At 42.2% G+C, this 72,089-nt stretch overlaps 1 protein-coding gene across 1 annotated transcript; it reads right to left on the reverse strand.

The window, feature by feature from the left end:
- Positions 1-3,330: 3,330 nt before the first annotated feature.
- Positions 3,331-39,895, reverse strand: MXRA5 (matrix remodeling associated 5). Its single transcript, XM_007063220.4, has 7 exons — positions 38,478-39,895; positions 33,800-34,015; positions 19,893-20,022; positions 19,268-19,658; positions 10,976-16,099; positions 9,205-10,105; positions 3,331-6,036 (listed from the first exon to the last, which is right to left on the reverse strand). Exons 2-7 carry the CDS (start codon positions 34,003-34,005, stop codon positions 4,128-4,130), a joined length of 8,661 nt encoding a protein of 2,886 aa, XP_007063282.2. The 5' UTR covers positions 34,006-34,015; positions 38,478-39,895; the 3' UTR covers positions 3,331-4,127.
- Between the last annotated feature and the right edge of the window lie 32,194 nt (positions 39,896-72,089).

Here is a 72,089-nt window from a genome sequence, read left to right on the forward strand (position 1 = left end):
ACAGCCGTGTTAGTCTGTATTCGCAAAAAGAAAAGGAGTACTTGTGGCACCTTAGAGACTAACCAATTTATTTGAGCATGAGCTTTTGTGAGCTACAGCTCACTTCATCGGATCCGATGAAGTGAGCTGTAGCTCACGAAAGCTCATGCTCAAATAAATTGGTTAGTCTCTAAGGTGCCACAAGTACTCCTTTTCTTTTTGCATAATATTGGTGGCTCCTAGTCATCATGTGAACAATCCACACACCCAGGTCTCTCCTCTCTTCTGTTGCTTCCAACTGATAAGCTCCCAGCTTGTTGGAGAAATTGTTATTATTAGACCCTAAATGCATGACCTTGCACTTTGTACTATTCAATTTCATCCCATTTCTATTCCTCCAGACTTCAAGTTCATCCAGATCTTCCTGCATAATATTCCAATCCCCCTCCATGTGGATGATGCATTTCAACTTTGTATCATTAGCAAATGTCATTGGCACACTCCTACTTTTTGTGGCAAGGTCATTAATAAAAATATTGACTAAGACTGTTCCCAAGACTGATCCACTAATAACCTTCCTCCAGTCCAATAATTCATCTTTCAGCAGAACCTGTTGCCTTCTCCCTTTTAGTCTGTTCTTTATCTGCCTTACATTTCTTGTACTGATCCCCATCTTCCCTAAGAATCCCATGCACTGCTACAGACTAGGGACTGAATGGCTAGGCAGAAGTTCTGCAGAAAAGGACGTAGGGGTTACAGGGGACAAGAGGCTGGATATGAGTCAACAGTGTGCCCTTGCTGCCAAGAAGGCTAACGGTATTTTGGGTTGTATTAATAGGAGCATTGCCAGCAGATCGAGCGACATGATCATTCCCCTCTATTTGACATGGTGAGGCCTCATCTGGAGTACTGTGTCCAGTTTTGGGCCCCACACTACAAGAAGGATGTGGAAAAACTGGAAAGAGTCCAGCAGAGGGCAACAAAAGTGATTAGGGGGCGGGAGCACATGACTTATGAGGAAAGGCTGAGGAAACTGGGATTACTTAGTCTGCAGAAGAGAAGAATGAGGGGGATTGATATCTGCTTTCAACTGCCTGAAAGGGGGTTCCAAAGAAGATGGATCTAGACTGTTCTCAGTGGTAGCAGATGACAGAACAAGGAGTAATGGTCTCAAGTTGCAGTGGGGGAGGTTTAGGTTGGATATTAGGAAAAACTTTTTCACTAGGAGGGTGGTGAAGCATTGGAATGGGTTACCTAGGGAAGTGGTGGAATCTCCTTCCTTTGAGGTTTTTAAGGTCAATCTTGACAAAGCCCTGGCTGGGATGATTTAGTTGGGGGTTGGTCCTGCTTTGAGCAGGAGGTTGGACTAGATGACCTCCTGAGGTCCCTTCCAACCCTGATATTCTATGATTCTAATTTAACTAATAAGTTTCCATGCAGCACTGTCTCAAATGCTTTGCTGAAGTCCAAGTAGATTAAATAACTGCACTTCCCTTATCTAAAAATATCAGTTATTTTCTCAAAGAAAAAAAATCAGGTTACTTTGGCACAGTCTAACCTTTGGTAAACCCTATTGCATTACACTCCCTTTACCAGTTACCTCATGAAATTAATTATTCTTTCCTTCACAATTTGTTCTAATACCACTGAAGTGAGACTAACAGGTCTATAATTACTCTGATCACTTCCCCCCCCCCACACACTTTCTTAAAGATAGGTACAACGTTAACTATTCTCCAGTCATATGTAATTACTCTTGAACAGACAGAGTTATTAGAATTCCTTGCTACTGGACTAGCAATCTCATCTGCCAGTTCTTTCAGTAATCTGGGATGGAAATCTCCCTCCACTTCCCCAGTTTGGGTACATTTAGCTCTTTACATTTGTCTTCCACCTCAAATGTGGCAATGTCCATATCCAATACTCATTTCTAACAAACAACCATACTGCCTTCACACCCGCATTCCATATTATCATCCTTACTGAAAACTGATTAAAAGGATTCATTCCGTTTCTGGTCCATACCTATCTTATCTTTAATCTCCTTCTGCTCCTCACTGCATAGCGACCCAACTTCATCCTTCCTCTTTCTTTTTTTATTTATATAACTAAAACCCATCATTATTTATTTAATTTGCTTGGCAAGATCTAATTCATCTTGACTTTTAGCAATTCTCACTTTATTCCTACGTTGTCTAACTTCCACGATGTTACTTTCTTTGTTAATCAATCCCTTTTTCCATTCCCTAAAGGGTCTCTGTTAACTCCTAATAACCTTTTGGAGGTAGTTATTCATCCAGTTGGGTCTGGGACCTTTCCTTATTTATTTTATTTCCTTGCTTGGGATGCAAATTTCAGATTGTTTTTGTATAGTTGATTTGAAGAAATTCCAAGCCTCCTCCATATTTAAGCTCTTGAGCTCTTCAATTCAGTTGACTTCAGTAACTAAATTCACTGAATTTCACAAAATCTGCCCTTAGGAAATCAAAAATCGTAGCTGATAACCTGGTATGGGTTATCCTTCCATTCCTAACTCAGAGTCAACTTTTTACTTGCTGCTCTAATCGTGGTTGTGGTATTCAAAATCTGGGCAAATCAAACGGGGACATCACACTATTAAATAATCCCATATTTGATTCTGAGCAAAAGACTATGAACATGAAAACATATCTAAAAGATATGGAGCAGGGATTCCATGTTAGCTGTTAGGAAACTGTAGCAGGACGGCTTGCCCCTTAATGGGTGTAGGTCTGATGCTAGCCAGTCCTGATTACAGAATGAAGGACACCTGGGTTAAATCAGTTAATTCCCTATAAAGGGCAGCAGGTGGCTCCAGTGAAGGGGGTGGCTCAGGAAGCTGTGGCAGAGCCTGCAGAGAGCGATGAAAGCAGGGAAGACCCTAAGACCAGGGGAGTTGCCGAAGGCAGGGGGGCCTGAGAGAGATCCTGTCCAAGCAGAGGAGAGAATGCAAAGGCCTCAGGCAGGAAGGCCTGGGTGGAGGAAGAGAAACCTTGTGCTGTGTGGTTTTAGAAATGGACTTTAGATATTTTGAGTTTTATCTGCAGTTTTATTTTACATTAATAAACCTAGTCCCCAGGAAGAGGTAGTTTTGACCAAGAAAAAGCCTAAAGGGAAGTTTTATTTGAACAGTCCAGGAAGGGAAAGTGAGGCAGGCTGCCTATAGCTTACGGTGTGCATGGGAGGCTGCCGGCAGGTTTCAGAAATGATATTCAGTAGGATGAAGATTATGTCTAACAATCTGTTATATTTTCTCATTTTACTTCATATTAATTATGTTGTCTTCAGCTAGCATTTGTCTGAATGACCATGAAAAAAACATGAAAAAAAGTTGGTTGGAAAATATTTTTTATTATAAAACGTACAGTATACTGACCTTAACATTATAAAATACAGTAACGTATCAGAGTCTTGTAAAGACCAATAATTTATAAAATGAGACAAATCATTGTTGTTCTTTCTAGTCTCATAGTCTGGTTTAAAAATATATATAAAATATATAATGATTGAATTCAACTGGAGCATCCTTACTGGCTGGAAAAGGTTCATTCATTACAGTAACTAATGTCTGAATGTCCTTGATTAAAAATAGATCACTCTTATTTGCTAAATTAATCTTTGATCTGGAAGAGCGAATAGAAGAATTAATAGAAAGGTTAGTAATCATATTCTATAAGGCTAGGTTATGAAATGCACTGCAGGGGATAAAAAAACGGATGTCTTTCTTAAAAAATAATAAAGCACTTTTATCACTGTAGCTCATTTATTACAGTTAATACTTCTTTGGTATTTTTAAAGTGCTTGTTAAGCCAAGGCTGGAATATCTGGAATATCAACAGGTATGCGTACAGTACATTAGGCCTCAGGTGCTGTGGAATGCCATGAGAAATTACGTTACATCATGTAAACAATTGTGTTAGCCCCCGCATTTAAGTATTTTTGTTGCCTCTTTCTGCTGCAGGATCATGGTCATTACGAAAGCAGTGATGTACTGCTCATGAAAATGAGAATTAAAATCCCACTTTTGTGCCCTCAGTATCCCTGGCTTTGCTTACAAACAGTACTTTTCTGCTGCACTTGCTTGGCAGCGACTGGGCATTTGTGTCTAGTCAAAGGAGTTTGTTTGAACGTTAGAATATGTGAATATAAGTTGTTTTTGAATCGCTGCCCAGTATATTTTTAGCAGTGCATTTGTAAAAGCCTGCATCCCTTTGTGTAGATTGCTGGATGATTAATGACCCCTGAGGGTGAAGGAATTTGTTTCCATACAGACGGGACTGAGCTCCTGTTGTCAGATGCGATTTGTCTGGGAGCTCCCATGTTATTTCTGCTTTAGGAATCCCAATGGCCATGCAGTTCAGCTTAACTGCATTGCCAGGCCTGGTGTAGATGACTGGTGCTGGCTCACTGGTGATCCGGGGCGGATAGGCTATCACTATGACTGGGACATTCATAATAGAGGTGCCATACTCTGTCAGTGCCTTGCACAGGTAGGTGCCCCTGTCGAATACAGAGGCATCACGCACAGTGAGCGAGCCGTTCTCGAGGAGGGAGAAGCGACCTATGGCTTGAGGGCCATCTAGTACCATCCCATTGGGCAGTGTCCAGGAAATGTGTGCCCGGGGGTTCGGCTGGGTGACGCAGTGGAGCTGCAAAGTCTCTCCATTGATAATGCTCACCAGGTTCTTGTACTGGTTGCTGATTTCTGGCTTGAGACCCACCTTCAGGAAGATCACCCTCTCTGCATAGCCACCTGGGTTCCTGGCCGTGCAGCGATAAGTCCCAGCATCCACTGCGGAGAGGCCACTGATGTGCAATTTCCCATCCCTCTTGTGGTAGAATCTCTGCAAGTGGCTGCCGCTCTGCAGCTCAGTGCCATTGGGAAGGATCCAAGATGTGCTGGGCTCAGGGTTCCCGTGCACTGAGCAGTTCAGATTGATACTGTGACCAGCTGTGGCAGTGATTCTTTCACTGACCGGGTCCCTGAAGGTAGGTTTCTCCAAATGATCTGTGACCAGAAGCTGCACAATCAGCCTAGCCTCTCCCCCTTCGTTCCTCCCGATGCACACTAGCTGCACTGAGTCTGTTTGCCTCACCCCCCTGATGTCCAGGGTGCCATTGCGGTGCACAGTAATTCTGTTCCCATAGTAGGGAGAAGGCAGGACCACTCCTTCTGGGAAAGCCCATAGGATCCGTGGAGTAGGTATGCCTTCAGCTTTACAGTCAATAAGTTTCCGGCTCTCCCTCATGGCTGTCTCTCTCACAGATGTGATCGGGTTGGGGTGCCCATTGATTCTGGGAGACTGAACATTGACTTGAATCCAGACTATTTTCCTGTCTTCCCCAGCACTGTTCCGCACCAAACAAGTATAATTGCCGCTGTCAGATCTCTGGGCCTTTTGGATGAGGAGGGTGCCATCCCCATACACTTGATATTTGTCAGACAGGAGAGGAATGGGCCTGTTGGTTGGAGAGAGCCATATCACCCTAGGGGTGGGCTCGCCTTTGGCTTCGCAAGCCACAGTGACCACGTCTCCATAGGGTACATTAATAACAGAGTAGGTTTTGTTTCTGATGGTTGCAGGCTCAGCCACCACTTTGACTCGTATTCTCATCTCATCCTTCCCAATTTGGTTCTCAGCATAACAGGTGTAGTCCCCTTCCTCTCTCAGCCCCACATCATTGAAGTACAGTGTCCCATTGTTAAAGACCACGTATCTCTTTGCTCGGTTTCCACTGTCATCTGACTGCATGAAGGTGTTTATCATGCTGCCATCTGGGAGGCCCCAGGAGATCTCGGGGTTTGGCAGACCGGTGGCTACACAGTCAACTTTCAAGTCCCCGCCATACATAACCTTGTGGTTATTCTCATTCTTGTGTTCTATTTTGGCAGGTCTCATCATCACGTTCACTTTGAGAACTACATAGTCATCTCCGATCTTATTGCGGGCCATACACAGATAGTCTCCTGCATCCTTATCTGTGACTGCATGGACAACCAAAGTCCCGTTGCCAAACACCTTGATTCTAGTCTCCAAGCTAATTTGGGGAAAGAAAAGAGAATGCGATATGAGCTGCAAAATCAGTTTTCATTATTTTATTATTTACTGTAACTCACGGAAAAACCCATTAAAAATAGCAGTGTTGCTACAGCTAGGTAATTAGAATGTACTAGAAATTTTAACAGTTTTTTTCACCAGAAAGAAAATACAAAAATAATTCTGTTCAGTTGCAACTAAACAATTGTTCTCCGAACTTAAATTGACCCCTCTGCTGAGTTAAGAATTTTTGATTCATTCTATTACTCTTTTAATGTGGAGTGCATCTACCGTACTCTGTAATATTCAGACATGGTAACACTGAACATTAATTTATATACACATGCATCTACATACCATAACTATGGGGAGAATTGAATGCTATACTCAAGTCAATTATGAACCAAAATGTGTTACTTCCTACAGATTCCCATACAACCTTTTTAAACTTTCAGAATAATTTTGAGTAAATTTTTAACAGAGTTATATATTTGTACACAAAATTAAATCACCTTATAATGGATCTTATGATGGCTAAAGGGAGGAGGGAATTATTGTTACACAAATTATACAAAATGCCATTTTGTTGCTATAGCTAAAAGGTATAAAAATGTACTGTGGATAATACTCACAGCCTGCCCAAATATTAAATATGTCAATATGAAATAAACCATGATGAGCTTGTTCATTAATCAGGAATGCTGTTGGCAAATAATCTGGCAGCAAGCATGTTGTTAATTGCAAAATATCTCTTGTCACTCTGTCTATGGACCTCAGTGAATGATTGAGTGGCATTTTACATATCTGTGTGGAAAATTTATGTTTTGGGGAAAACATATCAGTGGTATTGATTGCAAATTGTGAGACTGATTATTATAGTGGTAGTGTGATTTGATTTCAAGAGCATTAGAGAGCGATTTTTCTCATAAGAACCTATGTAGAGTTGTATTTGCACAGATCTATTTACAAGCCATTATTAATGCTGGAATGACTGTACTTATTTAAATAAATAATTGTAGGGGGTTTCATTTCTTCAGCACTGAAATTATGCTAAGGTCATTTCTGGCCAATGGGTCAAATAGACAAAATTTAATGGCTCACAGTAGAATGGGGCTCATCTGATTGGGGAGTGGGGAGGGGGAAGGAGCAGAGCAGAACAGGAAAATTAAGTAAATGAAGTCAGTGTATACACCTCCCACCATGTAATGTTCAGAGATCCAGAGTAGCCAATTGGTTGGGATACTCATTTGGGATGTAAAGGAACCAGGATGAAATCTCTGTTCTCCCTGATTCACATCAGGGGCTTGAAGATGGGTCTGCCATGTGAGTGTCCTGCATAGAGTCATTCTCTCTCTCTCTGGTTCAATGAATAGTTATTTATTCATCCAAAGTGGAAAGGCGAGTAAGAGACTGACTCTATTGGCTGGTGGTTAGGACACTTGCCTGGAATGTTCCTGCACTGCCTGATTTGGAGAAGAGACTCAAACCAGAATCTTCCCCCCTCCCAGTGAGTGCTCCAAACACTGGGTACTGGCTAACTTGGGGTGGGTTTCTCTCCTATTTTTTTTGCAAAAAAATTCAAAAGGTCGCATTTTTGTTCCATAGCAAAATGAAAATAACTTCCAAAACCCCAAAATTTTAAATGACATACTTGGTTTCCAGCTAGACCTAGGTATTTGTGCAAGCATAAGAATTAGTGTAATGGATATATATGAACTGATTTACAGAAGTTCTGAGCATCCATGGCTCCTTTCGAGCTTGACCGAAGTTATGGGTGCTCAGTTACCCCATACATTTTCATGTGTACCAAACTAGACATTTTCAGTGATTTTTAACCCTATCATTACACCATATATTTTCAACACCAGGAAAAATTACTAGTTTTGTAAAGATGTACCTAGTTTTAACCTATTTATTTTTTCCTGAACCTGGAATATATTTTAAATAATATTACATTATAATATTTGGGAAAGATCTATATTTTTCATAAGGGAGTTAATGCTCCATTTAGTCTGTCGTAATCTTGTACAATAGTGACACAATGGATCCCCCCACAAAGAACCATTTCATAACAGTCTCCCCTGAAACAATCAGTCTCTCATTTCCCAAGAGTAAGGACTTTTCTTTGACAGACAGGTGTCTATTCAGTACTAGGCAAATTCCAGGTATGCAATTAGACGGCACTGAAATGCTGTATGACCCCAAAGAAACCTATATCACAAATTCACAGTCCATTTTGCTCAATTTCACAGTCATAGGATTTTAAAAATTGTAAATTTCATGATATTAGCTATTTAAATCTGAAATTTCACGGTGTTGTAATTGTAGGGGTCCTGACCCAAATGGGAGTTGTGTGGGGGTTGCAAGGTTATTGTAGGGGGGTTCCAGTACTGTTACCCTTATTTCTGCACTGCTGCTGGGAGTGGCACTGTCGTCAGAGCTGGGTAGCCGGAGAGCGAGGAGCCCAGCTCTGAAGGCAGAACCGTTGCCAGGAGTTGCCATCCTTACTTCAGTGCTGCTGCCTTCATAGTTGGGCCCTTGGATAGCAGCCACCATTCTCCAGCTGCCCAGCTCTGAAGGCAGCAGCGCAGAAGTAAGGGTGGCATGGTGTGGTATTGCCACTCTTACTTCTGCACTGCTGCTGGCAGGGCGCTGCCTTCAGAGCTGGGCACCTGGCCAACAGCCACCGCTCTCCGGCCACCCAGCTCTGAAGACAGTGCATAAGTAAGGGTGGCAAAACTGTAACTCCCCTGAAATAACCTTGCGACCCCCTGCAACTCCCTTTTGGGTCAGGACCCCCAATTTGAGGAACGCTGGTCTTCCCAGTGAAATATGTGTAGTATAAGGTAAAAGCACACAAAAGACCAAATTTCACAGCTGGGAGACCAGATTTCATGGTCCATGATGTGTTTTGCATGGCCACGAATTTGATAGGGCCCTTATCATACATCTTTTACTGCCTGGCTCTTTACTACCCTGGCAGCGTGACTGTAATTGATTTAAATTGGATTTTTTCCCATTTTATTAGTGTCATTATTTTAAAATAGCTTTTGCTTTGGACTCTTCTATCAAATCAAATCAATAACAACACTTCTCTTTATTTCAATGGGCTTTGCATCAGCCTCATTGGAAAAATAATGTATGCAGGCCACAACGAATAGCAATCTACCTGTGCAGAGAATCAATCATCCTTTTAGAAGGCAGCCTCCATAGTATCCAGGGCCAGGGATCCCCAGAAGCAGTGCAGTCCAGATGCAGGGTGCTGCCGTAGGTTACATCTGTTCTCTGTGGAGAGCTCCAAGTGATCTTGGCATTTGATGACTGCTTCTTCACATACAGCTGAACCGTTCTCCTGGCTGCCCCCACCATGTTAGCAGCGATGCACTCATAGCTCCCACTGTCCTTGGGGGAGATGTTGCGTATGTAAAGGGTTCCATTGGGGAAGACAAATAAATTCCCATTGACAAACTGGGAGGGTCGGATCTGGGTGCCATCAAAGAGCACCCAGCGGATGCTAGGGAGGGGTGCTGCTTTGGCAGTGCAGTGAATGTGAATGTTGTGACCAAAGGACAAAGAAATATTCTCCTGTTTTTCCTGCTGGATGATTGGGGGTAATGCCGCAATGTGAAGCCTCACGGCTATGCTGTCCGCTCCTGCAGTGTTGCTAGCTATGCACTTGTACACTCCTCGGTCTGAAAACGTCACCTCCTTGATAGACAAAGTTCTATTTTCATGGAATGTTATCCTGCTCTCAGAGCTGGTTACTGTCTGCAGTATCTTCCTGTCAGGTAAAATCCATGAAATATGTGGGCTTGGGATCCCTTTGGCCTGGCATTCCATTGCCACCGTGTCTCCAAAATAAACAGTGGCATCTCGGTAGCGGGAAACTAACATTTTGGGCTGCTGGGCTGTCACTGTCAACAGGACAATCATTTTATCGACACCATACAGGTTCTGAGCAGTGCACAAGTACTGCCCACGATCCTGGAGTTGAACATTTCGGATAATGAATGTGCCATTTTTCAAGACTTCAAACCGTTGTATTCTTGTGTTTGCTGTCATCAGGGATCCTGGGAGGATAGACGAAAGAAAGAAAATTGGAGAGTTTGTTCTTAAGACAGACAACATTGCACTGAAAGACATTTATGGAAACTTCTCTACTTATTGCATATTAACAATAATGAAGTAGAATCTAGGAGTGAAGATGAATGGGGAGAACAGACTCCTCAGTTAAGAATGATCTACACGGGCAAGATCTGATATATGCCTTCTGATATACTCCTGTGGCTGGAGTTTTTGTTGTCAAAACTAATCATCCAAAAAGTCCAAGACTTAAAAACAGTGGGAAAAGGTTCTCAGAGTACAATACACTCTTAATGCTTTGGGGTGTCAATTAACCTCTCACATGATTTCCAGGAACATTTTACTGATATACCTAGACATATAACAAAGAACTCTGAAACACTCTCCTAACTAATCAGTGCCCCTAGGCTCCTCTAGCATAAATTCCAGCCTAGGAGAACATGCACACTTGGACGCCAGGATCTCTTAAAGACATTTCCGTCCTCCCCCTGCATTTTACATTTTTTAGTGGGGGTAAATTTGGATGTTAAAAAATATAGTGAATTGACAGCCTGATCCAAAGGGCAATGAAGTGCTGATTTTGGATAAGGTCCTTAGAGTACCTCTTAGCAAAAGACCTAAAGGTCATTTTTATTTGGGAGTAGCAGGACAGTGGAGGTTTTTCTCATATCCACATGCAGAAATGGGTAGCCTTAAAAAAGACTAAAATATTCTAGTGGTCCAAACTATTAACATGGATAAAAGTGTTATATTGTGTTTTGAATCATTACTGTACAGTACTATTGTATTTTTTTAAATATGGAAGTATGTGTCCCCTTTTACAGCTATATGGGAGATCAAATGTTTAACTAACTTACCTGTAGAGACTTTTGTCCAAGTAACAAAGGGCTTGGGTTCTCCTCCTGCATCACATGGGATAACAACATCTGTTTCAGCAAGGATGGATAAGCTCTGAGGACCTTTTGTGGTAATTTTAGGTCTTTCACCATGTGCCCTGAAGTTAGTTGAAGGTTGAATTACACTAGAATTATTTGGCATAATTCCTCCCAGTTTAGGCACAGATGGGACTTTTTGATTATTATAAAGGACACTTCTGAAGGACTGAATGCTAGAGGATATTTGAGGTCTAATGCTTTGCGAGATGAATGATGGACGAGTGCTCTTCAAAGCAGTTGTGGCTGGTGGTGTGGTACTTGAGGTGTGGAAAAATGGAGCTACTGGAACAGCTGTGGCCTTTAGAACAGTGCCTCGTATTGTAATCCCAGCAGATGAGACTTGGGTGGCTTTCTTCTCATTTGTATTTACTGGGGCAAGTGGACTAGGCACCACTGGTTTAGGATTCACTCCTAAGTGTGAAAATGTTCTGGTTCTATTAAAGACAAAGGAGATTCCAGGGTTGGGGTAATATGGGATTCCTTGACTCGGTAGTCTCCCAGCTGTGCCTCTGTTATCAGGAATATAGTTACTGCCAAAAACTCTGGAGTGAACATTGTAGCTGTTTTGTCCCTGATTGCCAAATCTACCTGGAACAAGTGGGATAGGTCTGTGTAATGGAGTGGCTGTCGTCGCAGTGGTTGGCTCTGTTTGAGGAGTATAGGTTTTTCTGTCCTGTGTTGTGTGTGCGGCATATGCTGTTATCTCTGGTTTGTTGGTATAATGGAGGGGCTGGTGAGTTATAAAATGATGAAATGAGCCTTGTATCATGAGATATGGTGGCCTCTTTGTCCCCCTCACTGGAATATGCTTTGGAGGTGCTACAGCCGGTTGCTGGTTAAAGATTGGTACCATTCCCGCTGACTGATGGGGAAAGTTTGGATTTAACAATAAACTATTGTTAGACCTAATGAGACCAAACGTCTCTTTAAATTGCTCTTGTTTGTGTTGTGCTTTAATCCTGTTTTGGTTTGAATAAGATCTGGAAAATACATCTTCGTTTTGTCTTGTGCTGTATGTGATTGTTGTACCATCAATTTCAAATCCTTTGGTCTCTGGAAACCTTACTTGATTGAATGTGGTATTTTGCTTGGTAGAAGAATGAATAGACAAATGTAAAGTGCTTGAAACTGATGGGGGAGGAGTGCCAGGTTTTGTAAATGGAACAAAGTCAACGGTTGCAACTGGAGATTCAGGGTTTTCAGTTGTGTATATAGCAATTTGATCATGATCAAATGCATGAGGTTTGGTTTCCTTCTTGTCCCAGGAAGATGATACTGTTTTTGTCCAAGTTTGTACAGGAACAATAATTGGTTTCTTGTTTTCTGTAAGTGTGAAAGGTTGAGATCTTGTTGTGCTGAAGGGAAAGGATACAGCCATAATTTCTCTTTGCTGAGGTGGTGTGGTTACTGTAGCTGTTTTTAAAGATTTTGAAGGCTTCTGAAGTTCATCTGAAATTGACAGGTCCTTAAAACTTTCCACTGTGCCAACAGGAGCACTCAAGTGCAGCACAGTGGGAGGTATTGGCTGAGATACTCTTGGGCTGATTCCATTCTCTCCAACTTTTGATCCAAGAGGAATGGAATCTTCTCGAAATTCCGGAGTCACTGAATAACCAGGGCTAAGCAGGCTATTAATGTACTCAGTGGAGACTGAATCGCTTGTTTTTTGTGCCTTACCACCTGTAACTTCATGACTTGTTTTAATGACATTTTCTTCAGACACATTAACTAGTGTATGGTATGTTGCGGTTGTCTTCTGATCTGGTTCTTGGGACAAATGTAACTCTGTAACAGAGGCTGTGTTAAGTCCACCATATGATGATGCAGTTGTGATAGTTGTAGTCACAGGAAGTACCTGGGTTTCACCAGCATTAGAAAGTGTTGAATGTTTTGTTTCAGGTAGAGAAGCAGTAGGCATATGTGAAAAAGCTCCCTCTGTGTCTCTGACTTTGGTCAACCTCTCTAACACATTTGCCTCTGTAATCAATGAAGCAATCATCTCTAAATTATTATGTTTCTTAATTTGTATTTTAGCATCGGTTTTATGATCACCCTTAACAACAGTTCCAGGAGAACTTCTAGTAGCATCTTCTATTTTAGGTGATTTTTGAGTAACAGGCATCTCCTCTGTAGTAAAAGCAGGAGGAGGAATAGGTTTTGGTCTTTGACGAAATCTGTTTGGTCTTAATCTCCTTCTCCCATAGGGTCGTCTTCTGGGATGCTGGGTAAGCAGTGTGTTAGAGATGGTAGTCTTTCTAGAGGGAGTTGTAATCTCGGCCATAGTGGTCAAGTTGCCAAATAAAACAGCAGTTGTTACTGACTCTGTTTTTTTAAGAGGAGCAATGGTACTTGCGAGAGTGAATGTGGAGTCTGATTTTGGAACAGGCATGTCTTCATGTGCAGCTCCTTCAGAGCTCCCATAACTGCTACTAGACACTCTTACCTGAGTCTCTATATCCTTGTTGGTCTGTGGTTCCTCATTAACTAATGTGAAAACTTGAAAAATTGTGCTTAAGTCAATGTCTGTAATTTTAGTCTTATCTGTAGGTACCTCCCTGTGCTGATGCTTTACGACATTGCTCTCTTTAGTAACAGAATCCTTAAATGGAGAAGCAGAAGATGAAATAGTAGTAGTGGCTATTAAATCTAAATAGCTGATCTTATCACCCTGGGAAGCTGTGGAATTTATGGACCCTGCATCCACTTCATTGTGCTGTGAATCTGTCTCCAAGGTGGTAGGGAGATTTACAGCAGTCTGAGGTTCTGCAAGGACAGTGGCATCCACTGGTAGCTCAGCAGAAGTGGAAGATTCCTCTGTGATATACAGCGTTGTTGTAGCTGCATTTTCCACTGTGTGCAAACTGCTTTGAATATTGGGCAAGGTAGTTGTTTGTTCATCTAGGGGCTCTTCAGTGACAGCGTTAATGCTTTCTTCTGCTACTGGTGAATAATCAGTCTTTACATCAACATGCTGCTGATCATATGAGTGATGTGAGTATATAGTTGGAGAGATTGGAGTAAAGTATGTAGACCACACAAAAGATGGTTCTACAGTGTATATACTTTCAGGTGTTCCTAAAGACTGGAGTTCTATGGAGGGCTCAGTTTCTGTGCTCATTAATGTCGGTTGAGCAGAAGTTGTTTGATCTGGGCTATAATCTTGTGCTAGAACGGTGGGGGAAATAGTGACTGAGAAGATCTTGTCCTCACCCAAGTGTGATACATCTGCAGAAGACTCGTCCCCATTGGCTGCAGTCTCTAGAGAAGGCTTCTGGGGAGGACTGGCCATAGGAGAAGGAGCTGTAGTGGCTTTCTGAACGAATGACGGCAATGTAGTCATTAAAGAAGGGCCGGCTGCTGCTGTTGTTTTAAGAATATTTTTCCCACGGACCTTTGCCAAAATGTCAGCCCAGTGTTGTGGATTAATCTGTTTGTTTGACATATTTATTCTTCTTCGAGATTCAAATACCCTACGGCCTTCTGCAACATTGCTGTCTTGGGTTCTATCTGTACCTTTCCATAACTTCATTTTTCTCCTGCCTTTCTTGTTTTTTTTAACCTGAACCTCAGGCATGAGGTCATTTTTTTGTTTAATGGATGCTTCACGGTCCTTCAGATGGTTCTTTTTGTGCTGGGACTCAGCTGTGACTTCCACTCCTGATCCCCCTTCATCTTCTATCACCCCCCCTCTTCTTTTTCCAGAGGTTTTCAAACCTGGACGCTTCCTCATTTTTATCCTTTTAGATGATCTGTCAGATAGCATCTTATTTACTGATATCCTAACAGCAAACTGATCTGATCCCTGCTGATTGACAGCCACACACCTGTAATACCCGCTGTCACTGACACGACTCTTTGGAATTAACAACGTGCCGTTGTGTGACACGTACGCTTTGGATGAGTTTGACAAATCATTAAGCACATGGCTGCTTGGAAGGATCCAACTCAGCTGTGCATCTGGTATGGCAATTGCACTGCAGGGCAAAACTATTGGGTCCCCTACATTTTTTTCAACTCTCATTACATCAGAGTCAGTGGGCTGAATGACTGGAGGCTGCACTAAAACTCTGTAGGTCATTCTGTCTGCATCATCTCTCACCTGGGCAACACAGTGGTACAAACCAGAATCCGTGTAATCCGCTTTTTTGATCATTAACTGGCCACTGCTGAGGATGGAAAACCTACTGTCTTTCTGATTAAATGGAGCTGTCAACTTACTCCCATCTGGTAACACCCACTGGATGACAGGACTCTCCGATGCTCTCACATTGCATCTCAGCTGACAGTCTGAGCCTTCAACAACACTCTGGGCTGTCTTTGAATTCTGAGGTTGCTCTATCATCACCCAGCTTCGTCTGTGCTGTCTTATGTCTTTCATCTGAATTATTTGAGAAAACTTGGTAAAAAAAGACAGCACTACTTTTTTCCCTGTGCTCTGGTGTCTATTTAATTGGATGTTTATCAGCGGTTGCATAACCCAGGCAGGTTCTGCAATTATTTGAGCTTTCACACCCGTGTAATAAAGGGCATCATCATCTGAATCTTGCCGGTACTCATAACTTATTTTAGACTCTTTGCTGAGCATGAGTTCCCTTTGTAATTTAACAGGCACTTCACTGTAATAAGCTATAAGTTTCCATAATTTTTCATAGTTTTCTCGTTTCATTGGACATTCAAAATCGAGTGAAACTGTAGCATTGATATCAATTTCCTGAGGATCGATTTGGTTCCATTGAATTTTGGCAGAGTCTGTTGGCATCTTGATTTCACAGTTTAGGTTCACTACGTTCCCATGCTCATCTGTCATATTGAGAGTAATGTTCCATGGAGATAGCTGAAATGCCTCTTCAGGAAGTTCATAACTGGCCCTATCTTCCACCTCATCAATGCTGCTGTTCTGTTTCAATTGGGATTGTATAATAGGTTTCTTACAGGAAAGATCTTTCAAATTTTGAATATCTTGTTTCTGCAGTTGTTTGGGGCTGGTGCACTTAGGGCAGAGCTGACCTCCTTCATAAGCTTTATCCTTCTTGCACTTTAATACACCTGGAAGGAAAAAAAAAGATACATTCTAAAGACCAACACAGAATTCTAACATAGAATTCTAGCATTTTTAGAGAGCTAAATGAATGTTGTAAGAACACACATATCTTCAGCCAAATTTTCAAAAGTGGCCACTGATTTTGGGTGCCTTAGTTTCTAGATTTTTGACTTGATGCAACAAAGGGCCTGATTTTCAAAGTTGCTGTGCAACCATGGCTCTCAGTGACTTTAATGGGAAGTCTGAATGCTCCAAGCCTCTGAAAAATCAGACCCTTCTCTCTCAAGTTGGGCACCCAGTTATCGAGGAACCTAAGGCCACTTTTTTAAATGTTACCTATATAGTACAAGTCAATTTTTCATGTCTGTGTTTGTGCTGTGCCCACAACATGAGCATGCACACCTTTTCACACAAGCAAATGGACATTTGCTTAAGCAGTGCAGATAAGCTGTGCCTAAGTACTTATTTACTTAAGTCTATGGAACAACAACAATTCGAAAAAGAAGATTTTGTAAAGTTTGGAGTTTCATGTCTCCAGTATTATGTAAACATTCATTACAGCCTGGTAACTAAGAAATTAGATTCTTTTATCTTGTAACTTGATGACAAAAATGGGAGCATACAAATGGATATGGTGAACATCTGTAGCAAGCTTACACAAATCTTTCAACATTATCATTGTGATTTATGTGACTGTTACAAACAGTCAAGGCCAAATTGTGGAAAATATCCAACATAGTTGAATGGTTACTTGGTTATTATGTGTTTACAGCAACTTTATTAGGTTTACAAGTGGCATACTTAAAACAAGTTCAAAATGCTTTTTGCAAGTCATGCAAAGGTCTTCAGTCACAAACTTTAAAAAAAAATATTTGTAGAGTTTACTTGAGAAATGTAGCACACATTCTTCATTCATCAAATGTTCCAGCAGATTATTTATAATTAGGCTGAAATGGAATTGTCAGGGATGCAGAGTAAAATGGTATACATAATTATTGAGGGGAAACAACACTTTTTCAATTTATGCACTTCCCCACACTGTGAGGGCTTGGGGTTTGTGTACTACATAAACATTTTATGCTTATTCCTCAATAATAATACTGGATTTATGCAAACCTTTTTACTCTGTCTGCCATAATCCCTTTGCTCTGACTGATTCGTGTACTTTCAAGCTATTTGCCAGCAGCAAAAATGGCTTTATCAGCTTTTCCCTTCCTTCAGCAGAAGCTAACAATCTTCACAATTTACATGAAGAAAAAGGAAAAAAAATACCAAACAGAAAAGAAAATGGGGCTGTTGAAGTTATGAAAGGGAAATCCTATTGCCTGCCAGGATCCTTCCCTCCATACAGGCTAGCAAGACCCTTGTTCTCTGCCATATACTTGTATTCACATTATTTTGGTTAGTAGAATCCCAGCTGCCTCCTCCAAATTCCATTTGGAAACTCAATGTAAACAAAATATATTGCAATTATTCTGGGTATAAGAGTCATGCTGACTTCCAGTGAGGGAGCAGGGGTGGGTGAATGAAACAGGGGTGAAATGAGGAAGGAAAAGAAAGGATGACAATAGGATTAGGGAGGGAAGGGGCAAGAGTTTTAAAACTTTTTTTATTTAAACAATTGATTGTTTGTCAGTTTGACAGCCCTTTTATGTAAGGCTCTCCCCCACTCCCCATTCAAATGTGGAGTATTTAATTAAACTAGACTATTAATTATGATATTTTAAAAACAAATAAAGCACCTTCAGCCTCAGAGTTTATTCAGCTCAGAATTAGTTGTTGCCCCACAAAAAGGAAGCACCCTCAAATTTCAAATGACCATTTTAACAATATTTATGCCTATACACTGGCATGTACAGAACTTCTAATGAAGTCAGTGAAGGATTTGTATAAAAATAACTGAACATAAAAGGTACATCTATTTGACAATCACAACAATGATTTTCTTACTACATCCAAAAGTAATTCCCAGCACTAGCATGCTGGTTTAGAAAACAAAACTAATCCAATAAAAACTGTGGCAACCTATTACTATGTAAGAAAACAGCGCTTAACACAGTGGTTGAGCCTAAATTAGTGCATGTGTAGAGGAAAGTTAATATCTATAAGGCGAAATGGGACAATTTAAAATAATTTGACACATCTACTGATGTGTGTTAAGGACAATTTATCAGACTATTAGAAGGCAAACTATCTAAATACAAAGCTAAAGGTAAATGCTTAAAATCGTTTTAGTCCTGTTAGGTATCCCTCCCTCGCAAGTCCAAAATAAAGTTCTACAACACAAAGATCTGTAAGAATGTGACCCCCAACAAAGTGCTATAAGCTACACACATGGTATGAGGAAATCTACGCCACCAGAATCTGTTATGATTGATTACATCTGCTCAACCTGCTCCCAAGTGCTATAAATCTTTTGATTCACCTCCATGATAGCAGCCCTCATACCTTGTCACTAACCCTGCCCAAATCTCTTCAGTTTCATCAACCTTCCTGAGGAAAACAGTCCCTTCTTGATGCCCTATCAGCTACAGCAACTCTTGCAGTCTCTTATGAGTCCTCTACCTGTTCTTTTTCAGGCTGGTATAACTCCAGTCCCACACTTATGAGAGTTCCTGACCTGGCTGACCCTTCCCAGTGCTGCACCCTTCTTGATCTTCCTCAAAAGAATTCCAACTTCTGGTCTTCTTTTCTTCTTCCCTGAGATGAGGTTTGCCTGGGTGTGACTGTCCTCCCAATCCATTCTTGGAAATGGCCTTTAATTTTCTCTGTGTTAACTGCAGCTGAATTCACTGCAACAAAGCCAGCTTCTTGGCTCTTGCACCATGGATATTGCTTATTTCTCCATTAATATAGTGTGTTCTACCACCTTTTTATTCCAATTACAATTTTTAGAAATCATGCTTTTTAAATCAGTTGTGACCATGCTTCCCTCCTGTATAAACACAGAATTTTTGCCTGATATTTATAATTACTTCTCCATCATGTTACTTTTTGAAATGTTTCTTGTTTGTGAGATAGTGGAAAAAATAGAGCAGTCCTTAGGGAAGTCACAATATATAAGCAGAACAGCCAAGAGCAAAACCAATGGTTTCATGTACCCAGCAGAAGAAGGGCATATTACTGGAATGTTGTCACTATAATGAATAGAATAATCATTTATCTTTTCTCACCTCCAGACTTCTTATCCCATTCCAGGAGCCATTTCAAGCTGCAGTCACAGGACCAGGGATTCCCATGAAGGTAAAGATTCTCCAGGAGTGGCATTCCTTGAAACATCCCTGCAGGCAGTGTCCTAATAATATTTTCAGACAGATAGAGGTGTTTTACTGTTGACAGTCTGAAATAATCAAGGAATGAAAATGTTGAAAATGTGTTGGGATGAAGCTGCTGGAGTAAGTTTCCTTCCAAATGGAGCAATCTCAGAGAAGTTAACCCATTAAAAGCATTCGGGTGGATGAATTCAATTCTGTTGTGGTCCATGTGCAGTCTCATTAAGCTTGAAAGTCCTTGGAGAGTTTGGCCTGTTAGAACTTTCAGCTTGTTGTAGCTAATTTTGAATACCTAAAAAAGAAATACCTAATAGTGAAACAGAGAGCAGAGTAACAGAATAACATCAGCCATTAATGGACATTATTACTCATGATATTATTGTAATTCAAAATCTTTCAATATATTTGGAACAAAAATGGATAACCTGTTGGACAATAAACAAAGCATTAAAGAAACCTACTTATTTCAGTCTTTTATCATTGTGTAATTTGTAATTTATTATATTTAGAAACACCTTAGTATTACCTGTAAAGACATGAGATCTTTTAAAGCCCCATTGGGTATAGTTTGGATGTCATTTCCATGAATCATGAGCAATTCCAGTTTTGTAAGTCCTGCAAATGAGTTTTCAGATATGGACTGTATGCTATTAAACCTGGGGGAAAAACCACAACATGTTCAGTTATATTTCATGCATGACAGTCTCTCATGGATTGCTAAGGCTAAATTAATATAACTTGACTTTCTAGGAAACATTGGATGCATCCTAAAATGTGCAGTTAAAGGACCAAATGTTTCAGTAAACATTTTTATAAGGCCACGTGTACTTAGCCCATATTTACATTATGTTTTTTTAACTCAATTTGTGCGAGTTTAGCCATAATTTAAAGTAAAAGGAAATGGGAGTTTAAATTCTAAGAGATGTCAGTTAGTATATTTTTCCATGGAGTTCTCATTATGGGAATGGTATTAGTTAATGGCATGTTGCCAGTCTATGATAGTATGGAGATTGGCAAACTACTGCAGTGTTGCCAATAGCAGGGTTGCCAACAAAGCAACTAACAATAAATGAATGAAGCTTTGTGAAGAGGACTATTTGAAAATAGACGTTTGCCAAGCAGTTCCTGAATCGGAAAACCACAGTTACTAGCTCAACTGCTTGCCCTGCTGTTACCAGGTGTTACTGGATATTTTACTACTGACATAAAATCCAGATTCTGCAACTGGAAGATGAGTATTATTTGAGCTTTCTTTTGAGGAGTAAGGGAGACTGAATTTGCTATTTGAAAACAACTCATTTCAGCTTTTTGAACTGACATGTCAGGTTCCATTTGCCAACTTGGGTCCTTAAATTAGGATGCCCAATTCTGCATTTGGGCACCCAAATGCAGGAATATCCAGTGCTGACCTGAGCACCGGGAACTCTAAATTAGACACCCAAGTTTTAAAATTGGATTTTTCATGCTGTCTAATGCTGTAATGCATTATTTTTCAGGAAAAGCAGAATATCAGGAGCATGGAGGAGATACATTTAGATACTGAGATGTATGGTCTTGATAAATTTGCTAAAGATTTCAGGTTTCAGAGTGGTAGCCATTTTAGTTTCTATCAACAAAAAGAACGAGGAGTACTTGTGGCACCCTAGAGACTAACACATTTATTTGCCCAAATAAATCTGTTAGTCTCTAAGGTGCCACAAGTACTCCTCATTCTTTTTTCTAAAGATTTCAGGCTTTTTTAAAAAGACATTTTTAGTCCTTTTATAGGTGGCAAAAGATCTGTTTTGTACCTTTGTACCTTGATTTCAAAATCATCCATTTCCATTTGGAAAATAATGTTTTCCTCCTAAATCTATTGTTTTCATGATACTTATGAAGAAAACTTTCCAGTCTGAAAACAAATGCAACAGCAAACATGCATAATAATACTTTACTCCCGAGCACAAACACTATTTGCACTAATGAAAAGCTAACTTTAAAGCACAGCAAAGACCATTGTAATGCTACCATCATTAAATAAGTCACTTTTATACGAAAAACTCATCTGCTGGGTTAATGTTTTCAAAAGTGACTAAATGGATTATAAACCTACGTCCCATTTTCAGCAGTAACTTAGGGCTTGACTTTAAAGATGTTTAGGTGCCTAAAGATGCAGATAGGTGCCTATGTGGGATTTTCAAAAGCACCTAAAGAAACTGAGGTGCCTAACAGTCACTGAAATCAATGTCCAGATTAAAAATATGACTCAAGTACCTAAAATGCTTTTGAAAATGGATCTTTGGCCTCATAAATCACATAAGTGGTTTTGAAAAAATGTATTCTTGATCTACAGGGCAAAATTTTCAACCAGGAGTGCCTGAGTGTTGCTCACAAAAAGTGTGTTCACAAATAGCTAATAATGCAAGAGAAACACATTCTGTGAGCATAAAACAAATACCTGCTTACACAAATGTATATTTGTATACCCAAGTACCCTTTTGCTTAACTATTTTGTGCTTGTGCATAGGTACTCTGCATGTGCAATTCACTGTTTTAATGGGTGCACTGTCTGCAAGCTCAATTTCCTGGCCAATGGTGAAAAATTTAGCTCAGTGTGCCTTTAACAGTTTTTAATAGAAAATGCCATTACAATAAGCAGATAGATATTATATTATTATTATGATGATTATTATTAATAAACATTTATCTAGCAACAGGGTTTTACATGGAAGTTTATAGAAATAAAAAGACATGATCCCTGCTCTGGAGAACTTAAAATCTAAATTGGACAAACACAGGAAATACTGAGAAGGAAGGAGAAGGAAAGGGATGAGAATTGAACAAATACAGAGATTGGGACTATATGTTGTGCATGCATCTTGAAAGTCCACACAATTGCATTTGAGAATAAGGCCTGGTCTACAATACAGATTATTCTAAACTAAAACGTACCTCCCACTGATGTAACTCACCTACTATACCAATTGAATTGGGTTGATATAGTTAGGTTGACACAGTGTCAGTGTAGACACTGTGTTGCTTACATTGACTGCTGCTGCCTTTCAGAAGCCATCCCACAATGCCCCACACTGACAGTTAAATTGGAAGGTCATTCTGGGCATAAGAAAAAGGTAGAAAGTCATGAGTGAAAAAAGGAAAAGTATCAAGGTGAGAAGAGTTGACAGAGCACAGATCACATTGTGAGGAACAGGTAGAGACAAAGGTGAGATATAGGTTGAGTCAGACTCGTGTGGCACCTTGAAAATAAGAATTAGGTGTTCAGAGTTGATGCAAAAGTGTGTGAGTGAGTGAGAGAGGCTGTGGAGGGAAGCAGTAGAAACAGGAGCGATGTAGTCAGAGTAGTGGAAAAAATGTTTATTTGCAGGATATTGGACAGGTTGAAGAGGGAGAAATAATCAGGAAGGCTGGAAAGAAGGAAGTTATTACAGATTATGGAAGATCTAAGGGGTTTAGGAAGTTCATTAAGGAGTTCTGTCATAAACATACAGCTAAGGGTAGCATAAAATCCCTCCTTTACCTGTAAAGGGTTAAGAAGCTCAGATAACCTGGTTGGCACTTGACCAAAAGGACCAATAAGGGGAGAAGATACTTTCAAATTGGGGGGGGGGGAGGTTTTTCTTTGTGTTCTCATGGAGCCAGAAAGGGACCGGGGCAGGAAAAACCATCTCTTAAAACCCTGCCTGAAATAAGGTCTAGGATTACAAAAATTGTAAGTATAGCAAGAGAACGCATTAGTTTATCTTTTGTTTTAGCTTGTGAATTTTCCCTGTGCTAAGAGGGAGGTTTATCCCTGTTTTTGTAACTTTAAAGTTTTGCCTAGAGGGGAATCCTCTGTGTTTTGAACCTGTTTACCCTGTAAAGTGACCTTCCATCCTGATTTTACAGAGATGCTTCTTTTAATTTTTTCTTTATAATAAAGTTCTGTTTTTAAGAATCTGATTGGGGTTTTTAGTGTCCTAAGAACACAAGGGTCTGGTGCGTTTTCATCTGGTTTACCTATTTGGTTGGTAGATTATTCTCAAGCCTTCCCAGGAAAGGGGGTGAAGGGGCTTGGGAGGATATTTTAGGGAAACAGGAACTCCAAGTGGTCCTTTTCCTGAATCTTTGCCTAACTCACTTGGTGGTGGCAGCAGTACCCATCCAAGGCTAAGGAAGGATTTGTGCCTTGGGGAATTTTTAACCTAAGCTAGTAGAAATAAGCTTAGGGGGTCTTTCATGCGGGTCCCCACATCTGTACCCTAGAGTTCAGAGTGGGGAGGGAACCCTGACAGGTCCCCAGCAACAGTCCAACCTTCAGTGTCGCTATGACTGTAACTGTAGAAATTCTATCAAATCCTCCTTGCCTTTATTGGGAGCAAGGAAACTTGCCATTAGTGACATTGAGAACTCCAAGAAAAGAAATATTTTATGTCTGCACAACTAGATTTGATTTATATTATTCTTGTTGAATAAAAGACTAATTTATACTATTCTTGTTGAGTAAAACTGAGTAAGATTATGAGATAATTTTCGCTCCGTAGAGGTAAAGAACATCTACATAGGAATATGGCTCTACATTTCCACTGCTTCTAAAGTACAAAATAATAGTAATAATAAGAAAGACAAGAAAGAATAAAAAAAGGAGTGAAATTAGATGGGAAAAGGAGAGGAGAGAGAGAGAGAATGGCAGGATTAGACTCAGATAGAAGAGGAGAAAGACAGACATGGAAAGAGAGGAAGTTCATATTTACCTTAAATATGCACATAGTCATTCTCAACTTGGAATGAATATCTAGGAGTCTGAATCAAAGAAATTAAAGGGAGGTGGAAAATACTGTAACTGAGAGGTGAAATATATGTGGCTGACCTTTTTCTATTCTAAATGAATACATACCATCAGATGGAAAGAACAGCAAGCAGAAACTAAAATAAATATTCTGTTTGGAGGGAGGCAGGCACACTAGAATAAATGGAGTTACTGGGCCTCATTCTCCAATCCCTTATGTAATTTTTACACCATTGTATTTCAGAGTTAAATGTCATAAACCCAACATAACAGGTGCAGAATCAGGATCATAATTCATTTTTTTTTAAAAATATGTAGTCAGATTCACTGGTGTCAAACTTACAATGCCAAACCATAGTAAACCCCTCTAAATCATCAGGTTCAGTTGGGTTTATGACTACTTTGCTTCACCAGAGCAGCACAAAACAATCAAACCCTGTAGGTCAATGTGGCCCATTTTATGAGCTCCTATACATGGTGGAAAGACATACTTAAAGAATCCTCTTTGCAGGGAATAATTCAGCCATCAGAAAGATTAGAACCCTTTAGCTGATCCATGTACCTCTTTCACAATTGAGTAAGCCATTTAGGAAACAATGAACATGATTCTCTAGTACTCTGTGATCAATTTCTGCTGCTTCAGTAGCACAAACAGTCATAACTCTGACTTAAATGTCTCCCAGAGGATTGTCTTTGTGCATAGGAACCCTCGGGTGGTAAAAGGCAGCTGTACCGACTCCTCTCAAAGGGTAGGAAATAAGAAGTTATTATCCACTGACTGGATATGGCTACCAGAGCTTTGGTATATCTACAACCATTATCAAATATCTGCTCCCTTGATTGTCACTTGGTCAAGATGCTGGTGAATATTGGTATAACTCTATCATCTACAACAGAGTTACACAAAATTATTTTAGCTGAGCATCTGGTTTATAATGTTTAGCACTTTATGTCATTCATTTAAATCAGTCTCTCTAGCCTCGTAATCATTTTTGTTGCTCTTCTCTGAATAAGTTTTCGTTTTCTGATGTACTCAGAAATGTACACAGTACTTCAGGCATGGTCTCAATTGTGCCATGTAGAAAAAGGTGAGGGCCTCACTGATCCATGCTATGACACTTTTGTGCATGTAGCCAAAAAGCACATTGGCTGTTTTTTGCCATCATGTTGTACAGTATCTTCATATCCAATGTGCTGCCCTCTTTGATTCTTAGGTCTTATTTACACTACCGTATTCCAGTTATTAACCTCACTATGACTATTTGTTCCCCTGTTTCTAACCTACATTGGGGAAATCCAACTCCCATTAAGATTAGAACTGGTCAAAAAAAAATTGATGGAACAGTTTTCCATTGGAAAATGCCACTTTGTCGAACTCTAAAGGTTTTGTGGAAACACAATGAAATTTTTGAATGAAAAATTTCTAAGCCGTGTTTCTGAATCAAAATATTTTGGAATTTCTGTTCCCTGAAATATTTCAAGATTTTGACCTTTAATCCCAATTTAGGATGAAAACAAATTTTGAAATGTCAGAATTTCTGGCAGCATGGAAATTCTGTTTTCTGACCTGCTCAGCTGAGACTGAAAAAAATCTTTCCACTGACTTCAGTTAATCTGGATCAAGTTCAAGACCTCTGTCTCAATTTTCTGTCCTCACTAGCATTTGCAGCAACTCCCAATTTTATAGTATCTGAAAATATAATTAACTCATAGTTTAGCCCTCCTTCCAGGTCAGATTAATAGAAATGCGAAGTAAAAGACAGCCAAGCACTGATGCTTGGAACCCTAGGTATATTTACAGTTATGTTAAACCTTATAGTTACTTTACCTTTAGCAACAAATATTTGCTGCAGAAGAAACATATCAGAGACAGTTTCATTCTACGAGTCATAAAATATACACAAATTCTGAAATCCTCCTATTTTTACTGCATTAGAGCAATGCAAGAGAAAAGCATGCAAGTTGAAATAATACAGCTGTAATTTCAAATACTGTCTGTACCATGACTTAAAGTAATCAGCTATTTTTAAGATAAAATTCTTCATTGCACTACAGTGATTTCTATTTGTTACTTTAGGTGTCTGAGGGAATGAAGGGGAGAGGGGAGGAAATGTAGCAGCAAAATACTTGATCCTATAGGTAAAACTTCTAATGAAACAAAGGAGAATTGTGCCTGTACAAAGGCTGCAGGATATGGATGCAAGAAATGAAGGAACTGATCTTACTCCTGCTAACTTCACTGAGAGAAGGGGATGGGGCTCTAAAAGAAAGAGAATAGGTAGACCAATCACAGTTCTCAGTTCTGGAGAACTGATTTACACTCCATTCAGTCCCACCTTAGTCACAGCTATAAATCACAAAACAGGCTATAGGGTCTTGTTTTAATTACTATTTGTTAAGGGCCAATGATGTGCTCATGGCTATACAAGTAAAAGCGTGGGCGGAAGGGAGGGAGAGGAGAGATGTATTACATCTAAAAGACAGAAACAGAGATAAGACAAAAACTGGGAAACTAAGAAATAGTGCTGGCTTGTATGTCTTTAAAATACATGGCGTGAAATCCTGACCCCATTGAAGTCAAAGGGAGTTTTGCCATTAATTTAAATAGGGCCAGGATTTTACCCAGGCATCCTACCTCTCACTTTTCTCATCTAAAAATGAAGAGGGTTTTAAATGAGGTGAGGGCATAGGCCTGGAGCTTTGGGATTAGACCACATATGTAGGGCTTGTCTACATAGGCATTTTAAACAAGATCTAATCAAATTAATCTGTTTTGAAAGCATTTGCCTACATAAGATGCAACCCATCAGCGCACACTAACTCTGCGTTTATCGGGAACTCTGGAGTCCTCCTACAAAGTGGTTGACTTTGAATGTAATTAGTTCTGTCTTTTGTTTGTGTTCACACAGTTGCTGTGCACCACTTTTTGCATATTGCCAACAGCTATTCCACAGTGCTTTGTAGGTCCACTGTTACTGTTCTTTCCATTTACTTGTGTGCTCTCCCAGCCCTGGTGTCAAGTTTCCAGGACGACCCTTCCCTTCCCTCCTTTAAAGGGTGGTGCAGAGGCAGATTTTGCCCATTTGCTTGTGGATCCTATGTGATACAACGACAATAGCATGTCAGAAACCCCACAACATGCATTGCACAGCTGCCTGGAGCTATGCTGAGCCCCTGGATCTCATCGCCTTCTGGGGAGAAGCATCAGTTTGGGAAGCTCTTGTGGCCACAGGAATAAGGACCTTTTTGTGGACATTGCAAAGCAGATCTCTGTGAGGGATCATGACCAGTGCCAGATAAAGAACAAGCAGCTCAGGAGAAACTACACTGAAAGGAGGGATAAAAGGAGACATCTGGCAGGAGACATGTAACCTGTGCATTTTTTTGATGAACTGGAGAGGATTCTACACAGTGACAGCACAACCCATCCCAGAACTATTTGAGCTTGCTTCCTGCACTCCCTACCCTCTCAGTCTAGGATGGCTGGCTCAGCCCATCAGGGGATGAGCAGCAGAGGAGCTGCCCTCTATGTGGCAGGATCTTTGGGGGATTCAGGAACCTGAGGATGGTCAGATGGAAAGCCAGCCTAAGTCCTGCCCTGCTACAGTGGACCCTGATTCCTGCCCTGTATCAACTGATCCTGAGTCCCCACCAGAAACCCAGGCTGGGACCAAAGAGTCAGATCCCCCAGAGGGAATTTCAGCATGTAAGTACCTATCTTTACAATTTATTATTGATTATTGGTGGTGAATGTGAGCTAGGAGCCCCCCGCCTTCCTCCTATCCCCTTCTTTTGCTGATTCAAAATGGTGCCTGTCAGCATGGCACAGTCACAAAATGTTCCCCATCCCCCACCTGCCTCTACCCCTCAACAGATTTGACTACCAAAAGCATTCATTGTGCAAAAATTCAACTGTTTATTGAGACAGGGTTTACAGGAAAAGAAATGTGGTTAGTTTTCATAGTTTCCATGAGGTATGAGGGCACACTGCATACCCAGTCAAGGCACAAACAATAGTGCTCCCTGATGAGGTACAAATGCCTTTTACCCTGCTTTCTAGCTGGCAATCATTGCAGGACCCTATTTAATTTTCTCTGCACTTTCCCCTTGTCTGCAGGGCAGATGTAGCAGAACTTAAGACTGAGAAATTGCTCCATTTTGTTTACCACATTATAAGAAATAGCCACACACCCATGACCCTGGGTATAGCTTGCAAGCCCCTTCCACTCCTGCAGAGCTTCTGGGGGAACAATCGTGGTGAATAACTTCATGGCAAATTACACACCAGCAACATCTGCTTTTCTGAGTAAGACCATTCTCAACTGCCTAGTCGCCTGCCTCAGCATAGTCAGCGACAGGAGGGACAGCCTCAAGGGGATGTAGAGGGGATTACTATCCAGCACCACTCCCGTGCATGCCTCTTTTTACTATGTCTCTGATGCCACAGAAGCATTCCAGCGCACCAACAAAACTGCAAAACCAAACCTGTAACATAGCTCAAACCACCCAGCCTGACCCTACCAGCAGATGAATACAGCTACAGTAGACTGAAATCCAAATGCACTCTATGTTCTCTGAGGTTCCCCAAAGAGTGGAGGTAAAGTCACATATACATACTTTTAAAAAAAAGAAGAAGATCATAACTTGTCTGGGATACAAACAACTATTTTTTGTCTTCCTGCTCCCGTAGCCACTGCACCTGCAACAGCCAGACCACCAATGACAGGGTCTGTACTGCTGACAGACTGGCCAGCCTGGGGGGAGGAGAAGGGAGGGAAGGAAGACTCTGAATGAGACATTCGCAGAACACATGGCAGAGTGAAAGGAAAACTAGGCTGGCTGAGAAGTGGAGGCTCTACACAAGGACCCAATGGGAGAAATACATGCAGCTTTCCTAGGAGAGCCTGGCAGTAGCCAAGGACAGTGTCACAGTTGCCAAGGAAAGAGTGGCTGTGGCCAAAGACAGCATCACCATGGCGAAGAAGAGCATGGAAAAAGACAGAGATGCAGAGGTAACTCATGGACGCTGTCCTGAGCCAGAATGCCCTCCTGCAAAACATGGTCATGCTAGGCCTCAGTCCCATAATTTGTGACTCAGCCATGTCCTTCTGCCCCTGGACAATGCTGGCTATGGGGACCAGCAGCAACTCCTAACCTCTGAATCCCAGCAGCAGTACTCCAAGCGGCTCCCATAAACCTCTTAGATTCAACCTTTGGGCACCAAGCCCACTTCACCTGAACTCCAGCTCTTTTGAGCCCCGAGCACTCAACCCACAACTGATGAGGACAAGAAGAGCCAGAAACAAAGCGTATACATGTGCCTAACTTTATGCCCTTCACAAAACTGTAGCACTTTGAGTTTTGTTTATACTGCTGCAGTAATTAAAGGTTTGTATATAGCTGGTTATTTATGAAGTTTGGTTACTTAAATGTTTTTCCAGATACAAAGATATTATTATTCCATTGTTTTCATTAAAACTTAACTATTGTTGTTTATTGTTATTTCATAATAAAACTGCTTACAATAAATCCAAGACTCCTGATTGCATTTAACACAAAAAATCCTTTAAATAAAGCTGAAATAATTCATAGGATTTTACAAGAGCACATAGGAATGTGGCACTTCAACCATCCACCCACAATCTGCATCCCCACACCCTCCATGGGCTAACATGTTCAGGCAGGAGGCTCAATATATGAACAATAGGCATCCCTGACAGCATGCCCCCAGCACGTTTGTGGAACTCTGTGGAACTCCTTGAGGTCTGCTCAAACCACAAAGCAAGTTTCCACGCCTCAGCCTCCCACCCTTCAGTAAAGCTTCCTTTCTTGCTCTCATAAATATTGTGCAAAACACAACATGCTGTTAGAATGGCTGGAACATTTTTTTTCTGCTGTTTCCAACTTATTCCATAAACAGTCCTATCCGTCTTTCAAACAGCCAGATGCACACTCAACTACCATTCTGCAGTGAATAACCCGACAAACCTCCACACCGTTAATGGCCACCAAGCTCCTGGGACAAACAGTCCTTTCTCCATAGTTTAAACAGTACTGAGTTCTGAAAGACCTTAGTATCATGGACCCTTTCTGCAATTTTGTCTGAAGCCTGCCGCAGTGGTCCACCAGTCCTTGGAGCACTATGAAGAAATACCCCTTTCTGTTTGTACATTCTGTGCCCTGGAGGGTGGGGAATGATAGGCATATGAGTTCCATCAATTGCCCCAATACACTTTGGGAACCCCATGCATGCAAAGCCATCAATAATTTCCTGAGTGTTACTCAGTTTCATGACCTAATTAGACAGTACCTTATCAAAGCCATATGAGACCTTTAGGAGAATGGCCCCAACAGCTGATCTTCCTATGCCTAATCGGATGGCTACAGAGCAAGAACCTTCTGGGGTGGTCAGCTTCCAGATGGCAATAGTGACCCATTTTTCCACAGGTATGAGGCTTCACATGTTGATATACTGTTGCTGAATCTCTGGAGTCAGGTCTCTACAGATCTCCAGAAAGGTAGCTCTCCCCATTTTGAAGTTCTCTGGCTATTGCTGGTCATCCTGGCTCTGCAGAACGATTCTCTCGCACCAACCCATGCTGGTTTCCCGAGCCCAGAGACAGCACTGATTGATGTGTAGGTGATCCAGAACCAGGCCTCTTGTTCCAACAGCTTGGCGTCTTCCTGTTCTTCCTCCTTCCTCCTGATGCCAAAGAAGCTGCTGCTACTGCTATTGAATATTGTCCTGGTCCCGCAGCTCATTGATGTGACGGGCAAAGTCTAATGCCGAATTTGTCCAGCTCTGAGAGCTGTAATACAGCCCAAGCAGCCTGCGCATATTCACATGTCACCATAGCAGCACAGAGCATTGTTGGGGCCATATGGCTAACAGGAATTTGAAAATGGCACAAATCAGCCCAGAAAGGAAGCACGGGGTAGAGACACTGGAAACGTGACTTTTTTTTTAAAAAAAGAACTGAACCTATCTGACATCTCCAAATTCACAGCAAATATAATCCCAGAATGCAAGCTGCTCAGCAGTGAAGTGAAGGACCATGGGATATCCTTGGAGAACACTACACCCTCAGTTGGCAGCAAACTGCAGCTGTGTGTTCATTGATGTGAAATGAAAATGGAGCAGATATTGTGTGTGCATGCTATTGGTGAAACTTGTGTACTGTGAGTTACCTGACCCGCATCAAAAAGCTTCAGATTAAACCCCTGTGTAGACACAACATTAGTGTTTTCATCCTAGTTCCCATCTATGCACAACAAAAAGCCTGCACACCATTGTCACTGAAAAACAGTAGTCCAGATAATCAGCTGGTCTAAATCAGCAGAGCTATGTTAATTTCTGAAGGTCAGCTGAGGATTTGGCCCAGTAATCATAATTAATAAGTAGAGCTGTGCTAATAACAGATTTTGCAGTTCACTGGAAATTCTTACAATTGAAAAAAAAAATAGTTTCAAGTTTAATTTAAGGTTTTGTTTCAACAAAATCAAAACATGTCATTTTAATTTTGACCATTTTAACATGTTTTTATTGGATTTTTAAAAAATAAACGTAAAGGTCTTTTTCAATGAAAATTACCGGTAATTTCAAGCTGAAAAAATTGAACCATTTTGTTCTGAAAATATCAAAACTAAATGTTTTGATTGTTTTATCATTTTTTTCCCAACTGAAATAAATTCGCAAAAGTGACGGAAATTCACAAAATGAATTGGTGTAAATGAATCTTCATTTTTTGCTGAAAATGTTTTAGCCAAAAACTTTCACCTAATTCTAAAAACAACAGCAATACACTTAGCATCATGATTTCAAATATATGACTAAGACAGTCCAAAGATTAGAAGAACAAGATTACTGTAAATAAGGAATAAGACAGAACTGTTTATAAAAGCTTGAGTAATGCTGGTCTTTACTATGTCTGGCTCATGAGAACTAAGTTCATTCACAAAATAAAGGGTAAACCAACCAAATAATAGATAATCTCTCTCCTCCCTGTGGTAAAACCTGCAAGAGGGGCCTAAACCTGAACTCCTACCAAACCATTCTGACTGGGAGGTAAGATTTTCCCCCACCTAGCACAGAATGGGCCATTTGTCTGGGGAAAGAAAGCTGGGAGTGCTGCCATGGAGATGTCCAATTCTCTATTCCTTTTCCATATTAGGAGGCGAACCCCCCATATTGATGGTGCCCTCCATGAGCAGATCTTTAGGGCAAGACCTCCACACAGTTGTTATAGGTAGAACTAGTAATGATGTCTATAGGTAAGGTTGCTTAAAAATTTCCATCTAAAATGCTGTTCACATGCTTGCCAGACTTTAACTGTTTGGACTGATATTTTCCATGTCAGGTGTTTGCCTCAGACTGAATTATTTTGTAAATTTTCAGTAGAAAAAATAATCAGTGAAATCATGTAATTAAAGATTGTCTAATAATGCATATGCACAAGGGGGGAAATTAACCTTTCACAGGCAACCTTAACTCTGGCACTTCCTAAATTTTAAGTGCTTGACTTTGCAACCATATTATTCTTTTAGCATAGATTTTTGGATATAATTTTATTTAATAATGACTCCTGTGAATGTTCAATAATTTTTGCATTTTCCAACCAAAGATTCACCAAAAGTTTTAGGGCCAACTGGAGCAGTGCACACATGGCAGGATAGAATTCAGCCTCTCTTCATTTCAGCTTGTTTGGCTACAGCTTTGACACAACAACTCAAATGACTCCCTGGGGTACCATATCTGTTTAATGTAATTTAAGATTTATATCCCATTTATTTGTGCATAAAATGCATTTTCTAAATGGGGCCCATTAAAAATTATAGTAATAGCAGATGGTCTGACATAATCACAGACCCGATCTGGGCCAACTCTATAGCCTTTTGCACCACTGGAGCAATGAAAAGGAGCAATAATGCTATCCTAACTAGGCATCCCCTCTGTATTGTGGGAGTTATACATTATTCTGTGAGCAGTCCCATTGATTTCAGAATGGGCAGTGGAAAGACTAAAAAAGCATGAAACTATAATAGGATGCAGTATAAAAATAGGTCCTCTTCTAAAATGAATATTATTTGATGTACAGAATTAGTCTAAGATGGGAAGAGATCCTTTTTTTCCAACTTCAGTAGAGCAATTATATCAACATCCAAACTATCACTCATAAATTATAGACTTTTTCTGGTTTCTAGTATTGTTCTAAAGTTATTGTGCAAAACAGTTTACTACCAGTGCAGTTATCAATTTCCTATTGGGTGCAATATTTCTCTAAAATACGTCTTATTCCAGACATTCCTAATAAAATATAATCTCAGGTAAAATACTCATTTGTATAGACTTTAAAACATTGAATTTGTCTTACCAATGTTCATAAAATGCTATTAAAATATGTGTATAGCATTTAATAATAATTCCCATCACAATAAGTTTTGTTTGAAAAAAATGGGAACCGAACTTGGAAAATTAGGCTTGACCAAAACTTCCTTGTTACCAGTGACTCTGATGTCATTTTGAACTCAAGCAGTTATCAATAATCATCCACAACTGCAATTCTTCTCAGCAAGGATACATAACACTTTCATCTTGTAGCATGTGTGCTGAGCTATATAGGATTATACACAGAAAATGTAAAACACTTCAGTAAAATTGCAATACAAACCCCAAATTGATTCTTTCCACATGTTTAGAGATTCTTGCTGGCACTGCTGCCAAGGATCGAAATGTGCAGTGAACTTCAGTGGGAACGTAACAGGCACATGGGCGTGGACATGCAAAAGCGATTTGTGGAAGCCCCAGAGACACAATCAGCACCACGGATAGTGCCCCAAAATTTGCCCTCTTTCGCATCTTGTCAGTTGTCTTCATTTCGCTGTATCTGTTTTATTTGTAAAAGAAAATGTTTTTATCTTTGTAAACACACTTGTAGAGCATGATCACTTAAATGATGGCTTCTGTAGGAGCTACTTTTCTTAAGGCTTCCTGACTAAGCTATAGAATAGAGAAAATGTAAATAAAGAAAACTTTGTACAAATCTATTTCTATGCAATCTGATAGGCAATTTAGGCAAAAGTCTGTGAAATATGGTGCAAAAAGAGCTTTTCTTTCAAGCTATTCTTTGCTATTTCAAAGTCAACTTTTCCCCTCATTTCTATTTTACCATAATTATACTAATTTTCTGTTTCTCTGTGGTAAAATATTGTATACTTTTGGTTTACACATATAACTTTTATGGGAGAAGGCATTCTCTAGTAGCTTAGGGCAGAGAACTAGGAATCATTATATCTGGACTGTCATACTTTACCTCTCACTTGTTGTCTGATGTTGGTATGCAATGTCATTTAAGCCAAAATTTTCAATGGGAGCTATGGATAATCAGGACTTCTAAAACCAAGCCACTTATTTAGAGGCCTAAACATGGATGTAGGAGGAAGCTTAAGCTCCCAAGTGTGAAAAGTTTGGCCTTAACGTCTATAAAATTTAAGCCAACATTTTTAAAACTTGGACTCCAGAAGTTAAGCTGTTAAATTCATATTAAGGCACCTCAGTAACGATCCACATTTTACAAAGCTGTTCAGAACCTGCAGCTGTCATTGACTTTGAGGACTGAGCACTTTAGAAAATCAGATAATTTACTTGGGTGACTAATTATGGCTTGAAGAGACTAGCTTCAAGCAAACAAGTTGAAAAATTTAGTTCTAATTGTTAGACCTTTATGAAGAGCTTTGAGTTCTTCAGATGAAAAGTGCCACATAAAGGCAACTTATTATTAATTTTGTTGTTATTGTTGTACAACCCAGTGTAACAATGAAGGACACTCATCCAAGTCTATGGTGGCTTGTGGATTTCAGCTATATTAAAAACTCATCCAGTATTGCCTACATCAAGATATTACCCTTAGTATAAAAGTCAAATTTCTTAAATCTGCAGACAATACGACTGTCATTTTCCTACCAACATCATATGCAAACCATTATAATTCAAAGAAGAGACCCATCAATGTGAAGAGGTTTCTCAAATGTCTGTGGTCAAGTTAATAAGACAGTTATTATTCTCAACAAAAACACTTCATAACATGTGTAAGAACTATGCACTTATTCAGGTATTCTCTTAAGTGAAAGTTGTCATGTTAAAATACCTTACACATTTCATTTTCTTTTGAAGAGTACTAAACCTCCATTTTCTTTCATATAATTCTTGCAGGAGTCAAACAGAAGTTACAACAACATGAGGACTTGCTAAGCAAGATCAAGAATTAAACTTCTAAGTGGGAAATTATAGATTGCATTTTTTTCTCCATTTAAGAAAATAAAATGAATAACAATCATGCAAAATTCTCACAAATTGATATTGTTAAATTTTGAAAAATATCCACTTAATATTTACTAACTTGCAGGAAAATTTATTCCCCTTTCAGTGCAGTACAAAAATCCCTCTCTTTTTAAGCATTCTAAATATTATTTAGCCCAATAACACAAAAACATTTGAAATTTTTGGAAAGAGATAAATCAGAGTCTTCATAATATATTTTATCAATAGAAAGGGATCAGTTTGTTAAATTTAGGGAACTCAAAGAAATGTCCTACAAGAGGCACTGCTCTTTTGGCAAGATCTCTTTGGAGGCCTTGATATATACGTCAAGATGTAGATTTGGGACAGAAAGGAGAAAACCACCACCAACAACAAAAAGGAGAACCTAAGGCCCAGATCTCCATGGGGTATTTAGACACCTAAGTCCCATTAAGAGTCTAAATAACTTTAAGTTACCAAAAGCAAAAAGTTTAAACTGATATAGGATTCATTTCTTTAAGAGGAGTTACATTTACTGTAACCTCAGTTTCATGATTAATTTCTGATGTTTTCATCATTAACCACACTTTCTGTAACTAATAATGATATTTAACTTTTCAGTTATTCCCCAAACATTCATTGCGTCTTACAACACTCCTGTTAACTAGAGAAACATTCTTCTCATTTTGCAGATGATTAGCTGACTTCTCCAACATCACAGAATAAGTCAGTGGGAGAGTAAATAATGGAACCCAAGGAGTTCTGACTTCTAGTCCCCAGCTGTAATCACTGGACCAGTGTTTCTCAGACTGTGGAAGAGCCCAAACCCCTGTAGAGGCAGGTGTAAACAAGGAGCAATTACCTTTTTCTCTCCAGAAGGAGCTGCTGCCACATACCATGAGAGAAAACAGAAGGACTGGAAACACAAGTGAGTGTGGTGTTGCCAGCCACCACTAAGAGTCATTAATCATAGAATATCAGGGTTGGAAGGGATCTCAGGAGGTCATCTAGTCCAACCCCCTGCTCAAAGCAGGACCAATCCCCAACTAAATCATCCCAGCCAGGGCTTTGTCAAGCCTGACCTTAAAAACATCTAAGGAAGGAGATTCTACCACCTCCCTAGCTAGCCCATACTAGTGCTTCACCTCCCGCCTAGTGAAAAAGTTGTTCCTAATATCCAGCCTAAACCTCCCGCACTGCAACTTGAGACCATTACTTCTTGTTCTGTCATCTGGTTTCACTGAGAACAGTCTAGATCCATCCTCTTTGGAAACCCCTTTCAGGGAAATTGAGAATTTCCCTGAAATGGGAATCTGAGAATGGGAGCAGAGAGAATAGAACCAGGTAGGTCTGCCAGCATGTCAAGTGGACCAAGGAATGAGGCAGGTGGCCATTATGTGTAGGGAAGGAGGCAACCAAATAGCTAGGAATTGTGTGCAGGGGAACAGGCTACTGGGCAGTATATTTAGGGGAGCTGGGAACCAGGCAGCTGAGTGAGCAGTGTATGCAGGACAGAAGGGAACTGGACAGCATGGGCACAGGAGAAGAGAATCAGGGGGCAACACACATATTCACAGGAGGGGGCTGCATGGGAGTGTTGCAGATGGAAGAAGGATTGAGACTGCACATACAGAGAGAGAGAAGAATCAAACACCTGTAGAGTTCACCTATAGAGAAGCATATGCCAGGAAAACAGAGAGACAGAACATGTGGGAGAGGAGTGGAAATGAACAACAACAAAAAAGTGTGATTCCCACCCCCCCAAAAGAGGACAAGACATTGTCACAATCAATACAATTAAATATGCAGTTGCCACAGGAACATTGCACGATCATGAGTGGCAGGGTGAGGGGAAGGGGCCCATGGTACAAAGCATTTAAGACACCACCGCCCCCCAGAGCGCACACACAATCAGCAGAGCAAGGTAAGAGCAGCTTGGAGAGCAAAGGGTGCAATTTGGGATGCAGGGGGAAGAGATGCGGAAAGCCCCTGGCCAGCTCCACTTGGAATTCTTTCCAGAACGGCCTACACTAGCAGAGTTTAAGGCCCCACCTCCTGCCAGGACTGGTTCTACTCCCCACAAGCATGGCTCCGTGCAGTCGTAGTTTGGCTCAGGTCTGAGGTAGCAGGTCTATCGCTCCTCTGATTGGCACAAGCCAGAGGGATGTTTTCAACTGTTCATAGCGGACTGAGAACCAACGGGCCTCAGTCTCCCCAACAGCGGCAGGAGGTGGCCCCTCTCCCGAAACTGCACTGGGGGGGGGGGGGCACTGACAATGCCCAGGTATGAGTGACAGCATCACTGGGGAGCTGAGTGGCTGACTAGGGGAGGGCGCACCTGGGAGACCACCACTGGTGCAGGGGAAGTGGGGACCCTCCCTGTAACAAAGTGAGCTGAGAGCGACACAGCCTCCTGGCGTGGCTCTCCGCGGACACCGCTGCGGCGTCACCGGGAGCTCCGCCGGGGGAAGGACCGCAAGCCCAAAGCCAGTGTCTGGCCTCTCACGGTGGCCTCAGGTCTCCGTCACCGAGGGATTATTTCAGCAGCACGATTTGCTGGAGCTGCTGCACCAGGAATCTCAGAAAGCCTGGGGGTGGGAGGCTTCCCTTCTTAGCCTATTTCAGGGCAGATGCTTCCCATTAGGGAAGAATTCCCCTAATTCACCGAGGCCGACTGGAAGGGAGTCCATTCCCTACACAGCCAGACAGTGAGCACCGAACAAACAGAGAGAAATAAAACAAGGCCCTATTGCATGGAGGTGACACCCACCCAACCCCCCGCAGCTGCATTCAGGCAGCATTTCACCTTTACAGCCTGAGGCTTCCAAGCAGCCCAGGGAAGGAAAGCACCACATCCAAAGTGGCTGAAGTGGCGTGCGTTTGTTTGAGTTAATCAGGCACTTTTCCAACTCTCCCCCCCCCACCCACCCACCCACCCCCAGGGGCTCCTCTGCAAGGGCACCACATTGCCCGTTAAAATGCAACGAACAGCACGCAGCAACGCGACCAGGGACAGACAGCGAAAAGGCATTTGGTGCAACAGCCATTACCTGCACTGCACTTTGGTCTCACAAAACTGCGGCGGCCGCAGCGCCCATCGCTGCCAGGGGCCAGAAGCTTGTCTAAGGTATGCCCAGGAACGTGGCTGTTTCCGACACTGCGTGCTCCGGCTGTGTGTCTGTCATTGGGTGGCACCCCGGGCACCAAAAGTTCATCCCAGCCCAAACAAACGTGGCTCAGCCCCGGGCTATAATTCCTGATGCCTTCGCACTGCCCGCCATCCAGGTTGGGAAGTCATGGCTCCAAAAAAAAAAAAAAAAAAAGAATTAGCCCTCGAAATCCATCCACCTTTTGTTATTGTTAAAGACAACAAATCCCGAGATCACTGCTTTCAAAGCAACCGGACCATGCAGGCAGCTTGCAGCATTTCCCGGCACCACAGCTCTTTCCTCCCAGGCACTTCGGGGAGAGTGCAAAGCAATTCGCCAGCTTTTGTCTCCTGCAGCAGATGGCTCAGCCCCCAATGCCGCAGTCTCCGGCTCAGGTCCAGCCCCGGGACAGGCAGGGAAGGAGGCGCGCACAGCACTTGGGGCACGGCACGCGCTTCTCCTGCTCCTGGCTCCTCGGGCGCTGCGTTTGGAGCTAGGACGGAGTAGCTGCTCCTTCGTGGTGGGCGGCTCTTTACGGGGGAGCTGATGGGGAGGGAGCTAAGCGAAGGTGCTGGAGACAGAGCTTAACTGAGGTAGATTTTACGTAAATTGAAAGCTGACTCTTGCTGGGTAGCCACTGGCAATCCGACAGAAAAACCAGGACCACAGCTCACAGTGGAGGAGGGAGAGCATTGTGAACCCCCCCCCCCCCCCCCCCCACCACCCACGGTATCTGGCACCTGGGTTTCAGACAGGTTTTTCCTCTGAATCCTTGAATTATGCTGTCTATACTCAACAAGGGTAGCCTGGGCCATTGCATCAAAAAAAAAAAAATCTAATTGACAGCTATGCAATAATAATGTGAAACTCTGTATCTAGCACTTGGGGATTGCTTGATCCAGCCAACTTTTGGAGACACCAAATCACACCCTCAAAATAGGCAAACAATGTTGCTACTGCCATTACACACGCAGACACACGCATTAAAATATAAACTAAAATCCAGTGACTAATTCATCCTAAAACAAGCAAACTGTCAAAGGTATACATTGAAACGTAGATCCTACTGGACCTAGTCAATATTTGGCCTGAATTCTGCCATATACAAAAGTGGATCCCCTGTCACCATACCAGGAAAAAACAAACAACCCAACAGACCCCAGCTAAGTACCTGGCACGAGATTGCTGCAGGAACCTGTTTCCTGCTACCAGTCTAGGGATTTGAACCCTTGAATTCTACTGGAGAACCACAGAAATACACAAGTATAGCTAGAAAACTTTGGAAACTTACTCCTTTGGGGCAAGAGCTCAGAAAAAAATTGGATCTGGCACTTGGCTCCATCTATGGTAGAGCCAGCCAGTGTTTGGCCTTGTAGCCCTAAATTCTACTACAGAAATAGAAAAATGGGGTCACTGCTATTTCACCAGAAAAATCCAGACTCTGACTTACAGCGGGAACAACACCCAGAAACCCATCGCAGGCATTTGGATCCTGTCATCCCCTCCCATTTTAAAATGGTCAATAAGCAGCAAAAGGCGACGCTTGGGAGGGGCAAGCAGGTTCACGTGCCCCTCCCCAGACACCTGGGGGGGGGGGCACATTCAGCAGGGAACCGCAGTGGTGAGAAGGAGCAGAACGTGGGGCCACCAGGGCTTTCCTGCCCCCAGCCCTTCCACACAGCTGGCTGTGGTCTGTACACCTGTGCTGGAGGAGCTGCTGGCCTGGGGCCGCCCGGCAGCCCAATGTTTTCCTTCCTTCGCCTGAAATTGGTTTCTGGCTCAGCAGGAGGACAGAGCCCCGCCCCCAGGTAACGTGGGGATGGGCGGAGTGTGTGGGCCCTGGCTGGGCAGGGAGGAGTCACATGGGGGGTCATCCATGAGTCACCTATCTAAATTGAAAATCTAGCTCAAAAAGTATAGCCACTGCTTCTACACCTGAAAACGATGTTGTCCCCCAGCATCCTTTCCCAAAAGCACTAGAAACACCTATTTAGAGTATTTTATCCCCACAGGAGCTTGCTAAGTTATCACTAGACTCTTCTCCCCAGTAATTTTACTGTTTGAAGTTAATGTCAATATGTCAGAAAAATCTGAATCCAAAGAACTGTGAATCCATAAAGCCACAGAAAACAGAAGATACCAACATTTGGGGATAAACTTTGGCTATTTTACAGTCCCCAAAGAAAATAAGGTGAGTCAATTTTGACTGATTAGCATTTAATGTTTTGAAAAAGTGACTTTTACATTGAATGTAGGACTTTTTGGGGGAGCAGGTAATCATTTGTTGAGGGTTTTGTGAACCTGAATGCTTTTGAAAAAGAAAGTTACATGTTGGTCCATTCAAAGGTGACATTGCCTAGCCATTTAATTTTACATTTACTTGCACCATCCTACAAGTGGTTATACTACTGATCCTTAAACTAACACTGAGAATGGTGTTATTATTCATCAGAAGAATCCATTTAAAATGAAATGGTATCTAAAATCTCAGTTCCTGTTGCTTGTACCCAAATAACAATCCTCTTAACACTTTCCCCTGCTTTTGATGGCACTAGTGCAAGTGCAAAAATCACTGTTTGCACTATTAGCATCTCCTGTCCGTATCTCATAGGCTTTAAGATACTTGGAATGCATCCAATGAAGTGAGCTGTAACTCACAAAAGCTTATGCTCAAATAAATTTGTTAATCTCTAAGGTGCCACAAGTACTCCTTTTCTTTTTGTCATCACGTTGCAACAGTTGTCCTACAAATGAAAGAAGCTGTCTAAATATCCCAATGATAGGCAGAAAAGTTAAGTTTAACTTCACCTTTTATACCCACTTAAAGCAAGCAGAATGACACATTTACTTGGAAACCATTAAATACAAAATACATTCCATAACAAGATACAGTGGCTGGAAGTTGATGTCAGCAAAATTCAAACTGGAAATAAGATGCAGAATTTCAACAGAGAAGTTAATTAGCCATTGGAACAAATTACTAAGGGATGTGGTAAATCCTCCATCATTTGGGGGTTTCTAATCTGGGATTAGATTTCTCTCAAAGATATGCTGTAGTCCTGGCACAAATCATTGGACTAGATTATCAGAAGCAGAAGGGGATACAATTAATAAAAACAGTTTAAAACCACCATATTTAAGCCACTGAAACAACTATTGCTATCTTGTATGTCATAAACAACATTTCAGTAGAATAATTTTCACTAGCAATAACATGCACATCCATATTAAATATATTAACAATTCATGAGCTAAACCACACCCAATTTGACAATGAACAGCCCATCTCACTATACTACACCCATTTCACTTACTGCAAATTTGCAAGATTTGGTTGAATCCAGATAGATCATGATACCATAACTGGATTTAAGGAAACACAAATCATTAGGTCCAGACTTTTCTACATCTATACTTGATAGCTATTTAGCCAGCATGATCAGGGAGTTCAGAGTAAAAAATTGGCAGCACAGAGCAAAAGCTAGGTGCTGGATAGGGTTTTGGTAGTAGTCTTATGACACTGCATAAGACTACTTATGGAGGGTGGGACCCACAAAGATGCTTAAGTCCCATTATTAGGCACCACTGTGATCTACAGCACTCCTGCTCTGCTGTCGCCTAACCTCATTTGGTGCCTAAGTTTTTACAGTAAAAGTTCCCTAGGTGCTTATGTTTGTGCATTTGAGCATGTGCATTGTGGCCTCACTCTGGTCATCCAGGTGTCTATCTCGCACCTAAGTCCCAGAGCAATCCATGAACATAGATATTTGACTGTGTAAGTCATGTGTGGGGCCTGCTCTGGTAGGTGTGCTCAGATGCCACCTACCAAGGCAGCTGCAGCAGCTCACTTATAACCTTGTGGTTAGGGTATGCATTCAGGCTGTGGAAGATCCCTGGGTCAAGTCTCCCCACTGCCTGATAAGGAATTTAAACAGGGATCTGTCACCTCTCAGGTGAGTACTCTAAGCACTGGGCTACAGAGTCATTCTAACTCTTTCACTGGCCCCATTAATATGTAATTAAAGTGGAATAACTTCAATAGGAACAATTGAGGGAACCTCTGAATCAGAATATTCTATAATCCAGTGGTTAGAGCACTCACCTGAGAGGTGGCCAATCCCTTCTCATCAGAGAATGGGGGGATTTGAACGAGGGGTCTCCCACATCCAGGTGTTCCTGCTCTAGTGTTCTCTGTTCCTTCTCAAGCACTCTGTGTCCTACATGATGCCCCAGCATTAGTATGCCTCCCACCTTCAGCGCACTCTGTTCTTCTATAATGCCTCTCTAAATAATCTCCCCTCTCAATTTGGGCCCAGTCTTCCCCAGCTGGATTTGTATGTCCTTCTCCTAGCAGTTCCTTCCTCCAGCACATGCAAAGGGTGGCTAGTGTGTGTCCTCTGCCTCAGTGTTTACTTTGTAATAAAAGAGGTGCTGGGGGCTCAAGCAATTTTTTCCCCCTTTCATAACTGATGCAGCAAGCCCAGAGGTGCTGGGGTTATGAACTGCCAAGCCTAGACGTGCTGGGGCTCAGCTCTGGCAAGCCCTGGCACAAATTAAGCACTGCTCTGTCTCCTCCCACCTGTTCCAGGCCTGTAGGGAGGAAGATTCCCTTCCTCTTCTCCCTTCACCTTGTGGAGAGTGCAGGTGCGGACAGCAGCATAGAAACTGGACTGTTCTCTCTGGCTCCCCATGCTGATTGAGTCTGGTTTCTCTCTGCTTTTCAGCTGCTATGCAGGGCTCTCCTCTCCTCTCATCAGCTGTTAAGCAGCCCTGCAGAGGGGAGAGAGTTGACCCTGCCCCACTGCAAACATTAGAGCTTATGAAGCCAGGACTGGCCTCCTCTTCCTTCCTTTCTGCTACAGGCTCAAAGTTCAGAGTAAAGTTTACTGTTGTTCCACTGCTTGTAGGTTATTGGAAAATGTCCCCCCTAAGGCCCCTAGAAATTATACTTAAGGTTAACACTAGAAACCAATTGCTGAATTTGGATCATTAGCGATAGATTGAAATCCAGTGAGTGATGTATGCAACACCGATACCCAACATCTGCTGCTAAGCGGACCCTGGTTCCAAAATGTATTCTCCTGGAGTTGGTAAAACATCTAACACCTGCTTTGACCAGTTGGTGGAATCTAAGAAGCAAATTTCCGCTCGTGAATCAAATCTAGCTTAGCTTCCAGTAGAAGAATGCGGGAGTTTAGAAAATGTGACAGATAATGGTGGACTATATGCAGCAGAAAAACAGGTTACACTCTTGAAATAATGCCCACATACCCGTTCTCCATTCTCCTCCATCTCAGTGTATTGGTCTTATGCTGACTCTGGTGCCATTGGCAGTGTTTCCTTTATTTCCTTTTGACTTTACACATGTTTGTATTGTAGTTTCTGACCAGGTAAATTGCAAGCAAGTGATGCATTGATAGGGAGCAATGCAAAATGAAGGCAAAGGATGTAGTAAGGAAAACAATGATAGACTGGGGCTCACTGAGGGGGATGTGAAAAATGTGGATAGTGGAAGGAAGAAAGTTAGAGACTGAGTGAAGGTCAGTAAATTATGTGAAAGATGAGGATGTGAATGAGCAAATCTAAGGGATTTGCTGTGGAGACAATGACCGAGTGAGTGATCTACCACAGTGTGAAGTGAATCAGTGGGGAATGGTAGATCTGATTGAAAGCCTGGTTGAGAAAGCAAAAGATCTTAATCCCTCAGATTTCATACACAAATCCCCATCCCCCTCCTTTTACACTGTTTCTTTTCCCAGTGAGGTACTGTGCATCTATTTGAGGGGTAGCCAATAGGTGGACCGTGAGCCAAATCTGGACCACCATCTGGACGCTTTTAAATCAAGCCTGAAATCTTTTTATTTACCTATCTTTTTTTTTTTAATTATTTTCTCTGGATTCTGGACCTTGCCTATACCTTGATCAAGAAATTTGGACCTTGACAAAAAATAATAGCCTACTCCTGAATAGATGAACACTGACTCCCTCAGTCTATCAATTCACTGGGAATAATTCATTAGTTCTCCTATGACAGTAACAGGGAAATGACAGGCTAGCATTTCATGTGCTATCCCTTAACCTAAAAACTGAATTATAGCAGTGCCATCTTTTCTTCTTTATGTTGCAAAACTAAAGAATAAACCCTAAAGGAAAATAGTCTTGTTTTTTTTTTAAAAAAAAAATCAGAAAATGGATGTTACAAAACTAAGTGATTGGGCAACAAAATGGCAAATGAAATTTAATGTGGCTAAATGTAAACTAATGCACACTGGAAAAAATAACCCCAACTATACATACAATATGATGGGGACTAATTTAGCTACAACTAATCAGGAGAAAGATCTTGGAGTCATCGTGGGTAGTTCTCTAAAGATGTCCACGCAGTGTGCAGCGGCAGTCAAAAAAGCAAACAGAATGTTAGGAATCATTAAAAAAGGGATAGAGAATAAGATGGAGAATATCTTATTGCCCTTATTTAAATCCATGGTACGCCCACATCTTGAATACTGCATACAGATGTGGTCCCCTCATCTCAAAAAGGATATATTGGCATTAGAAAAGGTTCAGAAAAGGGCAATTAAAATGATTGGGGTTTGGAACGGGTCCCATATGAGGAGAGATTAAAGAGGCTAGGACTTTTCAGCTTGTAAAAGAGGAGACTAAGGGGGGATATGATAGAGGTATATAAAATCATGAGTGGTGTGGAGAAAGTGAATAAGGAAAAGTTATTTACTTGTTCCCATAAGATAAGAACTAGGGGCCACCAAATGAAATTAATGGGCAGCAGGTTTAAAACAAATAAAAGGAAGTTCTTCACTCAGCAAACAGTCAACCTGTGGAACTCCTTGCCTGAGGAGGTTGTGAAGGTTAGGACTATAACAGGGTTTAAAAGAGAACTGGATAAATTCATGGAGACTAAGTAAATTAATGGCTATTAGCCAGGATGGGTAAGGAATGGTGTCCCTAGCCTGTTTGTCAGAGGATGGAGATGGATGGCAGGAGAGAGATCACTTGATCATTACCTGTTAGGTTCACTCCCTCTGGGGCACCTGGCATTGGCCACTGTTGGCAGACAGGATACTGGGCTGGATGAACCTTTGGTGTGACCCAGCATGGCCATTCTTATGTTCCTATGAGAAGCAGGGGAGGGTTGGATAGGGGGCGGGAGCCAGGCCACGCCTGGCTGTTTGGGAGGCACAGCCTCCCTTAACCGGCCCTCCATACAATTTCAGAAACCCAATTTGGCCCTCAGGCCAAAAAGTTTGCTCGCCCCCAGTCTAGATCCATCCTCTTTGGAACCCCCTTTCAGGTAGTTGAAAGCAGCTATCAAATCCCACCTCATTCTTCTCTTCTGCAGGCTAAATAATCCCAATTCCCTCAGCCTCTCCTCATAAATCATGTGCTGTAGTCCCCTAATCATTTTTGTTGGCCTCTGCTGGACTCTTTTCAATTTTTCCACATCCTTCTTGTAGTGTGGGGCCCAAAATTGAACACAGTAATCCAGATGAGGCCTCACCAGTGTCGAATAGAGGGCAATGATCATGTCCCTCGATCTGCTGGCAATGCTCCTATTTATACAGCCCAAAATGCCATTAGCCTTTTTGGCAACAAGGGCACACTGTTGACTCATATCCAGCTTCTCGTTCACTGTAACCCCGTAGGACTGGAGGGAGGTTAATAATGGAGTTCCTTCAGGATCAGTCTTGGGACAAATATTATTCAATATTTTTACTAGAGACCTTCGCACAAAAAAGTAGGAGAATGCTGATGATCATTTGTTGATCATACAAATTGGGAGGCATCATCAATATGGAGGAGGATTGGAATATTACACAGGAAAATCTGGATGACCTGGAAAACTGGAGTGATATAAATGGGATGAATTTGAATAGTACCAAGTGCAAGATCATGGACTTAGGGTCTAATAATAAGAATTCTGCTGAAAGTTGAAGTCTTGTTAATTGGAAGCTACAGAGGAGAAGAGCACTCTCTCTCTTTCTCAGGTGCTTGGCTGGCTGGTTCTTACTCACATGCTCAGAGTTTAACTGATCACAATATGTGGGGTCAGGAAGGAGTCTTTCCCCAAATTAGATTGGCAGGGACCTTGGAGGATTTTCACCTTCCTCGACAGCATGTGCATGTTGGTCACTTGCCAGTATTAGCTGGTTATATCTAAACATTTCCCTGTCATTGCAGGGGCCTCGGGCACTGGTGCACCTTGGTCCCCCCTGTTCTCTGCCTGTGGTGCATAATAGTTTAGTCTCCTGTGAGCTGTAATACTTTGGTCTAATTTTGGTTGTTAGATTTAGTGTGTGGATGCTGGGTGGTGTTGGAGGCCAGGCTGGAGGATCTATGATTGAAATTATCAAAACTAAATGTTTCAATTGACTTCAACTGAATTTCTTTTCTGTTTGTTAGTTTGCAAAATTTTCTGAGATTTTTACCTTTCATCCTGCTTTGGGATGCTAAAATTTTTCAAAACCTCAAAATCCACTCAGCTCTATCTGGAATTCACTGCTGTTTGGAGCAATGCTGAAAACTCTGAGATTGATACTCAAAAGACATTCCCACTGAATCAAATGAGTGCAGTTCCAGTGTGGAAGTGAGGCAAAACTGAGGTTCACTAAACACGAATCTGCATGGCATGTGGGGCGACACTGAATTGTGTGTTTGAAATTAAGTGCAAAACAATTAATGCAACTCTTGTAGTGAAAGCAAGCCCCATGATTAACAGCTCTTTGGTGGGTATGAAATACATTGTACTGCCTGTACAGAGACTCCTGTTGGCACTTGACGTCTTAGTAGTTGAGGAAGGAGTAGAAAGCAAAAACTATTTTTATTTTCAGAGGTTACAGGACTGTTAAACAACTTTATATTAGCTTATGTGTATATTTTTTTTTTTAGGAAGAACACCTGCAATTATTTTGTATATTTGCTGTACAAAACACAAGCAGAAATTGGACAAAAAGAAGGGTAGATATGTTCCATATTTTCAACATGTTGGGGCAGATAGGTTACTTTAGATTATGTCCTGTTGCATCTTGTTAAATTTGAGATAATTGAGATAATGCAATTTTATACAAAAATGCAAAACTTGGATAACTGAATAAAAAATGCAGTGTGCCAGCATATTAGAAATCAAAACTCTAATTCTGTTTACTGAGTATACATATGTATAGCACACATCCATCACATATCTTGAACACACAGTTTTAATAAAATATGTTCATTATATTTACAGTTCTGGGAGAATGTTTTTTCCTACCAGCTATTTCCCGCCCCCACAAAAGAATAGAATGCAATAGATTTTCCTTTTACATAATGTATCTACTGTGACAAAGCTCTGTCCTTGCCTCTGTGGGTCCCGTGTTTCCTGGCGCATTTCGCTAGCCTCAGAGGCTCACTGTGACCCTCCACGTAACCCTTCTCTCTCTAGAGACAAGGGTCACAGTCTACTGAGCCATTTTCATCATGAGCCAGTGAGAGAGGTGAGGAGAAGTTACCCTTCCTTGCACAGTCTCTGTTGTCTCCCAGTCTCAGTGATACATCAGGGTGCAAAGGTTGGGGGGGAGCTCGGGCTCACCCTCTACTCCGGGCTCCAGCCCAGGGACGCTATTAGTATCAGCTATGGTAGCTGACCTTTTAGAAACATGACATGTACAATTCCCTGGGCTACTTCCCCCACAGCAGCCCTCACTTCCTCAAGCTCCACTTCGCCCTTACCTCAGGGCCTCCTTCCGTGTGCCTGATATGGTGTGTACTACTCAGCCTCTCCCACAGCGCAACTTCCTCCCACAGCTCCTGACATGCACACCCACCTGAGTAACTGGGAGGCTTTTAATTAGTTTCAGCCAGCCCCTGATTGGCTTCAGGTGTCCCAATCAACCTAGCATTCTCCCTGCCTTCTGGAAAGTTCTTAATTGGCCCCAGGTGTCTTAATTGACCTGGAGCAGCTGCCATTTCACTTATCCTGGTACCAGGGATTTGTTTAGCCTGGAGCTAATATATCTTTCTCCACTACTTTTCTATAGCCATCTGGCCTTGCCCTGTCACATATCCCCCCCCTGCTCAACACCGTAGAGTTGGGCAACTTGGGATGCCAGGCAGTATGCTCGTGACAGACCATCAATGTTGCCATGGTGGCAGCCAGCCCTGTGCCATATGCGGCACTGGAATGGTTGGAGGGATAAGAACCACCTGGTGACCCTTGCATTCTTTTCCTTATTCCGCTGCATCCACTGGAGGGGTGCATGGTCCGTCACAAGAGTAAATCGCCGGCCTAACAGGTAATAACACAGTGCCTCCATAGCCCATTTGACAGCAAGGCATTCTCTCTTGACTACTGCGTATTTCTGTTCTCTTGGTAGAAGCTTTCTGCTTAGGTAGAGGATCGGGTGTTCCTCTTCTCCCACCATTTGCGACAGAACTGTCCCCACCACCACTCGGAAGCGTCTGTTTGTAAAATAAATTCCCTGTTAAAGTCCGGGGCTATGAGTACGGGGTTATTACAGAGGGCCCGTCCGAAGGTCTGTAAATGCCCCCACTGCTGCGTCGGTCCACTTTACCATGTCTGGACCTCGGGCCTTCACCAGGTCCGTTAGGGGACTTGCGCTAGTGGCGAAGTGGGGAATAAAACGTCGGTAGTAGCCTACCACACCTAGGAATGCACGGACCTGCTTCTTTCGGGTCAGCCAGGGCCAGTTTTGAATTGCCTCTAGCTTATTCATTTGAGGCTTCACTATGCCCCTTCCCACAATATATCCCAGGTACCTAGCCTCTGCTAGTCCTATGGCGCATTTAGCAGGATTAGCAGTGAGGCAAGCCCGCCTTAAGGTGCGCAGTACTGCCTCAACTTTCTCCAAGTGGGCTCCCCAGTCTGGCGTGTGGATGATGACGACATCATCTAGGTATGCAGCTGCATAACTTGTATGGGGGCGCAGCAGCTTATCCATGAGGTGCTGGAATGTGGCTGGGGCCCCATGTAGCCCAAAAGGGGGGACGGTGTACTGGAATAGCCCATCTGGGGTGGAGAATACTGTCTTTTCTTTAGCTTCTTTGGTCAGAGGAATCTGCCAGTACCCTTTTGTCAGATCCAGTGTAGTCAAGAATTGGGCACTACTCAGTCGGTCAACCAGTTTGTTGATGCGTGGTATGGGGTATGCATTAAACTGGGATATTTCATTCAGTCGGCGAAAGTCATTACAGAATCTTATGGTACCATCAGGTTTAGGCACTATAACAATTGGACTGGACCACTGACTGTAAGATTCTTCAATAACCCCTAATTCTAACATTTTCTTTACTTCAGCCTTGATTTCTTCTCTTTTGGCTGCTGGAATTCAGTAGGGTCTCAATGTTACCTTGGCTCCGGTGATCGTGCGGATATGGTGATAGGTCTCAGTCGTCCGCCCTGGTTTTGTAGAGAACGCATCTCGGTTGCGATTAATCATGTTGGCTGCCTCGATCTTTTGGATCGGTGTTAAGTCGGATGATATCCTCACTTGCTTGTGTAAGTTATCCTCCTGGGGAAGGGTCTCCTGCCAAGGTTTTAGAAGATAGATGTGGTAAATTTGCTCCGATTTCCGGCGGCCTGGCTGCCGCACCTTATAGTTCACCTCTCCCATGGCTTCGATTACTTCGTAGGGTCCCTGCCACTCAGCCAACAGTTTACTTTCTGCTGTGGGCACCAGTACCATCACCCAATCCCCTGGTTGGAAATGTCGAAGCTTCGCTTGGTGGTTATAATGGGTTCGTTGGGTATCCTGTGCTCTCTCCAAGTGTTCCCGTACAATGGGCGTAACTCGGGCTAACCAATCTCTCATCTGCAGTACATGCTCAACTATGTTCCTTCTGGGCTTTGGCTCCTCTTCCCAGACTTCTCTGGCTATATCCAATATGCCCCAAGGGTGGCGCCCATATAGTAGTTCGAATGGAGAGAAACCCGTGGAGGCTTACGGAACCTCCCGGATGGCGAACATGAGGTAAGGCAATAGGGTATCCCAATCTTTCCCATCCCGGCTCACCACTTGCCTGATCATGGCCTTGAGGGTCCTATTGAATCTTTCCACAAGGCCATCTGTTTGCGGGTGTGTCAAGGTTCCTCCCCCACTCTGAACTCTAGGGTACAGATGTGGGGACCTGCATGAAAAAAAAACCTCCTAAGCTTATCTTTACCAGCTTAGGTCAAAACTTCCCCAAGGTACAAAATATTCCACCCTTTGTCCTTGGATTGGCCGCTACCACCACCAAACAAATACTGGTTACTGGGGAAGAGCTGTTTGGACACGTCTTTCCCCCCAAAATACTTCCCAAAACCTTGCACCCCACTTCCTGGACAAGGTTTGGTAAAAAGCCTCACCAATTTGCCTAGGTGACTACAGACCCAGACCCTTGGATCTTAAGAACAATGAACAATCCTCCCAACACTTGCACCCCCCCTTTCCAGGGAAATGTTGGATAAAAAGCCTCACCAATTTGCATAGGTGACCACAGACCCAAACCCTTGGATCTGAGAACAATGAAAAAGCATTCAGTTTTCTTACAAGAAGACTTTTAATAGAAATAGAAGTAAATAGAAATAAAAAAAAATCCCCCCTGTAAAATCAGGATGGTAAATACTTTACAGGGTAATTAGATTCAAAACATAGAGAACCCCTCTAGGCAAAACCTTAAGTTACAAAAAAGATACACAGACAGAAATAGTTATTCTATTCAGCACAATTCTTTTCTCAGCCATTTAAAGAAATCATAATCTAACACGTACCTAGCTAGATTACTTACTAAAAGTTCTAAGGCTTCATTCCTGGTCTATCTCCGGCAAAGACAAAATATAGACAGACACACATACCCTTTGTTTCTCTCCCTCCTCCCAGCTTTTGAAATTATCTTGTCTCCTCATTGGTCATTTTGGTCAGGTGCCAGCGAGGTTACCTTTAGCTTCTTAACCCTTTACAGGTGAGAGGAGATTTCCTCTGGCCAGGAGGGATTTTACAGGGGTTTACCCTTCCCTTTATATTTATGACACGCCCCCCAAATCTCAGCTAGGGTGAAACACTGGCTGGGATTTCTTCCTGGAGCTCTAGGAAAAACAGAGTTAATAAGACACATGCATCTCTAAATATACTACCAAGTACATAAAGACTAACAATATTTTCTACATCTCAAGGACGATTTTAACCAGTTGATTCTGGGAAACTTTCACGGGAGAGTGCATCAGCCACTTTGTTAGAAGCTCCTGAGATGTGTTGGATGTCAAAATCAAAATCTTGGAGAGCTAAACTCCACCGAAGAAGTTTTTTGCTATTTTCTTTGACCGTGTGAAGCCACTTCAGTGCAGCATGGTCGGTTTGCAGGTGGAAACGCCGTCCCCAAACATATGGGCGTAGCTTTTCCAGAGCGTAGACAATGGCGTAACATTCTTTTTCAGTGACTGACCAGTGGCTTTCCCTCTCAGACAGTTTTTTGCTGAGAAACACTACAGGGTGGAATTCTTGATCAGGTCCTTTCTGCATTAAAACTGCTCCCACACCACGCTCGGACGCATCTGTGGTTACTAGGAACGGTTTGTCAAAGTCTGGGGCCCTTAGTACAGGGTCAGACATGAGTGTCGCTTTAAGCTTGTTAAAGGCCTTCTGACACTTTTCGGTCCACTGAACCGCATTTGGCTGTTTCTTTTTGGTTAGGTCTGTCAGTGGGGCGGCGATTTGGCTGTAGTGCGGTACAAATCGTCTGTAATAACCGGCCAAGCCTAAGAAGGATTGAACCTGTTTCTTTGACTTTGGGACAGGCCACTTTTGGATAGCATCCACTTTGGCCTGTAGGGGGCTGATAGTTCCTTGACCCACCTGGTGTCCAAGGTAAGTCACTCTGTTTAGGCCTATTTGACACTTCTTAGCCTTAACAGTTAGTCCTGCCTCCCTTATGCGCTCAAGGACTTTTTGTAGATGTTCCAGGTGGTCTGCCCAGGAATCCGAAAATATGGCCACATCGTCAAGGTAGGCGACTGCATATTCTCCTAATCCTGCTAGGAGACCATCTACAAGTCTTTGGAAGGTGGCGGGTGCATTTCGCAGCCCGAAAGGGAGTACATTAAATTCATACAGCCCGAGATGTGTGGTGAAGGCTGACCTTTCCTTGGCAGATTCATCTAGCGGTACCTGCCAGTACCCCTTGGTTAAGTCCAAGGTAGAGATGAACTGGGCCCGTCCCAGTTTCTCTAATAGTTCATCTGTGCGTGGCATTGGATAGTTGTCTGGGCGAGTTACAGCATTTAGCTTACGGTAGTCCACGCAAAAACGTATTTCCCCATCTGGTTTGGGAACTAGAACCACTGGAGATGCCCATGCACTTTCAGAGGGGCGGATTACACCCATCTGTAACATATCCCGGATCTCCCGTTCTATAGCAGTTTTAGCTTGAGGAGACACCCGGTAAGGTTGGACTCTAATTGGGCGAGCATTACCTGTGTCAATGGAGTGGTATGCCCGTTCAGTCAGTCCTGGGGTGGCTGAGAACGTTGGCGCGTAGCTAGTGCACAGCTCCTGGATCTGCTGTCGCTGCATACGCCCAAGGGTCATGGAGAGGTTCACCTCTTCCACACCACCAGCACATTTCCCTTCGTAGTAGACACCTTCAGGCCACTCAGCGTTGTCTCCTCCCTGGGCTGTAAACTGACAAACCTTTAATTCTCTGGATCGATTAGAAGAGCTGAGAGGCGGTGGGTGGCTCCGTGCCGCCGTCCAAGCTCTCTGGAGGCTTTCATCTGCTTCCTGTTCGGTCTGGAACTGTTCCCTTGATGCTGGAGACATCAGTTCCTTATTGGATTGTGGACCTAGGCTTGGTCCCTCTGGAAGCGATATAGGGGATGGGGCTGTTTCTGTTGACTGTGAACCGCTCTCCGCTGGTGAACTATGTTGGGATTCAGGCTCCGGCTGAGCCTCTTGTGTCGGGTTATCGGCTGCTGTCGGTTCAGGGTCGGTGGGGCCCTCTGGTGTTGAGGTTGCAAGTACTGGATTCAGTGCTGGCAATGGGTCTGGTGTTGGTTGTTCGGCTGGTTCCGGTTCTGGGACTGGTTCCGTCTGGGTCTCTGGGACTGGATCCACTACTGCTGTTGCAGACATTGGTCTGGGGTCCGGATCCATCACCTCTGACCGGGTCCTGATAGAAGTTTCCGGAACAGAGCTAGGCCTCACGGCTTGGTTAGCCTGGCTGCGGGTGACCGTTCCCACCCTCTTGGCCTGCTTCACATGATTGGCCAAGTCTTCCCCCAACAGCATGGGGATGGGATAATCATCATAGACTGCAAAAGTCCACGTTCCGGACCAGCCCTTGTACTGGACAGGCAACTTGGCTGTAGGCAAATCGAAAGAGTTGGACTTGAAGGGTTGAATCGTCACTTGGATCTCTGGGTTGATTAAATTGGGGTCCACTAAGGAAGCATGGATAGCTGACACTTGTGCTCCGGTGTCCCTCCACGCGGTGACCTTCTTCCCGCCCACACTCACAGTTTCCCTCCGCTCCAAGGGTATCTGGGAGGTATCTGGGCCTGTGGACCTCTGGTGCGATTCCGGTGCAATGAACTGTAATCTGTTGGGGTTCTTGGGGCAGTTGGCCTTTACATGCCCCAGCTCGTTACATTTAAAACATCGTCCAGCTGACTGGTCACTGGGGCGAGGAGGGTTGCTGGAGAACGGGGTGGAGGGACGATAAGGGGTCTGGAGGGTTCTTTGGGAGGTAGGTGGGGCTTTGGGCGGCCCCCGGTAATAGGGTGTGGTCTGGGGTTGTCCCTTCTGGTCTCTGCTCCAACTGCGACCAGTTTTCTTCTTCTCTGCCACCTCCACCCATCTGGCTCCAATCTCTCCTGCCTCGATTACAGTTTTGGGCTTCCCATCTAGGATGTATCTTTCTATTTCCTCAGGAACACCCTCTAAGAATTGTTCCATTTGCATTAGGAAGGGCAAATTTACTGGAGATTCAACACTTGCTCCGGATATCCAGGCCTCCCAATGCTTCACAATGTGGTAGGCATGTCGGGTAAATGACACATCTGGTTTCCACCTTAGGGCTCTGAACCTCCGACGAGACTGCTCGGGTGTTATCCCCATTCTGACTCTCGCCTTGGATTTAAACAGTTCATACTTGTTCATGTGTTCTTTAGGCATTTCAGCTGCCACCTCAGCTAAGGGTCCACTGAGCTGCGGCCTCAGCTCTACCATGTATTGGTCAGTAGAGATGTTGTACCCAAGGCAGGCCCTTTCGAAGTTTTCTAGGAAGGCCTCAGTATCATCGCCTGCTTTGTAGGTGGGGAACTTTCTGGGATGGGAAGTGGTACTTGGAGAAGGATAGCTAGGGTTTGTTGGGATATTCTCCTGAGCCTTTATCTTCTCTATCTCCTCCACATACTTCCTCTCTTTTTCCTTCTCCTCCAGTTCTTTGTCCCTTGCTTCCATAGCTCTCCTGTGAGCAGCCGCTTGGTGTTGTTCTGCCTCTTTCGCTGCCTCTTTCGCTGCCTCCCTTTCTTGTTCCTTCTCCTCCTTCTTCAGCCGCATGAGTTCTATCTGTCTTTCATGTTCCCTTTGTCTTTCCTCAGCCTGAAATCTGGCTAATTCCAGCCGTAGTCGAGCCGCAGATTTTGTCATTCTAACCTCTCTGTTTTTAACTAACTTTACACCCGAGGTTTAGAAATAAACAAAAAAAAACTTGGCTGTAAAATTTTGCTGTGCTGGAATAGAATACCTATTCTCTGATAGTGATTGTCAGCCTACAAAAAAAAAAAAAAAGACAATTCCCTTGTCTCTGCTCTGGGCCCAAATCAAAGCAAAAACTTCCAGCTACTTTGAAACCTGTTTACCCAGCCCAAAGAAAAACCAAGTTTCCTTTTTAAACTTGTGCTCCTTGTAAAAAATCAAAATCCAAAAAAAAAAACCCTTGCCACTTTTGTCTCCAGGCAAATGGGTAGAACACCCCCCCTTCTATTTACTTTTAGGGAAAAAAAAAAAACTCTGGGTTGGAAGACTGTGAATTTCCCTGCAGGAGTTAAGTACCCTGCCTCCAGGCAAAGAAAACCTGCAATTCACAAAGATAATCCCCTTTTGTCTCTGCTTGGCCACAAAGCAGAGAAAAAAACAAGCTGCTTTCAGTTTCAGCTGCTTCTGGACTTCCTTTCCAAAGGAAAGAAAAAAAAATCTCCTTTTTTAAAATCTGTATTTCTAGTTCAAAAAAAAATCTCAACTGGATCTCAAAATGATTTCAGGTTAATCCCACCGCTGCGCCACCATGTCAAGGTTCCCCCCCCACTCTGAACTCTAGGGTACAGATGTGGGGACCTGCATGAAAAAAAAACCTCCTAAGCTTATCTTTACCAGCTTAGGTCAAAACTTCCCCAAGGTACAAAATATTCCACCCTTTGTCCTTGGATTGGCCGCTACCACCACCAAACAAATACTGGTTACTGGGGAAGAGCTGTTTGGACACGTCTTTCCCCCCAAAATACTTCCCAAAACCTTGCACCCCACTTCCTGGACAAGGTTTGGTAAAAAGCCTCACCAATTTGCCTAGGTGACTACAGACCCAGACCCTTGGATCTTAAGAACAATGAACAATCCTCCCAACACTTGCACCCCCCCTTTCCAGGGAAATGTTGGATAAAAAGCCTCACCAATTTGCATAGGTGACCACAGACCCAAACCCTTGGATCTGAGAACAATGAAAAAGCATTCAGTTTTCTTACAAGAAGACTTTTAATAGAAATAGAAGTAAATAGAAATAAAAAAAAATCCCCCCTGTAAAATCAGGATGGTAAATACTTTACAGGGTAATTAGATTCAAAACATAGAGAACCCCTCTAGGCAAAACCTTAAGTTACAAAAAAGATACACAGACAGAAATAGTTATTCTATTCAGCACAATTCTTTTCTCAGCCATTTAAAGAAATCATAATCTAACACGTACCTAGCTAGATTACTTACTAAAAGTTCTAAGGCTTCATTCCTGGTCTATCTCCGGCAAAGACAAAATATAGACAGACACACATACCCTTTGTTTCTCTCCCTCCTCCCAGCTTTTGAAATTATCTTGTCTCCTCATTGGTCATTTTGGTCAGGTGCCAGCGAGGTTACCTTTAGCTTCTTAACCCTTTACAGGTGAGAGGAGATTTCCTCTGGCCAGGAGGGATTTTACAGGGGTTTACCCTTCCCTTTATATTTATGACAGGGTGGTATACAGAGGTCCGTAGGGCTTGTACCTGGAGCAATGAACAGAAATCTTTCATCAACTTGGACACGAAAGGTGTCCTTGATCAGTCAATATCTCCTTGGGTAGCCCAGCCCGGGCAAAGATCTGTACTAGCTCCTTAGCTATTGTCTTGGAAGCTGTGTTGCATAGGGGAACAGCTTCTGGGTACCGGGTTGCATAGTACAGTATAACAAACACATGTTGTTGGCCCAGAGCTGTCTTCTCTCAGGGCCCTACCAGATCCATGGCTATCCATTCGAAAGGAACCTCTATTATTGGAAGAGGTATCAAAGGAGCCCGCAAGTGTGGGCGAGGGCTATGTAACTGACACTCCGGACAAGAGGTGCAGTATCGCCGGACATATTCATGTACTCCTGGCCAGAAGAACCTCCGCAGGATCCGTGCCGGGGTTTTCTCTACCCCTCGGAGTCCTCCAAACAGGTGACTGTGGGCGAGACTCAATATGGCTTTTTGATGTTTTCGTGGCACCAGAAGTTGTTGTATCTCTTGCTCCTGCATTTGCATTACACGGTACAGGAGATCTTTCTTCACAGGATATAACTTGGCATATAAGGTCACATTCTAGGAATATTTCTTATTATTTCATTAGAATTTTCAATGAAAATAATTTTTTCTCTTGTAAGTTATACATGTACCCAAAGAGTTTTATTGCTGGTTTTAGCATGTAAAACTTAACAATGTCTTCATCTAGCAAAGGAAAATTTTTGGGAAAATAAGATGTAATGTGGATTAACAGCTTTAGTGTTTAACCCAAAAGCCCTAAAACATCTAAGCTATTGCTTCACTCCTCTCTGAGTAGCAGGAGCATAGCTACTCCAAATCTGCTTTGCTCTGAGGGTGAAATCCAGCCTTCCGTGCATGAAGACAAAGTAAACTTGTTTTCTTTAGAGAACTACACAGGGATTTTAGGGGTAACAAAATCCACCCTAAACATGTGACCGAACTACAGGGTTATGATGCAGCCCATCCATGGCTCCTGATTCCAAACTATGGGGTGGAATATTGGTTTCTGCCTTTTGAGCTCATTGCAGGTATAGTGACCCAGCCCCAACATTCCCTTCCAATGTCTGCTTGTTTGAAGCCTGCATGGAATCACCTCTTCCCTGGCATTCAGAAAGGGTGGAAGTTCCACTGGACAGCTTCTCTGTCCATGCTCCTCCATGTAGTATGGAGCTTGCATAATACAGAAGGCTTTGCATTGGCCCCCTGCAAGTAGGTTTAAATTAACCCTAAGTGTCTGAGAAGGTCCATATGTTTAATTGTAGTCACCCTTTTTTATTCATGTAGTTAAGCAAGAGTGGATCAGTGGAAAGGTGAGGGTCAGTTGGCTTGTCAGTTGCTTCTTCCCGGTATGTGTTAAGTGGCACATGGAGCAACACAAAGATTGTGTTTTCTGGCATTATTAATACATTTCATCACTTGTCAAGACTGGGCCTGGTGAGTGTTGCAAAATGAGACTGCCACCTTGCCTCCATTTGTCATGGCTCTCTGGTAAGAAAGTCAATTACAAAGGGAAGGTAGGAACCTGTTTATAAAGTGACTTCTAATACAAGCTGTTGGTTATGAAGGCCTGCTCCTCCTTACCTAGCATCATCTGAAGTGGCAAGATTTTTGGCACGACAGGGAACCATTGAAGGTTAGATTCTTGCCTTGGACAATGACTGTTAGTGACATTGTTCTACCTTCATAGCTGTGAGACACAGCAGGAAGGAGCTACTGTCTCCCAAACAGCAGACAGTCCTATATAAATCCTGATTAGAGCCAGTTGTGCATTTTTAAAGTAATCTGAAAGGTATTTTACCTGTCAGTACCTGAGTTCTGGCTCATGTCTCTCTGGCAAGAGGTAATGCCAACACTAAAGGCATGGCAGAGAACTGCATTCCTTACAGTACTGGGGGTATTTGCACAGGGCTCAAACGGGACAAATAAAAGTGCTGGTATTAACTCTTGTCTACATCCACCAAAGGCCACAAGAGATCCAGTCCTTCTTTCTGTTCTAGTTAGGTTCTTGTGCTTCACTCCTCGTCATGGTATCTGAACATCTTTCAAAATTACAATAAATAAATAAATAAAACCCAAGAAGACCAGAGTCTCTCAAGAGTGGCTTACTCTGTGTGTCTTTCTGTAGTGACACAAACTGCACTTGAGGATGTTTGTCTCTCTTGTATGAGAAAGCGAATGTGTTAGGAAGTAGTCATTAGGGAAGGCTCAATCAAAGAAATACACTTCACATTTGGATTGGAAAGTGTTCGGGTTTGAAGTACTTCTCATCAGGGATCCTAGTTTTCCATGATAAAATAAAAACAAAGTTATCTGATAAAGAAAACATAAAAATCCACAATTTTCCACTATTAAAATGAAGCGCTGAACTTAGTTTCCCTAGACCCAATATATACAGGGATCAGTTGAATACCATGTTTTATTGCTGTACAGTGGAACCCTGTTTATCTGATCTAATTGGGACCAGGGCTCTTTGGATAATCTGGAGAGTGTCAGCCCCAATTCAGTTGATATGGAGAACTGGATAATGGAGGCTTGGATAAATGGGGTTCTACGGTGTATGTTTTTATATTTTCACAAAATGTTAAAACAAAAGATTCTCTGTAAAAATGCAAATTCTGTATTTTTCTGGGGCAAATGGATTTCTAGGATCCCTGCTTCTCAGTTCTTGCAGGAATTAGTTCTAGAGTCTTAGGCCAGCCCTCAAGAAAGCTCTGTCATACGAGCTTCACTCTTGCAACAGACACTCACATTCTTCCTGAGAAGTGGAGCGGTTGAAATCGATTGAGCTCAAGGATCCTGTGGCAATTTTTTATATATTCTGAGCCTAGACCATTCAGCACCTTAAAAATAAGGATTGTGACCTTAAACCCAGGCCACGCCTACACTAGAAACTTTTCCTTGTACAGAGGTGTTGAGCCGGGGAGTGACATTTCTATATCAGCAAAAGCCCTAATGTAGGTAGGTATATTGACAAAACTATATATCTATACCATTTAGCTCTACCACCAAACCATTTCCAGTGAAGATCTAGCCTTATGGAGAAGAGCTATAGGAAACCAGTATAGCAAGTGGAGGACAGGTCTGATGTGCTTCCTTGCAGTAATTTTCCTGAGGAGGCATGCCATTGCACTTTGTACCAGCTGCAATTTTCTAAGGTCTGATGTTTTCAAAGCCAGCAAAACTCCAGTGGCCATAATCTGTATGGCAGGTGACAAAGGAATATTATAGCTAGGTCAGCAGCAGCATGCCATGCAGCTACTGTAATATGGCATTTGTAAAAAGTGATGTGTGAGAACCCAGCAGCAGCAGCCAAGAGTACAGAAGAACACCTAAGCAGCTGCCAGTTTTGATGACTTGTGAACACTGTAGTGGTAAATTCTTGAAAATGTTTCCTTCTGCTTCCCAATGTGTTAGGGTTTAACTTCAGCCAGTTTTTTCTCACTCATGTGCTGATCTCAGCCAGGCATTGGGATAAGAGGAAGTATTGAAAGAATGATAAAGTTCTGTGTCATTTGCATATTGTTGACTCTTACCATTTTTTCTAATGCTTCCATAAGAATATTGAATAGGACCAGGGAGAGATGAGAAACTTGTGGTGTTCCACAGTTGGGTCGTCTGGTTGCAGAGTTGCAATTTCCCATCACTATCCTCTAAGGATTCAAAAATATTTTAGAGCACTAGTTCTTCTATCCCACATTGTGACTGGATTCTCTCGGTGCCACCCCCCTCTGGCCCATCAGGCCACGACTCACCCAGCTGGTAGATCATTGTCTCTGTGAGGTCCAAGGTAGCAGTGTCATGGACGGAATCTTCAATCCTACCCTTTTCAGGGTGCTATGATCCAAAAGAAAATCAGGAGCAACCTCCACCCCCCCCCAAAAAAAAATTCAAAACAAGGTCATATGATGAACCCTCATTGGGATTCACCCTTCTATTCAGGGCTTTTCTTCACACAACCCACACTGCAGTTGATCCCCAGGATTTGGTCATCCCTTCTAACACGAGGCTCGTCCAGCCAGTAAACCAGCTCAATCTCTGGACCACAACCAGCCTTCTCTCACATAAGAAGCAGTAGAGCTCTACTCTCATTCCTGGGAAGCCCTGAACTGAGCTCAGTCTCCTCCTTTTAACTCCCCTCTCTATGCCTGACATTGGCAGCAGGTGTAGCGGGGCAAGGCCAGTTGGGTCCAGAGGCTCATATTACCCTCTTATTGTCAGTGTGGGCCCCGTCTGCCCCATCACATACCCACACTGATTTTTCATTCTTATAGGGGGGAAAATAGAGATTGAAACACACCCACCCCCCCTCCAAACTATGTTGAAATAAAATAATCTGACTAACTCCACAAAATCCAGGTGGTATACAGTGAAGGTTCGCTCTCTCTCTCTCTCTCTCTCTCTCTCACACACACACACACCATACTCTTCTCAAATATTGCCAGTTTCATCATATGATAAATCATATATGGTGAAATATCTACTCACAGTTAAATAATTGGGCCAAAATTTTCCAATCCATCCTGCAGCTGCTTAGTTTGAAGATAAATTCCCATTTTGCTGGGTCATTGAGGTTGGAGGAGGTTTTCATTAGTCAGGGTAGCATCAGGTAGGTGGGTTTCCCCAGAATAACTGTCGGCATGGAGACACTGTACAGAATGATGTCATTTCTGGGGAATAATGTCCCTTCCTCCCTCTTCAAGTACAGTTCTAATCTCTTCAGCACCCTGGCAACATGAACCCTTCCTCTGTGTCCAATGTTAGTGTTCATGAACCTGCCTTTGTAGTCCACTAGGCACTGAAGGATGAGTGAATAGTAAGCTTTTTGTTCAATGCATTCACTCACTTCTTTCTGTGGGAAAAGTATGGAAATGAGTATGCCAGCAGTGGTCCCTGCACAGTTTAGAAAACCCATTCTCTGGAACCCAGCCATCATTTCTGGAATTTTCATAATGGCGACCACCTGTGAGTAGATAAGAGTGTTGATAGCTTCACAAACCTGCACCACCATGACCCCGACAGTGGGCTTCCCCACCCCAAAGTGATTTGCTCCTGACCCGTAGCAGTCTGGCATTGTCAGCTTCCAGAGGTCAATAGCCACCACTTCTGCACCTGTGGGAGTGTCTGGAATTGAGGATTTTTCCATTGCAGGGTTGGGGCCAGCTCCTCTAGAGCTCCTGGAACATCTGCTTCCTCATTCTGAAGTTTGGTAACCACTTATCATCCCAGGTTTCCAAGATGCTGTGATCCCATCACACTGTGCTGGTTCTTCTGACCCAGAAGCAGTGGTCCACGCTGGACACACAGTCACAACACTGTCAGTCTCCTGCGTGTCTGTGTCATGGGCAACAGTGAATCAGTCACCACCCCAGTCACGCTTCCTTGGCTCAGAAAGGTCTGAGCCCATTCACCTAAGATTCTCACCAGCTGAGTACTGCAATACACATGTATTTGTCCTCCATGAACGAGCAAGAGCAGAACCACATTGTCAGTCACTTGCTCCATGTCTTCCACCACTGACAGATGTGTGAAGTGTTTACAGTCCCATCAACACACAGCAAGGCAGATCCTAGAGTGTCTCCCATGTTACCGCCCCTGAAATATTAGCGCTAACCTTGCATACAAGAACAAGGCAGTGTGAACGCGGGTATACTTGGGTACATTTGTGTCCAGCACAGCATATTTTGCCACTTGGCATGGGTTTGGGGTACATGCACAAGCATATGCAGAGCCCAGTAGTATGCATGCCAATGTAGCCTTTGTATCATAACATTAGGATAGGAATGTTTTACTTTACACAGATGGCAGGCACCACCATTCTCAACTGCTGTTTGCAACTGCTAGTAACTTTATGTAGAATTTCTTTAACTCACTGGCTAAGAGTGTTGTGTCCCCTACTACTGGGCCTTAGTTATGACTTAACACTAAAACTTCCTATTTATGGGATGTGGTTCAACCAAGTTAAGTGAATTAAACCCCAAAACAACCTAAACCTTCCTCTGTCCTTCTATGAAACCAGAACCCTTTTGTGATTTGGAAAAGTTCACTGAAATTTTCCCCACCTCCAACCTTTCGTCATTTAATAGTGGCACCTGGGCCCACTGCTGTTGCTATCTGAGCCCTCACTGGTAGAGATGTTTCTGGGGAACACCAAATTTCATTGTGATGTTGTGCTTCATATGGCTACTGAAGGCCAAACAATCTTTACCAGATAATCCCTAGAAGCACAACATTTTAAAGGTACAGACATACCCAGTATCACTGCTTGCTGTTATTGTTTAGAGGATATGGGGCCTGAGCGTTTTCAATTTTGTTGCAAATGTTCAGAGCTCTAAATATTTTTGGGATAGAATCCGGGCCCCACTGAAATCAAAGAGTTTTGCCATAGACTTCAGTACATCTATGATTTCACCCATGGTCTCTGTACTTCTAGTACAATTTGATTAGCAGTCAAAATAGCTTTGGGATTCTGCTTTGTGTCACCTTGCTCTGTCAAGAAGGAGCACAGACCAGATATGCTAGATAAATTCTAGTGTATCAACAGATCCATGTTTTGTGATGTATCTGTCTGCTGACACTCTAACTGTGGATTTATTCCACTATGATTACAGTTATTTAAGACTACAGTACTTACATATATGAGTAATGTACTCAACCGATTAAACTCAGCAGTTTATGACATAGTCTTCTAATAGTCTTGGTTGGATGGATTCAGGCCAGCCAGCCAGTTTCACCTTAACTAATTTTTGTACTTTGACAGAATTAGTGCCTCTAGAAATTACATGAAATCTCAAGAGGGGGCAGGAGGAAAGCTTTCGGGGTGTTTTTTTTCATAGAAACTACTTTATAGCACATTTTATTTGAAAAGAAAAAAATGACTAATGGTAGAGCTGTGTTATAAATAATTTGTTCTTTTTGTCAACGCAGTCACATTTCAAAAGGGATAAATAATCCATACTCCCATTAATTTTATGAAAACCATAGCATGAATACATGTGGCATTTGAGAGTATCAGTATTTACCAACCTGTTCTTGTTCAGGTCAGTAAAGGGATTTAATCAGTTTTTGACACATACCAGCCAGCTGCTTCATGACTGCTTTCAGGTGGCTGATGAAGAGCCCTCCACTTGCCTTAGTCAATGTGAAGTTGAAATCTTGCATTCTTCCTCCCATAGCTCCCAGTCCTGCAAACAAATGTGACTTGGCAGACTTTTACACCACTTGGAATACTATTGACTGCAGTGAGATACCACGTGCTGTAAGAGTCCACACTGGTGCATCTATATGCAAGATCAGAGCTAAAGGTAATAATATCAAAACAGAATGCTCCATTTCAGAAGCATTTAAGCAAATAAGCTGACTCTGCATTTCCTGGTGTTAGGTGATAATTAAGTAAAACTTTCTGTAGCAGATTTAAATATCAGTGAGAGGAATAGGGAAATTTGACAGAACAGAAAGAATACTTGTTTCAGAAGGAGAATTTCTTTGCAGAAATGTCAAGAGGGAAAAGAACAGAACTCAATTACTTTCAAAGAAAAGAATCATCTGAGAGGTTTATGAAGTCATTCTTTGAACATTAGCTCGAGAGTTAAAATATCTAAGCTGGATACAGAGGAATGTGAGATTACATACAGCTTTTCCAAGATATATTTACCCCATATGTTATCACTTTTGCTTTTAGGTCACTTTGGTTTTTTCGGTTGGTAGTGAGGAAAGACTACTCTTAAGAAAAGCAGTGCAGTATGCAATCTGGATTTTGTTAGATATAAATTACTATTATTCCATTACATTTAAGTGATTAAGATCAATTTTACATCAGAACTTTTAGCACAAATTTAAAGAGAGAGCAACACATCACCCTAAAATGCTTCCTTAAACAACTTTATGGACAGTAACTAGAGTCTAGTCTACTTTAAGCATATAGATTGTGTGATAAAACATAAGTAAATTAAATATGGTTCTGATCATGTACTTATTGAAATTGAAATGCCTGTTTTCGGAGGGTCAGGTTCAGGGCCACAAGGAGAGTCAATTATATTATATTTTTTAGTTGAATACTTTTCTAAGATACTCAAATACAAATATGCTTCAAAAGAAAGAAATTAACTACATATTTTATGGTTTATGAACAATACACATATACAAATATATAAATCTCAATTATTGTAAGTGTAGCCCCAATAATGGAGTATAGACTTGAACCAGAAGTGACCTCTTGCTCAGAGAAAAAAAAATTAAGGCATGAGCAGTAGATAAAAATTATGCAGAATACAAAATAAACTTGACTGTAGTTTGGATGTTTGCAAAATACTTACACTTCCAAAGAATGGCACAGGAGACAACCATCCAATGTGTTCTTCTATCTCACTTATTTTTATGAAATATTTTAATATTTGATGATCTATTGAAGTTATTAGGGCTCCGCCTTGGCATACAGAACAGCTAATTAGATCAGGGCCTCATTTATTAACATCTGAGAGAAGATGTCTATTCAGAGTTCACTGTAAAATATTTTCCTACAAACAGAAAACATTGTAGAAGTTGAGATTGATTATTAATACTGCATACATTCTATATATACACACATATACTGTAGATATAATATGTGCACATATATACTACACATTCTTTAAGGTTATCTACATCATAAATTATAAATATGGGAACAATAATACAGAGTTTATTAGCAATGCAGAAGTTAATGGAATAAGGTGTATGGCATGGAGGGACACTGCAGAAGATATTACTTTGGTTGAAGCAAGACTTGTCAGGGAGAAAGATTATTTGCCAGTGCAAGTGTAACTGTTGTAGCATTATCTGAATATTTTGTGAGAATGCCTTTGGCTAAAATCCCCCTTAGTGGAAGGGATTTGATGGCACCATGATTGTGGGAGCGAAAAATACAATTCCTTCAGATCTTTTTATAGGGAATTATCTTAAAGCTTTGTGCAGTCAAGTTAATATCATGAACCAGTCACAGGAAAGAAACGATCCTAAGCCTGTGTCTATTACAGGCAATGACTTGCCTATGGAGGGTTTCTCCAAATGTTTGTCTGAGGAAAGAAGGTATTTGACTGACCAGAAAAGCAGTTTATATGTGGAAGAAATTTCTGAATGTCTAATATCTCAGAAGTGAATCTGGCATTAGATAAGGCAGAGAAAGAACTCATTGCTCAGGAAAATGTTTCTCTGGAGCAAATTAAAGTTGATGGTCAGGTTAATACCCTAACTGTGGAAGAAGAGGGTACATTTTGTGTGGATACTGAATTGTTGGCAAGCGAAGCTTATGAAAGTGAGCCTAGACAATATAAAAGTGATTTGCTTAAGGTAGTTCAGTATGAGCCGCCACTGCCTGTGGAAAGCAACAGTTTGTCTGTTGGGAGTGGCACTGGCAACTTGCCTGTTAAGGAAGCTGTCCCACTTTCCAAGTATTTGTCTGTAGACAGCCATGGGTGCTGGGACAAAAGAAAGGATATCTCAAATTGTTTGTCTGTTGAGAATTGCAATGTGTTTGCTAAAGAAGAATGTTTCTCTAGTTCTTTGTGGAGCAGACAGAAGAAGCCTGTCAACCTATGATGTTTAAAAATTTATCGGATGTCTTAGAGTTGATTCTGGACACAACTGAAGCCCAGGAAGGAAGTGTCCCTAAGTTTGTATTTGCTAGGGAGAATGACATTGTAACTAGCTTGCATCCAGGTGATATCATAAGTAGGTCCCAGGGACCAGGAGATTCTGGTGCTTCTATTTTGCCTGTTGCTAGTGTGTTGCTGGATAAAGATATGACAACCGTGTCTGGTTAGGTTTATAGCATGACCAGGGCACAAGGAAAGCATAAAGGTGATTTGACTGTGTTACCCACTGAAAGAGTGGAAACTTGTGTGTGTTGAGCCTGGTAACCTGCATGTTGTCTGCAAGAAGAGCTGCAAAGGGGAAGGGAATGCCTCTAAACTTGACTGTGGAGTCTAGAAGCTTGCCTAAAAGGAAGTTGCGTGAAAATCTTCCTGATGGGCCGGAGGTTGTTCTGAATTTGAGTGAAAATCAGAAGGAGTTTGTTAATTTGTCTTTTATACCAAAGTTGGTTCTAAACATCACTAGAGCTCAAAAAGAATCTGTTGCAGTTCATGGTACTGCAGAAAGGAAGGAATTTTAGTGAAGTCTTTAAAGACTGTGAGAAGTCAATAATTGTGCTGGATGAGCGAAAAAAGGGAATCCCTTACATTGACTCTTAATGGGCCATTGTTGGTAGCAAACAGTTTCTCTACTAAGAAAAGTGTGTTGGTGCCTAACAGCCAAAGTCTATCAAATGAAAATGAATCCACTGAATTTGCTTTTGGAAAATCCAGCGTGGATAGCTTAAAGGAGGCTTTGTTGTTAGCTAATATTTCTATTTGGGAATACATTGCTAAAAGTATCTTAAAATCAAATCAGTGTTTTAGGTATTGTGAAGTGCACAAATTCTTTGTGGCATCCAATTGTTTGATGGCTTTGTGCAACATTGCAAATCAATTCCAAGAGGAAGCAAATAAGGCTCCTTACATGTCAAGTGTCAGTATTGTTTGTTCTGAAGTACAGTGCATCCATATCCTCCTTCTTTCTCCCTTCATCCATTTGATTTCTTTCATGTGTTTGTTTATTGCAATTACTTTTCCTCTTCAATTGAAAAATGCCACCTTTGTTATGATGTATGCAATGTTGTAGTCATGTCAGTCAAGGATATTAGAAAGACCAAATGGGTGAGGTAATATCTTTTATTGGACCAAATTTCTGTTGGTGCGTGAGACAAGCTTTCAAGCTTACATAGAGCTTTCCTTCAGGTCTAGAGAAGGTACTCAGAGTGTCACAGTTAAATTCAAAGTTGATCAGGTAGTTTAGCATAAGTAGTTAGCACATATTATAAGGGACCATTCAAGGTTAAGTGGCCCATCAACACCCCTATAATCATAGGACAAAAAGGGGGTTGCAGATTGTTGTAATAAGCCATAAATCCAGTGTCTTTATTAAGACCATGCTTTTAGCATGGTCTAGCAAAGTTATGAGTTTAAGCTTCCAGGTTCGTCTTTTTGGAAAGTGTTGTACAGGTTTCCTTTGAGGATGAGGACTGAGTGATCACTCTGTGAAAAGTGTTCACCCACAGTTGATAGGGTGTTTTTGTCTTTTATCATCTTCCTGTGTGAGTTCATTTGAGAGTGTAGTGATTGCTGTCTTGTTTCACCTGCATAGTTGTTATTGGGGCATTTAGTGCACTGGACGAGTCACACCACATATTGTGATAGGCATGTGTAGAATCTATGGATCTTGAAAGGTATGTTGTGGGGTGTGTTGACCATTGTACCAATGGAGATATCTGCAGGTTTTGTATATATTGGTTCTGGCAGAGTCTGGTGCTGCTTTGAGTTGGTGCATCATGGTATGTGGGGAGCTTGCTTCTGATTAACTTGGTGAAGGGTCGGGTGTGGGGGTGGGGAAAAAGTTGTTTGAAGACCAGAAGAGGGAGTCAGGAAAGATTTATTTCAGGATAGGGTCCCCATCAAATATGGGTTGTAGTTGTTTGATACCTCACCCACCTTGTCTCATGTTTGTTATAATTAAGATACCATTAGCATTGCCACAAAATTTTAAGAAAACAACTATTAGTAACTTATTTTACCTCTTTAGCAAAGGATGTTGCAAATAATCCACATCTGTTATTCTTGAGGACAAATTGCAGTACAGTAACAAAAAAGTGGTTGAAAGGTTTTATATATGCTTAGATTATTCTATAGCAATCAGTTCAGTATTTTTACCTCTCTTGTTAATGTTATTTTTGCTGCTCTTGCTAAACACATTGTGTTTAATGATCCATAGGCCAAGTAAATACCATCTAACATTACCAGCTAATAGCATAAATGAAACAGAAATAGCAGTCATGACTTCCTGCTCCAAAAATATAGGTCTACAGCACTTGAATTAAAGAATAATCTCTATAAATCATCTCTAATGATCAGTTTTCTTCAGCTCATCAACTAAGGAGTACAAGCTGTTGTGAACACTACAGCAACTATCTGTTCAGTAGAGGGCACAAGCATACACACAGAAAAATAAAAAAAACAACACCAAGAAGGGCAATATTAAAAGAGGTCTGGGGGAAGAGTTAAACTTATCAAGAAGGACATTGGCAACTATATGAATAGACTGATGTTACCATAAAAATCAACTTAAAGTGGTATTTGTTAATGTAGATACAACACATATGACTTCTAATTTAAAATCAATTGATTGTGACAAATATATAACCTCTGATAAGCAATATACATACCAGTTTCTAAGATTTTGCCTTGGAACAATGGCATTTTCAAGACTGACTTTCAGACAAAGGAATGGTTAGGAGATACACATTTGCACTATTACATGTAAATATACACTAGCCATTTTGTTTTTCAAATTTAAGTGCCTAAAATTAGAAATTTAAATCCATATTTTTAATATGGAGATCTACCTATCTCATAGAACTGGAAGGGACCTTGAAAGGTCATTGAGTCCAGTCCCCTGCCTTCACAGCAGGACCAAGTACCGTCCCTTATTTCTGCCTACCCTTCAAGTTAATCAGAAACAAGCTCCCCACAGACCAGGATGCACCAACTCAAAGCAGCACCAGACTCTGCCAGAACCAATACATACAAAATCTGCAGATATGTCTCCATTGGTACACGTCCACTGCTTTCCCCTCATCCACAGAGCCAGTTTTCTCATCATAGAAGGCAATTAGGTTAGTCAGGCATGACTTGCCCTTGGTGAATCCATGCTGACTGTTCCTGATCACTTGCCTCTACTCTAAGTGCTTCAGAATTGATTCCTTGAGGACCTGTTCCATGATTTTTCCAGGGACTGAGGTGAGGCTGACTGGCCTGTAGTTCCCCAGATCCTTCTCCTTCCCTTTTTTAAAGATGGGCACTATATTAGCCTTTTTCCAGTCGTCTGGGACCTCCTCAATCACCATGAGTTTTCCAAGATAATGGCCAATGGCTCTGCAATCACATTCGCCAACTCCTTTAGCACTCTTGGGTGCAGCGCATCTGGCCCCATGGACTTGTGCTCATCCAGCTTTTCTAAATAGTCCCGAACCACTTCTTTCTTCACAGAGGGCTGGTCACCTCCTCCCCATGCTGTGCTGCCCAGTACAGTAGTCTTGGAGCTGACCTTGTTCGTGAAGACAGAGGCAAAAAGCATTGAGTACCTTAGCTTTTTCCACATCCTCTGTCACTAGGTTGCCTCCCTCATTCAGTAAGGGGCCCACACTTTCCTTGGCTTTCTTCTTGTTGCTAAGATACCTGAAGAAACCCTTCTTGTTACTCTTAACATCTCTTGCTAGCTGCAACTCCAAATGTTATTTGGCCTTCCTGATTTCACTCCTCCATGCCTGAGCAATATTTTTATACTCCTCCTGGTCATTTGTCCAATCTTCCACTTCTTGTAAGCTTCTTTTTTGTGTTTAAGATCAGCAAGGATTTCACTGTTAAGCCAAGCGGGTCGCCTGCCATATTTACTATTCTTTCTACACATCGGGATGGTTTGTCCCTGTGTCCTCAATAAGGATTCTTTAAAATACAGCTAGCTCTCCTGGACTCCTTTCCCCCTCATGTTATTCTCCCAGGGGATCCTGCCCATCAGTTCCCTGAGGGAGTCAAAGTCTGCTTTTCTGAAGTCCAGGGTCCATACTCTGCTGCTCTCCTTTCTTCCTTGTGTCAGGATCCTGAACTCGACCATCTCATGGTCACTGCCTCCCAGGTTCCCATCCACTTTTGCTTCCCCTACTAATTCTTCCCAGATTGTGAGCAGCAGGTCAAGAAGAGCTCTGCCCCTAGTTGGTTACTCCAGCACTTGCACCAGGAAATTGTCCCCTACAGTTTCCAAAAACTTCCTGAATTGTCTGTGCACCGCTGTATTGCTCTTTCAGCAGATATCAGGGTGATTGAAGTCTCCCATAAGAACCAGGGCCTGTGATCTAGTAACTTCCGTTAGTTGCCGGAAGAAAGCCTCGTCCACCTCATGGTGGTCTACAGCAGACTCCCACCATGACATCACCCTTGTTGCTTACACTTCTAAACTTAATCCAGAGACTCTCAGGTTTTTCTGCAGTTTCATACTGGAGCTCTGAGCAGTCATATTGCTCTCCTACATACAACTCCCCCACCTTTTCTGCCCTGCCTGTCCTTCCTGAACAGTTTAATATCCATCCATGACAGTACTCCAGTCATGTGAGTTATCCCACCAAGTCTCTGTTATTCCGATCACATCATAATTCCTTGACTGTGCCAGGACTTCCAGTTCTCCCTGCTTGTTTCCCAGGCTTCTTGCATTGGTGTATAGGCACTTCAGATAACTCGCTGATAGTCCCTCTTTCTCAGTATGAGGCTGGAGCCCTCCCCTCTCACGCTCTCCTGCTCATGCTTCCTCCTGGTATCCCACTTACCTCAGGGCTTTGGTCTCCTTCCCCCGGTGAACCTAGTTTAAAGCCCTCCTCACTAGGTTAGCCAGCCTGCTTGTGAAGATGCTCTTCCCTCTCTTCGTTAGGTGGAGCCCGTCTCTGCCTAGCACTCCTCCTTCTTGGAACACCATCCCATGGTCAAAGAATCCAAAGCCTTCTCTCCGACACCACCTGCGTAGCCATTTGTTGACTTCCAAAATTCAATGGTCTCTACCTGGGCCTTTTCCTTCCACGGGGAGGATGGACAAGAAGACCACTTGCGCCTCAAACTCCTTTATCCTTCTTCCCAGAGAAACATAGTCTGCAGTGATCCGCTCAAGGTCATTCTTGGCAGTATCATTGGTGCCCACATGGAGAAGCAGGAAGGGGTAGCTACCCAAGGGCTTGATGGACATAACTATGCTGACATGAGTGTTCAGCGTAGACCAGCCTTGAGTCTAATGATTCTTGTTGAAATCAAAGGGAGTCACATATGCACAGTACCTCTGAAAATCAGGCCATTTTAAATTTAGGTCCTAAATGTGCATTTATTTCTTACTCTCCTTCAGCCACATCACCTGACATTTGGCCACTAATCCATCCATGGGAATATATACGACAGTCCAACTCCCAAAGCTCCTTCAAACATTTATTTAAAAACAAATAATCCGTCTGTGAGAGAGATCTTTAGAGTTGGATGATTTTCAGTTCAGTGGCAATTCTGAAAAAAAGCAGCATGAGGTGATCATTCCACACTTATGCTGCTAAAGCCAGCGCTCTATACTCTGCCCTCATCGATCCAACAGAACAGCAAGAAT

The sequence above is a fragment of the Chelonia mydas genome, chromosome 1 (genome assembly GCF_015237465.2).
Source record: "Chelonia mydas isolate rCheMyd1 chromosome 1, rCheMyd1.pri.v2, whole genome shotgun sequence".
Taxonomy (NCBI): domain Eukaryota; kingdom Metazoa; phylum Chordata; order Testudines; family Cheloniidae; genus Chelonia; species Chelonia mydas.

Coding starts and splice junctions, on each gene's coding strand:
- MXRA5 (XM_007063220.4), bottom strand. CDS start 34,005: ATGAAGACAACTGACAAGATGCGAAAGAGGGCAAATTTTGGGGCACTA. Junction 16,100..19,267: donor ATGGGATAAGAAGTCTGGAG/GTGAGAAAAGAT, acceptor TTTTCCTTCCAG/GTGTATTAAAGTGCAAGAAG. Junction 6,037..9,204: donor ATGATTGATTCTCTGCACAG/GTAGATTGCTAT, acceptor TCCCCAAATTAG/CTTGGAGACTAGAATCAAGG.